Source organism: Sorghum bicolor, chromosome 5 (genome assembly GCF_000003195.3).
Source record: "Sorghum bicolor cultivar BTx623 chromosome 5, Sorghum_bicolor_NCBIv3, whole genome shotgun sequence".
In the NCBI taxonomy this organism is placed as follows: Eukaryota; Viridiplantae; Streptophyta; class Magnoliopsida; order Poales; family Poaceae; genus Sorghum; species Sorghum bicolor.
Window position 1 is genome coordinate 11,462,541 of NC_012874.2, and position 72,089 is coordinate 11,534,629.

A 72,089-nucleotide genomic window follows, 5' to 3' on the forward strand; every position below is an offset into this window, starting at 1 on the left:
ATCTTGATATAATATAGGAGATGGTTCATGTCCCCTTTTGAAAATCTAAGAAAAAAATAGAAAACTAGGTTTGTCAAGGATATTCCTAAGCTGAAAGAGGGAGGGGGGCCCACGCACAGCTGGTGAAGGAGAGAGGGCTCGTGCGCTTGCCATGGAATCCTTGTCTTCCATGCTTAGAACATTCTCTCTATGGTGGTAGGTCATAAGAGCAACTCCAACCCACCTCCTAAACAAGTTCCTATTCTAAATCTAAGGATTTGATCCAAAAAAATCAACTCCAACCCACCTTTTACTTGGGCTCCCATTTTCCATGCCCTCCCAAATTATAGTTTCAGCCCCTCACATCTAGAACCCCCTATCCAGTGGGTCTCACCCACATTCATCTCCCCACCCATAAATCAAGACAAGAATTATAAATGGTGGAGTTGATGTAGGATTTGTCAATGACAGGTGGATCCCATGTGAGATAAGGACTTGGTCTGTTTTTTTCATTGGAGTTGGGTCTTAATTTGAGCCCCTACTTTTTTTATCATAGCATGTAAATAAAAGTTTAAGGGCTTAAATTAGGGACTTGGGCTGGAGTTGCTCTAAGCATCATTGTCCTCCTCTACCTTGAGTTGCCACGGGTAGGGGATTAGGACTAAGTCCGTCGGATGTATAATACTCCCTTCATCCATGAAAGAATTAATTTCTAGAGTTATTCTAAGTCAAACTTTTTAAACTTTCACCAAATTTCTAGAAAAAAATGCTAAGATTTATGGTACCAAATTAGTATCATTAGAATTATCATAGAATATATTTTCATATGATGTGCATCTTATGTCATAGATGTTGTTACTCTTTTCTATAAAATTAGTCAAACTTTAAAAAGTTTGACTGGCACGGATTCTAGGAATTGATTCTTTCGTGGACGGATGGAGTAGCTGCATTTTTATGTAGTATGGACTATATATCACCCCAAAGTGGATTTGTAGGCTAGTGTTAGCTTAGGGGCAGTTCAGGGTTTGTCCAAACACCTATAAGTGAGGTATATGGCTGGTGTTAGAGCTATTCTTGAAACCCTAATCTCATTTTCTGTAGGTTTAGCGAAGTTCTCATCAAAAGAGAGAGAGAGAGAGAGAGAGACTAGGGTCATAGAGAGAGTTAATTAACTCTTGCTCCAGTTTTTCAATTTGTTAGTGGGGTAATGATGGAAGGAAGAAGCTAGATCTATCTTGTATAGATGAACTATTATTTTTCAGACTATTTTCATGGAAATTGTCCTTTGTTTTTTGACAGCGATTTTGGTTGGGATTATTGAGGAAAACAAGTGCTAGAACATGTGAGGAGATGCTTATATCATCAAATCTGGGTTTCACCCAAAGTAGTTCTTCCCTTTCATTAGTTTTTTCTTTGGTTTCTGAAATTCATGCTAAAAACTCAATCTTTCGGGGTGCCTATGGTAGCTGTGGATAGCATATGATGTTATGAGGTCATGGTTAAAATCTCAGCTTAATCATATCCGATTTGGTTAAGTTATGAATTTTCTTAGGCCTCGTTTAGTTCCTCCGCAAAACCTAAAATTTTTCAAGATTTCCTGTCACATCGAATCTTTGGACACATGCATGAAGCATTAAATATAGACGAAAATAAAAACTAGTTACACAGTTTATCTGTATTTTGCGAGACAGATCTTTTGAGCCTAGTTAGTCTATGATTGAACAATATTTGTCACATACAAACGAAAGTGGTACAGTGCTTATTTTAAAAAAAAATGGAACTAAACATGCCTCAGAGAGCCTGATCTCTCGTGGACCCACTCGGAGTTTCTTCCGGTGGGTGTGGACTAGTCTTCTGTCTGTATTGTACCTTTCCGGTGCCTGGTCCACTTCGATTTTTTTAATTTTTTTTTGTGCTAATTTTGCTCTCTTTCTTCATGTCTCTGCTCGTGGTTGCTGCTGCTAGAGGACAACAGAGTGCGGTAGCTTCCTTTGCTGTCCAATCACGTCGACGCTCACCCAGCTGCAGTAGATAGACATAACAGCAACCGCTCACAAGGGGAAATGTGGATTGGATTATCTTGCTTGTGCAAGATCACAAGTCCAGCTGCATCAGTAGCAATTCTGCTGAAGATATACGTGTTTTCCCGAAGCAAAGCAATCCTTTCTGCTGCAAAAGATGCAGCAGCGTGCACGGTGCACATGTGTAGTCAAACCAGGCGGATATATATATATATATATATCTCCAGTACTGTTGGTGCATGCATATCGTCTCCAGTTGTCACATGCATATGGGCTCGTTACTTGTCAACGTCGTCATAGTTAATTACGATTATTATTCCGCGCCAACGTCGAAGATGATATTAGCTAGGAACAGAGCCACACGCGTCCTTGCGTGCATGGAACAATGGATGATGCATCCTTCCACGAAGCCGACGAATTTTAACCGAAGAAGATTTGTAGCCAACTGAAACCGCAAGCCACGCACGTACGTAGCCGTCGGCAGCCACCGATGTTGAATTGCCCGCTTCCCGGCGTATATATCGCTTCGTGGATGAGGACTCCGCTGGATTTAGGGATGTATATAGGCCGTTGAACAGCGGAAGTCATCACAGCTTATGCAGCTGTGTGATGTACTTATCATAGGTACGTACAACTTATGCTTATGCTTATGCGACAGTGAAAATTATGATCACTGCCAGTTAAAAAACTTCTAGTGATGTGAACCCATCACTGTCGATTTGATTGTGCCAGTTCAAAATCTGTTAGTGAAAGGAGAGTTGAATTGGCATTATCCTGTTCGCTTGAGCTTATCTGTCAAATCTAACAGCAATTTAATAATGTTTTTTTTTCTTATAATAATTTAGCAAACAACCTATCAGCCAAGTAAATAGGCTAGCTGATTGGGGTAGTGAGTACTAAAGACAGTTAGGCCTAGGGACCTTGTTGTTTGTCATTAATTAACAAAACCATACGAAACCTATTCTATGGTCATTGATTCTTATCACGTCAATCGGGGCTCTCAAAACAATCAGCTAGATACATGAGTATATACATGATCTCTGCTTGCTAACAGCAGTCCACGCAAATGTACATCAATGGGAGTCATAAGTCATCATTTATCCTACTGTGCATATTTCTCGGCGTCTGTGGAAATTCTGTGACGTCTAGCAGCCGAATTTGACCTACTCCTTTCCATATATCGCATGGAAAATATTTATTGTTCTTCCAGATTCCAGAACACGACGACATCAGACATGTCTGAGTGCAGTCAAGGAGTGGACAACGCCTATAAATGCGTCCCCCTTGCCTCCTCCCTTGAAGCGTGCACAGCAGCTACTACCTGTTGGAAAGAGAGGCCGATCGATCCATCCTGTCAGCAGCCATGACGAACGGCTACCTGTTCCGTGAGTACATCGGCGCGCAGTCCACCGGCGTGCAGTTCTCCGACGTGCCCATCAACGCCTTGCTCAGCTTCCACTTCATCCTCTCCTTCGCCATCGACTACACGCCGGTGGGGCAGCAGCCGAAGCCGGTGCCGACCAACGGCGTGTTCAGCCCGTTCTGGGACACTGGCAACCTGACCCCGGCCGCCGTGGCCGCCATCAAGGCCGCGCACCCCAACGTCGCCGTCATGGCGGGGCTCGGCGGCGACAGCGTGCAGGACATCGTCAAGGCCGTCTTCACCCCGACCTCCGTCGACTCGTGGGTGGGCAACGCCGTGGCGTCGCTCACGGGCATCATCAACACGTACGGGCTCGACGGCGTGGACGTGGACTACGAGCACTTCGCCGACGGCGCCGACGTCGACACGTTCGTCGAGTGCATCGGCCGACTCCTGACGCAGCTCAAGCAGAAGATGCCCAACATCGCCACCTCCATCGCGCCGTTCGAGGACCCCGTGGTTCAGAAGTACTACCAGCCGCTCTGGAGCAAGTACTCCGGCGTCATCGACTACGTCAACTTCCAGTTCTACGGCTACGGCGCCAACACCGACGTGCAGACGTACGTCATGTTCTACAACAACCAGTCGGCGAACTACCCCGGCGGCAAGGTCCTCGCCAGCTTCAAGACCGGCAACGTCACCGGACTGCTCTCGCCGGAGCAGGGCATCAGTGCGGCCAAGGAGCTGCAGCGGCAGAACAAGCTGCCCGGGCTGTTCATCTGGTCAGCGGACAGCTCCAAGCAGAGCAGCTACGGCTTCAAGTACGAGACGGAGGCGCAGCAGATCATTGCCAACCACTGATCTGCCGGATCAGGACTTGGCTTAACAAGGGGTCACACTTTTTATATTACAATAAATAAATAATAAACCTCTCAGGTCAACAACAATTACTTGCTGGTTAAATTAAAGAGGTTGGTGTTGATTCAATGATCAGAATAATGGTGACTGAAAAAAATGCAAGTTTAAGGAACTTAATAAGCTTGTTGTTTGCGTGCAGTATTATTAAGAGTGAAAACCAGTATATCCACCTCCTGTGTTTGGGTTCTGCGAAGCACTGGAGCATTACTGGAAATTCGTAGATCTCATCGAGATTTTTTATATAAATATTTATCCGACACTATAAAAAATGATTTTTCAAATACAACAAGCTTTGGTACGTGATTAATATGATCCTCAAACTTTAGATTACTCTTTGAGCATCTTAATGATTTCAAATGATAAAACTCAAAACTAAAAATTTGTAGATCTCATCGGAACTAATAATTTTTATATATAAAGTATCTTTATATGACACCATACAAAAATGATATAATTTTTCTAAGATGACAAACCCTGGTACATGGTTAATATGTTGCTCAAACTTTTATATTGTTTTTGGAGCATCTTAACAATCTCAAGTGATAAAAAGTCAAATTTAAAATTTTGTAGTGTTTATGAGAGCTACAATTCACACAAAATATTTTTATCCAACACCATACAAGAAAGATATGATTTTTAGAAATGACAAGCTATGGTATGCTGCTGAAATTTTATATTATTTTTTTAGCATTTTAACGATCTTAAATGAAAACACAAAACTAAAAAGTTGTCTCATCAAGATGTAAAAATTTTATATAGAAGTCATCTTAATCCAAAATATATAGATTTGATTTTTGTAAGGTGGAGTACTGGAGTTTTGTTGTTGACATGTTGGCCTCGTTTACCAGATTCATGCTACATAAGATAGGGGTGAGTAGACGCCGGTTTAGGTCTATATAAGACCCCTTATAACTTTATATAGCTACTAAGGCCTTATTTAGTTCGCAAAAAGAAAAGTTTTTAGGTATTGTAGCACATTTATAACTATAGTAATAAGGGTGTGTTTGGTTTATTTCTTACACAAGCCTAACTAGCAAAATTAAGCCAGGCTAGTCTTAGCCTGCTCCAACTAAGCCAATTCACACTTGTTTGGTTGTCTGCATTGTATTAGCCTGGCTATGACACATGTTTGTTTGGTTGGTTGGCTTACTTTGTATAGAGTCACCTTTTCTTTAGGATAGTGAGTTCACGCCCTCTGAGACACATTGTGTCGAACAGCTGTTGTGCGCACTCCTCGCCACCATCCTCCTCCTGTAGGTCCACAGCAGCACCGACATGAGGAAGGAGGAAGCAATGGACCACGACATCTTCTTGTGCCGCGCCTGCTCCTGCGACTGCCGCTACCTGTTGCTGCTGGTCTCATTCTTGGAGCCATGGAAGCCGATGGAAGGGGCGACCGCTCTGCTGCTGCTCCTCCTTGAGGTGCCGAAGAGGAGGGTGGAGGAGCAGAACTTGTTGGCTAAGGCCTTGTCTAGATCCAAAAACTTTTTGGATTTTGACACTGTAGCACTTTCATTTTTATTTAACAAACATTGTCCAATCATGGAGTAACTAGGCTTAAAAGATTCATCTCGTGATTTACATGTAAACTGTGCAATTAGTTATCTTTTTATCTATATTTAATGTTACGTGCATATGCCGCAAGATTCGATGTGATGGGGAATCTTGTAAAGTTTTGGTTTTTTGGGTGCATCTAAACAAGGCCTAAGTGGAAGGAAGAGGGAGCGAGGCACAGACGAATCACACAGGACGGTGGCATAGGGGAAGCAAGCCTCGATTCTGCGTCCGCATCACGGCGGGCCTCCACACCCAGGTCTCATCGTCCTCTGACTCTGGGGGTAGGTACGCGAGCACCACCTCTGCGAGGAGCGACGGTGCTAGTAGGCCGGCAGTCGGCGGCGGCCTTGTGCGCATGCAGCTGGTCGCGCCGGCATCACGAGGCGCGTGGAGGGATTGCGGAGAAGCACGACACCTTCAACCATGGCGGCGCGCATGAAGGGTAGAGGAGGAGGGGCGGACGGTGCAGCCCATGTAAAGGACGAGTAGTACAGAGCGAAACTAGGTGGTGACGAGAAGGAGCACCAGAGCTGGCTTAGCCTGGCTCTAGAAGAAACATCAACCCTGTGTTTCTTTCTGGACCTGACTCCAGGCGTGCGGATGCCCAGATGGAGCCTGGCTTCAGGGGCTGTCCAGGGAACCAAACAACATAAATTTGGCCCAACCAAACACACCCTAGTCCCTAAGTGTCTAATCATGGTATTAGGCTCAAAGATTCGTCTCATAAAATACATACAAACTGTGTAATTAGTTATTTCTTATCTATATTTAATGTTCTATGTATATGTTCAAACATTCAATGTGACGAGGTAAAAAAATTTTAGATAAAAACTAAATGGGTCTAAAAATATATTTTGAAACTTTAGGATGACAACTCTAGAATAACTTTTGAGTCACCTGTGGAGCACCTCTCGTCGCGGTTAGCCAAATGGACGTACTGTAGGTGGGCTAGGAGATGTATGTGGGCTGCTTTTGGCTGCTGTGACTGTTGGTCAGTTTTGGCCTCGGTTAATTTCAAAATTTTTGTAAAATTTTTCAAGATTTCCTATCACATCGAATCTTATGGGATACACATGGAACATTAAATATAGATAAAAATAACTAATTACACAGTTTGCCTGTAATTTGCGAGACGAATTTTTTGAGCCTACTTAGTCCATAATTGGACAATATTTGTTAAATACAAATAAAAATGCTACAGTGTCCGTTTTGCAAAAAAAAAAGCAACTAAACAAGGCGTTTGCTTACTTTCAAGTTTCAAATTTCTTCCTAGCGAGTGGTGGCCCATATCACATTTCTATTGAAAATTAATTAGGTACATCAAGTTTCTTTTAGGTTTTTAGAAAAATGATTTTATTCTAGTCTCTTCTTTTATGTTTTTAGAAAAATGATTTTATTCTAGTCTCTTCACCATAAGTTATACATATAACCATCCATTATTAAAAACACACATGGACGAAAAACGACTTATGCTCAAAGACAACTACACATTCCTGATGGTGCAACTTTTGATCGTGGGTTCTTCTTTGAAAGTTTTTGTATCGCGGGTTTGTTGTGTTATTCACGTCTATAACTTCATTATGTGTGTAGTGTAAGGGGGGGTGTTTGGCACTGCTCCACGAACTCTGCTCCACAAACTCTACCATAGAGCAGCTCCACAAAAAACTGGAGTTCTTGGAGTACCTCTTTAGGTGCTCTCACAACTCCACTATTTTATCTCAAACTGAGTGCGTGGAGCTAAAACCGTTTGACTAAAAAACATGGAGCGGACTGAAAAACGTGGAGCAGAGCAGTCCCAAACACCCCTAGATATGATAGAAAGCGTCTCCTAGTTTTTTCCGATGTAAGTTATTCCTTATTAAATCTCTTTGAACCTTAAATAATTAATCTTATAGTGTGATGAAGATGTTAGAATTCTAGGTTTAGTTTATATCAAACCATCTCAAATTATATGAAATTTATGGAAACTATTATCAACAATTTTTTATAACTTAGAATAAACATAATATCCAATTATGGTTTATGCAAAATTAAATTATACTTATTTCATACGCTGTATATTATTATCTTTTCATATAAATTTATCAAACTTAAATAAATGCTTCAATAATTTATATTGTAGGACAAAGCTAAAAACTGTGTTTTTTTAGCCAAAAAACTGCGGATTTTGGATGGTAGGACGCCAGAGCACGAGAGAGAAACAACGCACGTGAAACGACAGCCCTGGCATACGATCTAATCTAGCTACTCACTGACATCCGGGCTCCACACCCGAGTCAACCTCAATACCACCTCACCTTCCGTACACCGGGCCCATACGCCGTAGAACGCAATCCGCCCGCACCAAAATATCGGACGCCCCACCAACGGACAAACCCACCGCACCATACACCGGGTCCACGCAGCCTTCAGACCGTCTGTCCACCTCCCGCTCCGATCGGGGAGGAGGCGGAGCGTGGCCGCGGCGCCGACCGAGACCGATCCCCGCGGTGAAGCAGAGACTCTGCGCGTATAAATACCCGACCTCGCCGGCGCCCGCGAGCTTCGAGAAAACCTCCCCTTCGCCGCGCCTTTACCCTACCCTAACAGCCTAGCTAGCTTGCGGCGCTCCACTACCACTCGCTGCTACTGCACCTACTTCCGCTCTGCTACTGTTGCTGCTGCTCCGGGTGGTGGTGGCACCGAAACCCTAGCCCCTGCCGTGATGTCGCTGCAGGAGGCTGCGGACCCGCCGCCTTCGGCGACGGACGAGCGTCCGGGGGGTCTCCCGCGGAGCGGCTCCGCTAGCCGCCTCAACGCGCAGGCGCCGGAGTTCGTGCCGCGCGCTGCTGCCGCGGTGCCCCCGCCCCCTCCGCCGCAGACGGTGGTGCGTCTGTTCGCGCCGCCGCCTCCTCCCGCGGCGTTCTTCGTCGCGGCACCCCCGCCTCCGCCGCCCCCGTTCGAGTACTATGCGGCTGTTGCCGCCGGTGGGGGTGCCAGGTTCGGTCCTCCCCCCGCCGAGCAGGAGCCCGAGGCTGAGCAGCCGCCGAGGGACGGGAGCTTCGACGACCCCGTGCCCAAGATCAGGAAGCAGGTGGGTGGATGTGGATGCTCCTCTCCGTCGTAACTGGTGATCCCTGATACGATAGGTGCAATTGGATCACTAGATCAGGAATAGAATTTGCTCAATTTGCGACATTTTTATAGTCTCACAAGCTGTATGCGTCATCCGATGTGCTTCCCAGTAGTCTCACGAGGAATGAAATTTGCTTAATGTGGAGTACATCTTTTAGTCTCACAGATATGCTTGGACACATGCCATGAAAAATCTGTTTGCTACTTTGGCCACTTTAGATGTGTTTGCATTGAACAGAAAGGCAAGCATTGTTCAGATTGAACTGCCTGCTTTTGATGTGCCAATGGTAGTGTAGGAGGCTAGGAGCTGCGTAGTGCACATGCTATTTAGTTGTGGTGAAATGGAGCAAGGGGCAGAGCTACATGAACTTACTGGGATCAGCTGACCGGTATAAATCTGGCAAATCCTAGTATCCTATACAAAATCACTGTTTACTAAGTATATTTAAGTGATGATTAGTGGTACTGACTCCGGTGATTCCATTGCCTAGCTCGGCCCCTGAATGGAGCTGCTAGCAATTTGAACTTGTCAAAATTTTGGTACTTTGCTATTTGTGTACTTGTAGTATCTGTCAGGATGGATAATGTTTCATGGTAATTTCCTTGTCTCTTTAAGTAATGATGGTAGGGGATTTTTGGTTCATTTTTAGTTTAAGCTAATGAATTGATTTCCTACCTTTCCTGTGTTTGGATGTTGATAAATCATGTTTAAGAAATCAGGTAACAAGGATGCATCGTGGTTTCAGGATCTATTTCTTTTTACGCGATCTACTTCAATAACTCATTTAAGCCCTAACCCATTGCATGCTGTTGGGAGGTAGATGTGTGATGGACTCCAATTGGTGACTTCATACTATAAACAATCTAGGATCATTTAATATGTAAAGTTCCACTGGTCAAGGAAGCAGGTGCCAAACTATCACTTGACGGTCGTATTGAATGAAATGACAAATTTTGTGATGATTGGGCTGTCATCTCTTAGTTGTATCAAGATTTATATTGTTTAGTTGAGACAGTGTTTTTAAGGCATCGCGTAGGCCGTGAGGCACTCGCAGGGAACAATATGTCCCCGATGTGCCTAACTAAAAGTGTGAGAGATCCAACGGGACTGTAGTCAGAACAGAGGAAAACGAAAGGCCATGCAGCCGCCTCCTCTCTCATACGCACCAAAACCAGCGCCACCTGGGTCATCTTCGGCAGCAGCGATGGATCTAGAAGGGGGCCACCATAGAGAACTATCTGAGGAAGCAGCTCATTGAGGAGTAACGAGCAGCAGCAAAAGGGGGGGGGAGAGGAGCAGAGGGCACCGCACGAGTGAGAGTAGTGTGCGGGAGGGATATGCGGCGGCGCCGTACCTGTGTGAGAGAGAAGCAGAGAGCCGGGCGCAGGCAGTGTGTGTATGCATGGGAGCGTGCGCCCGTGTCTTCGTGACCTATTTACATGAGAAGGGGTATTTAAGGGAGGGCCCTCGTGGGCTGCCTAGTGGGATGGGCCATCCACTTCTCTTTTAATTTGCCCTTTTCTGGTTTTTATTTTTTCCTTTTCCTTTCCTCCTCTGCTGCTATTTTCCTATTTCTTAGGATTGTAAGGTGTCGCCTCACCTCGCCTTATCATTGTGAGGGAGTAGGTCACCACGGCTCGCCTTACCACCTTAAGAACCATGGTTGAGAGGGACTGCACCACTACCGTTGTATTAATGCTGCAAGAAATTTAACTTCTCAAATTTATACCTGAGGATTGATTTGATTTTGATGGGTTAAGCAGTTAGACTTGACGGACCCTTCTGTTGGGTAATGGCAGTGAAGAAAAAGTGGGCTTTGACTCCCTAATCTTCGGTAATGGATTGGTTGTTCAATGATCCAGTATCAGGGGCTTTATTGGTGGGAAGGAAGAACATAGATTGTAGCTGAAAGAAGTTAACAGGCAAGGAGCTGGAAGTTATCAAAAAAAAGGGAAAAAAACCTTGGCCGGTGGGGGGAAAGACCACCCCCATGGTTTTGGTCTAAGAAGAAATTCTCAGTTCCCCGACCGAGAAAATCCCCGAACCCCTGCCCCACCCTTACACAGCGCATCGTTACCCTGGGGATGGTTTGAACACACGACGTATGCTTTGAGTGGTGGCAGGCGAGGGGATTTTTTTAACCCAGCCTGAAATTTGCTCCCACGGGGAGTCGAACTCAGGACCTGGGAGGTGCTGCAAGGATTTGCTAGCCATCTGGACTAGAGCCCTTTGGCAGGAGATGGAAGCTATCACTGGTGGTGATGGTGGTGGCAATGGCATGCATAGGGAAGCTAGGGGTGGAATGGTGGTGTCACTTGGAATAGATAAGTAGAGGAGGTTGAATCTCTTTTCTTGTTTGATCCAAAATGGGTACATGGAGTTTCCAAAAAAAAGGTGGGGGTAGTACATGGCTTCTCAATATAGAAACCTAACTTGACTCCCAAAGAATTAATAAATTGAATCCTTATAGATTGGGTCCACCCTTTCCTAATAGTCTCTACTTTCCTAGCTTTAATAGCGAACAGTCTCAACTTTCCTTAAAAAAAGTAAAAAAACCAACTATATCAAAAGGTATCTTGCCGATGGGGTCAAGTTGATGAAATAAGGGAAAGGGTGCGTGCACCACTTCCCGCAGCAGTGCCTTTTTTGGTTTGTTGGGCTAAGCCAACCCATGGTCTGGTGGCCCATGACATCCAGAGGGTAGGCATTTTTATTCATTTGAATGCATGTTGAAGGCGAAAGAACTTGACGTCCATGTTTAGAGTATGATCTGTAGTTCTAGTATCTGCTCCCATCGAAATGTGCGTATATAGTGTTAATGTGCTATAATTGAATTGAAATTTTCAAATTGTGAACTTATATAGGACTATAGGAGGGTGGATTGTTTGTGATGTTGAACTACTCTAGGCTTATTTAATACATTATTATGGGAAATTTTTGGTGGCAATGATTTGCTCTATTTGGTTGAGCAACCCCTATTCAATATTTTAATTTGTATTCAAGTTTGCTAACTTCGAATTCCATTTCTTTTAGTTATTAGTTTGTTTGTTTCATTAAATTATAATTTTTCAGGCCCTAGAGCTCTGATTATTTAATTACTTTGTTTGAACCAAATCATAATGTCATATTTGGTTCCATGATTTTGTGTTATATTGTACTTCATGGTTTTGTGTATATTATACTTCACAGTTTTGTGTTATTTCATCCTTTTTGTTAGCATTTCTAGTAAGAAATTGTTCATGGGATGTACCAATTGTACTGCAAAATCATTATAGCAGTCGTCGGCCGTTTAAAGTTGGAGAAAAGTTGTTGACATGCTTACTTTAGTGCAAAATTGTTTTTACGAAATGCAGTAAAATTGTACTGGGAGTTTTTTTGGCCTTAATCACGTATTCATGTTGATAAGATGGTTCCTTAGTGAACATTGGGTAACTAAAATTAAAATGAAGATGAAGATCTATTCTTCTGTTCGTTATCAAATATCAACTGCCATTGGTGCTCTGTAGTTCTAATCTGATGGTGCTTCATTTTATGTTTTGGTTCAGCCAGTGTTGAATTTTAATTTGCTATATTAAATTAAATTTCGTAGTCTTGTGAATGGTAGTGGCCTAGAAAATCCAGACAATGACAAATTGTTGCATCTTATTTTGTGTTGTAAAATTACATCTTATTTTTCCTGTTTTTTCTGATTTCTTAAAATCTGACCATGTAGGTGGAGTATTATTTCAGTGATATAAACCTGGCCACCACTGAACATTTGATGAGGTTTATTTCAAAGGATCCTGAAGGATATGGTGAGTCGCGTGCTTGCTTCTGAAGCTAGTTTATTTTGATGTGCACATATGAAGTTATTACATTGATACCAGTTGTTGAATTTATGGTTTTTCTTTTTGAAAAAAATATCATTGTTTAAAACTTATAGCTTCTTTCCATCATTAGAAACCAAGTCATTTTTAAAGAATTTCTATTTTAAGGTGATGGTCAGAATCATATTAGGCTTTGAAAGGTGATATTGACATTGTCATGGAGGTTTATTTGCATATATGAAGGGTATTGTTCAATTACTTACATTGATTATATCCTGTTTAATTTGTGACATTATCCTACTGGACTAATTTTCTGATAGATGCACTTTTGGTTGGATGCATCTTATCAGGATAAGATCCATTCAGTGTACTCAAGATTTGCTTCATGGAGCAAATGGTTTTTGGTTGTTTTTTCTTACCGTGAACTTGGAATCAATTAATTTTTACTAGTACTTCCCTTTTTTGAAGTGCAATCTATTATGCATTCTCTTTTATCGAAATTAATAAAAGAAAAATGGTTACAATTTTTATTAGAATGGTGCCCTCAGTCTCCTTATCAGTATGCTATTTTTTATTCAACCGCTTCTTTTGTGGAAGCTGTTTGTGCTTAATGTGAAGAAATCTAACTTTTATTATTGAAGTGGATAAATGCTTTTTTAGTGGGAAAACTAATGTGCTTTCTCACTCAATGTAGTGCCAATGTCAGTTGTTGCTGGCTTTAAGAAAATTAAGGCTTTAGTGCAAAGTAACTCCATGCTTGCTTCTGCTCTTCGGACTTCTTCAAAGCTTGTAAGTTCCGTGATAATCCAATTGGGTAGTTACACTTGACCCTGACATACACTATTGTGTTCTGAAGTTTCTTACTTACATTCAATACTTCATAGATCATAGGCATAAGATTAGAGGCATCATACCCTCACTGTTGGTTATGTCCTCTGGAAATCCATGTTGCTTATCTCTGCAACAGTATTTTTTAATTATTTTGGGCATATATACAGGTGGTCAGTGATGATGGAGCAAGAGTAAAACGTGAGCAACCATTTACAGAATCAGATTTAGAAGAACTCCAGGTGACTAGCAACCCTTTGTACATTGAATGGCACTGCCCCCATTAATATTGAATTATTCTCTAGCTATAAAAAAACCTTCGCTAGACTGTCAGATAAGGAATACCTGTTCTGTTTTGCAGGCCCGAATTGTTGTTGCAGAAAATCTCCCAGATGATCATTGTTACCAGAATCTAATGAGGCTCTTTTCAGCTGTTGGCAGGTAAACGTTAATGTAGGTCTATATCAAGTGGACCACTTTCTATTTACTCATGAAAATGGAAAGAACCATATACTGTATTTCTAATTTATTTTGTTTTGTCATTTGCCAGTGTGAAGACAATTAGAACTTGCTATCCTCAGACCCCAAACGGCACTGGTCCAGCTACTAACAGATCTGCAAAGCTAGATATGCTTTTTGCCAACAAAGTAATTACCTTCTCTGTTCGTACTTTAATATCATGTTATCGGGAAATGAACTCTAGTAGTTACTGTAAATAAATGTCTCATAGGGTCCATTGAATTGGAAATAGATATGCTTTTTGCCAACAAAGCTGTCATGTGCGGCATTCCCTATACCAGAAGAAGGCGCGCCCGCGACGTACGCAGGGCGGCCGAGCGAGCCGCGACCAAAGGCCAGGAGGCCGTGGCGCGCACCCAGACGCAGGCGAGGGAGGCCCAACCGACTAGTGGCTAAGATTAGGAAACAAATTAGATTTATTCCTTTTATTTAGGAGTGATTTCCTCCATGCGGTTAGCAGCTTGGACTATTTATTCTTGTAATCAGCATTGGTTGAATTAAGCAAGAACAATTATCTCCTTCTCCCTCGTTCTCAAGCCCAGGCAACCGTGAGGGACATAACCTCCGCTACTCTAAGACACGGTAGGAGACTACGAACTCCGTAGTCGAGGGCCGCCTATCCTAGATCGCTACGCCCTTGACAACTTGGTATCTCAGTCACGCCGATCCTCTTCCAGCCGCTCCGCCCAAAACTCTAACCCACCGCTGCCAACCACCGCGCCCGCACCCTAGCCGTCAGCCATGAGCGAACCCACCCTTGCCGATCTCCTGGAATCCTTGAAAACAGTCACCACGGAGATGACAGCCGTCAAGGTCGACCTGGCGGCCTTGAAGGAGAGGCCGGTCTCGTCGGCGGACAGCGACGATTGCCGTTCGGAAGCAACGCGCGACCTGGACCTCCCCCCACAACCCAAGAAGTGGGACTTTCCCCGCTTACCGACCCACTGCTCTTCCTCAACAAGTTCGAATCCTACTTTCGTCACCATCGTACCATGGCCGAGGAGCGCGTGGGGATGGCGTCCTACCACCTGAACGACGTCGCGCAACTCTGGTACACCCAACTGCTGGAGGCCTCGGGCGCGCCAACGTGGGGGTGATTCAAGGAGCTCCTGAACCTGTGGTTTGGGCCACCCCTCCGCTCAGCCCCGCTGTTCGAGCTCGCCGAATGCCGGCGCACCAGGACCGTGGAAGAGTACGCAAATCGTTTCTAGGCTCTCTTGCCTCGCGCGGGGCGCCTTGACGAGGCCCAGCGGGTCCAACTCTTAACCGCCGGACTCCTGCCACCCCTCAGCCACGCCGTCCGCATCCACAACCCGGAGACGCTCGCGGCCGCCGAGTTTGGCGCGCCAAGTGGAACTGATGGAGAGCGACCGGCCGGTGCAGCAACCACCGCGACTGCCCCCTCGCGGCCCCCTTCCACCCCCTGCGCCTCGGGCCGTCCTGCCGGCGCCTGCGCCCCTCCTGGCGCTCCCTGCCCCTCCAGTGGCCACCCAACAGGGCCGTGGCGAGGGCAACCCGCGGCGTCTCACCCCGGACGAGATGGCCAAACGACGCTGCCAAGGTTTATGCTTCAATTGCAACAAAAAGTTCACCTGGGGCCACAACAGGTTTTGTCGACGCCTCTTCTTCCTCGACGGTGTGGAAATTGATGACGTCGAGGGCGACAGCGCCGCTGCGCGGCTGATTCAGGTGCGCAGGAGGTGCCCGTGTTCAACATACGGGCTGTAGCAGGGACGCCCACCACCGAGGCGTCACCATGTTTCTCCCTCTCCGCTCTCGCGGGGGTACGCTTCACCGACACCCTCCAGATCGGCGTCACCATCGGCAGCGCCGTCTTCTCTGCGCTCCTGGACTCAGGCTCCTCACACAGCTTCATCTCGAAGACTGCCGCGCGCCGCACCGGGCTGCCCATCTCCGCCCAGCCACGCATGACGGCGACGGTGGCTACCGGTGAGCAAGTCGCCTGCCCGGGCGTTCTGCGCCGTGCCCCGTTCTCCGTCTAGGGCGACGTCTTCAGCACCGACCTGTTCGTCATGGTGCTGGCAGGGTACGATGTTGTTCTGGGCGTGCAGTGGCTTGGCACGCTGGGTCCGGTGACGTGGGACTTCAAGCGCTGTACCATGTCCTTCACTCAGTAGGGCCGCACGATCTGCTGGCCGTGCGTCCAGGGCGTCGCGACGGCGGCCATCTGCTCCACCACGGCCTCCGCATCCCTCCTCGACGAGCTGCTGCACTCCTTTGACTCCGTCTTCGCCGAGCCTCAGGGGTGGCCTCCATCGCGCTCTAGCCCAGCGCCTAGCCCGTCGCCGTGCGTCCGTACCGCTACCCCGCGACACACAAGGACGAGTTGGAACGCCAGTGCGCCACGATGCTCACCCAGGGGTTGATCCGCCGGAGTTCCTCGGCGTTCTCTTCGCCCGTCCTCGTCAAGAAGGCCGACAACTCCTAGCGCTTCTACGTCGACTACCGTGCCTTGAACGCCTTCACCGTTAAGGACGCGTTTCCCATTCTAGTGGTCGACGAACTGCTCGATGAACTCCACGGCGCCAAATTCTTCACCAAGCTGGACTTACGCTCAGGCTACCACCAAGTCTGCATGCGCCCGACCGATATTGAGAAGACGGCGTTCCGCACCCACGACGGCCTATATGAGTTCTTGGTGATGCCGTTTGGGCTTTGCAACGCCCCGACAACATTTCAAGCGCTCATGAACGACATCTTGCGCCACTTCCTTCGCCGGTTTGTGCTTGTATTTTTCGATGACATTAATCTAGAGCTCGTCGTGGGCTGACCACCTTCGCCATCTTCGAGCCGTCCTCAGCGTGCTGCAGCAGCACCACTTGTTCGTCAAGCGCTCGAAGTGTGCCTTCGGGGAGTCCTCCATCGCCTACCTCGGCCATGTTATTTCCGACACCGGTGTCTCCATGGATCCCGCCAAGGTCCAGGCGGTCCGGGACTGGCCGTAGCCGCGTTCTGCCCGGGCGGTCCGGGGATTCTTGGGCTTGGCGGGCTACTACCGCAAGTTTGTGCACGACCACGGCACCATCGTCGCCCTGCTGACGGCCCTACTGAAGGAGGGTTTCACCTGGACTGCGGACGCCACGGCAGCGTTCCACGCCCTCAAGACCGTCGTCACCTCGGCTCTAGTCTTGGCGCTGCTCGACTTCACCAAGCCCTTCGTGGTGGAGTGTGACGCCTCGATGCATGGCTTCGGCGCGGTGTTGCTGCAGGACAAGCACCCCATCGCCTACTTCAGCCGCTTCGTCGTACCTCGACATCGGTCCCTCGCCGCTTACGAGCGGGAATTGATCGGCCTCGTCCACGCCACCAGGCACTGGCGGCCATACCTCTGGGGCTGGCGCTTCACCGTCAGGACGGACCACTATAGCCTGAAGTTCCTCCTCGACCAGCGACTCGCAACGATTCCGCGGCACCATTGGGTTGGGAAGCTCCTTGGCTTTGACTTTGTCGTCGAGTACAAACCGAGAGCCCAGAACGTCGTCGCCGATGCACTCTCCTGGCGCGACACCGTCGACAGCTTGGTACTTGCGCCTGCGTTTCAACTACATCGCGCGGCTGCGCCAAGCACACGCCACCGACCCCGCCCTCGTCGCCATCTGGGAAGATCTCACGGCGGGCACCCGCTCCGCGCCCTGGGCCTTGGTCGACGGCTGGTCACCTTCGACAACAGGCTCTACGTCTCGCCTGCCTCGCCTCTTCTACAGGAGATTCTGGCCGCGGTACACGGCGACAGTCATGAGGGCGTCCAATGCACCCTTCACCGCCTTCGTTGTGACTTCCACTTCCCCAACATGCGCTGCGTCGTCCAGGATTACGTCCGCTCCTGCGCAGTCTGCCAACGCTTCAAACGGAGCATCTGCACCCGGCCGGCCTCCTCCTACCACTGCTCGTTCCGACTGGGGTGTGGACGGACATCGACCTCGAGTTTATCGAGGCTCTACCACGCGTGAAGGGGAAGTCCGTCATAGTGACAGTGGTGGATCGCTTTAGCAAGTATTGTCATTTTATTCCTTTGGCTCACCCGTACTTTGCTGAGACTGTGGCACAGGTGTTCTTCACTGACATCGTGCGCCTCCATGGGATGCCCCAATCCATGGTCTCCGATCGCGATCCTGTGTTCACGTCCACGTTTTGGAAGGAATTGATGTGTCTCATGCGCACCAAGCTACATATGACCATTGCGTTTCACCCGCAATCGGATGGCCAAACCGAGGCAGCCAACCGCATCATCGCCATGTACTTGCGCTGCTTCACCGGCGATTGTCCGCGGGATTGGCTCCGGTGGCTGCCATGGGCGGAGTTTACATACAACACCGCCTATTAGTCTTCCCTGCGCGAGACGCCCTTCCGAGTGGTCTATGGACGTGATCCCCCAACCATCCGGTCCTATGGGGCTGGTGACACTAGGGTGGCTGCCGTCGCCACAACAATGGCTGAGCGCGAGGCGTTCCTCGACGACGTCCGCTTTCGCCTGGAACAAGCTCAGGCGGTACAGAAGCACCACTACGATAAAGCTCATCGCCATGTCTCCTATGCTGTGGGGGATTGGGTTCTGCTTCGCCTACGTCAACGACCCATGATGTCCATGTCCGTTGCCGCGAAGGGAAAGCTGCAGCCCTGTTTCTTCGGGCCTTACCGCATCATCGAGCTCGTCAATGAGGTGGCTGTCCGCCTCGAGTTGCCTCCCCGCGCCAAACTACATGATGTCTTCCACGTCGGTCTTCTCAAGAAGTGGGTCGGCAACCCTCCGGCAGCTCCGCCGCCGCTATCGGCGATACAACATGGGGCCATCATCCCTGAGCCGGAAAGGCAATCCCTGAGCCGGAAACAGTGCACCCGGCTGGCCCATGGCATTCAGCAGGTTCTTATTCGCTGGAAAGGCAAACCAGCAGCATAACTAGTCAAAAAAAAACCAGCAGCATCGGCGACATGGGAAGACCTTGAAGCGTTCTCTGCCAAGTACCCGTCCTTCCAGCTCGAGGACGAGCTGGTTGTCGAGGCGGGGAGGGATGTCATGTGCGGCATTCCCTATACCAGAAGAAGGCACGCCCGCGACGTACGCAGGGCGGCCGAGCGAGCCGCGACCAGAGGCCAGGAGGCTGTGGCGCGCACCCAGACGCAGGCGAGGGAGGCCCAACCGACTAGTGGCTAAGATTAGGAAACAAATTAGATTTATTCCTTTTATTTAGGAGTGATTTCCTCCATGAGGTTAGCAGCTTGGACTATTTATTCTTGTAATCAGCATTGGTTGAATTAAGCAAGAACAATTATCTCCTTCTCCCTCGTTCTCTAGCCCAGGCAGCCGTGAGGGGCATAACCTCCACTACTGGAAGACACGGCAGGAGACTACGAACTCCGTAATCGAGGGCCGCCTATCCTAGATCGCTACGCCCTTGACAAAAGCAATCGTTATTCCTGATTTTGATACTTAAATATCAAACTGCAATATGAAAACTGTTTTGTACTGCTTTTGGTAGGGTCTGTTGAATCTTCCCTGAACCCTGCACCCTAGGGAAGCAAAAAAGAATAGAACATTGTTCAAGTAGTAACACGTCTAACTGTCTATTCAGGCATATTGGTTAATGCAATTTTAGAAAGCCTACTTGCTCCTCAACATCTTGTCCTTGCTGTTGGAATATAAGTGAATTGCCCACCTCTCCCCATCAGCTTAAACTTTTGAGTTGAATTGGTTGGTGCATGCAACTCAATATGATATCAAAGCTAGAGGTCTCGAGTTTGAATCCTGGATAGCACAATTAAATAAATAATTGCTGCTCGCTCCTATTCCACGTCTGAGGCCTGAGGGAGCCTGCACGTGAGGGGGAGTGTTGGAATATAAGTGAATTGCCCACCTCTCCCCATCAGCTTAAGCTTTTGGGTTGAACTGGTTGGTGCATGCAACTCAATACTTGCATTGGAGACATCATATAATGGATTTGCGGGTCTAATGCTCATAACTGTATCTGCATCCCAGGAGGGCGGTGACAACCCTAGGGCAACTGCCACTGGCCTTCAGGCTGTCATGAGTCATTGTATTTATAGGAAGTTTTACCTTTTGTTAGTTAGAAAAAATCATATAGTTTATAAGATCCCATGTTTATATGAATAGAGATATGAATCATGATTAATCAAGCAAGATGTTAAGGGTCAAGCCCACTTCTGATGTTAGCCGTCACTACAAGGCTCTTGAGCCGCCTCTCTGCCCTGCTGCACCACCTTCATGGCCGCTGGTCACATCTTCCTCACTCCCCAGTAATGCTAGCACGGTAGCACCTAATACCATCTTTTCTTTATCGCTTCATAAACCAAGCCCCCATCCTGACATTTGACACGTTGCACTGAGAACATAAAGGAAATATTAGTTTGTGGGTTGTTGGTTCATCAGTCTTTATATTCTGACAGTTTTATTTTTTTCTTGAACGGGCTTCAAGAGATGCCTGTCATATGTTAAGAGGAATGAAGAACCAGTTTACCAAACAAACCCAAAAATGAAAACAAAATCTGGAAGTTTCTAACATAATTTCATACATCGACACCATATTTAAGTAAAAGGCTATTGCTGAATAAATAGGAACACTGCTTCAAATCGCTAAACATATCAAATAATAAGATATGAAACTTGGTTCAAATGAATCATTATATTTTATGCAATAGATAGATTATATGCCTTCCTTTTCATCATATTCTTGTCACATAACGGTTATGTCTTGAGAATATAATAATAATTTTTCTTTGATGGCAGCTTCATGCTTTTGTTGAGTATGATAGTATTGAAGATGCTGCTAGAGCGGTATGCGTTTTTATATAATTTTTCGATATCAGATTTGTTTTGTAAATGCATTACCTTATATTATTTCATGGATTACAGATTGTGGAACTTAATGATGAGAGGAACTGGAGAAGCGGGCTCAGAGTTCGATTGTTAAGCACTTGCATGGTAACCTTCCATTGAACTTCATTAATTGCACATGGGAATATGGAATGGCGGGATGGCTTAGTGTTGTATTGGTGTTCATTGTTCAACTGCTTACTTCAAGATAGCAGGAACTTGCCATATTACCTCAAAATGTCATATTACAAACGAATCATATTACTTAAGTTATTGGAAATCGTTTATGATCCCAAAGTTCTGTTTGAAGTTGTCACATTTTGAAGTTTAAATTTTTCAAACCACGTCGGATGGAAACACAACCAGAAACAAAGATGTACTTTTGACCAAAGGGCGGAAAAGGAGATAAATGCTGTGACATGAGGGCCTGGCTGGCACTTATCGTCCACATCACCAAAACCACCCATAAAACAGCGGAATGGTCAAAATATGAACGGTATCAATAGTTGGATGGTCATAGATTCCTGGTTTTCCAGTTTAATTGGCAAAACCAAACTTGGATGATAGTTGGATAGCCAAAAATAGACTTCTCCCAATAAACAGTGTGTGGAACTCTATGCACTAGTAGTAGAGATAGATGTTGTACATGACTTGTCTTATACCTATCTTGTACTGCAAGCCAGTTCCAGCTATATATATGCAAGGTCAACTAACCCTAGAGGTATGAAGTGTTTTTCTACCTCTCTACATACATGCACTTTAGGAAGATGCATAAAACCATGAAGAACATATTCGTTGTTTCAATTTCTTATTATCCCCTTACCAAGTTACTGGGGTCAACTGAAAAGTTCAGGTAAGAACTTTAATTATATTTTAGTGTGAAGAAATTGAGGAGTTGTCTGTCATTTTCTTTTGTGTCTGATCATGTCTGTTCATTTTATTTTTAAATTTTGCTACTGATTATAGTACAGAAAATTATTAAACCAATTATCACTTATGAAACCATTGTTTTGGTAAAAGAGTACTAACTTGTTGTAAGTCGTGGAGCCACAGATTGGCTTGGGCCAGGGCTGAAACCCTGCTAAATTATGCGAAAGCTTTTGATAATCTTGTTTCCTTACATTTTTATGTAGGTGTGCAGTAATTTTTTTTGGGTGTGTGTGTGTGGGGGGGGGGGGGGGGGGGGAGGGGGGGGGTCTAGGACCTGGGCTGCAGCCTGGGGCATATAGGTCTGCTACTGACTACCGTTCAACTGTCCATAGACATCCACCCACCTATCTTGCGTTAAGTGCTTAAGTATGTCAGGACATGCACCTCAAAATTGAGCTTATTAGTCTTAACATGGGCATGTTTTAGCCTTACCAGCATGACTGGTTTGATTCCACCTTGTTTAATCACAATCTATCGCATTTTGAACTTTTAACTGCGACAAAGAAGAAAGGAATCCCATTTTTATTTGAATTCTAATCTGTTGGCAAACATTTGTGAAACTTTTTCTCTAGAACACGCATGAGAGCTGCACATTACAAACAAGGCCTATATTGAGAAGACCAAAGGGGGCAAAGAACCCCATACAACCCCACACACTCGCACCTTGGTTTCTAAGATTACAAAATCACCTGGAAAAACACAACATCGACCTCTGACCTGTAATTCACTCATCTGGGCAGCAGACCAGTCAGCTAAGAAATACCTCTGCACCTACAAATCCCCCCAGTCTCAGTTTATCGGAGGCAAGAGATAATGTGCTATTTAGATTTGGAGAAACTCTGTTGAACACACAGTGATTCCTGCTCCTAAAATGACATAGAGTTCAGGCCTTCTCTTGCCAAACCAGCAATAGCCTTGCTGGCTCTATCACACCATCCTTCAAAAAATGTCTCACCCAGGCACCCAGCTGAGGTGAGAGGCTTTGCATACTGACTGTCTGCAGCAGGCCAAACCAAATATCTCATGCAAAACCACAGTGCACCATAAGGTAATTTATCATTTCTGCATCCTTGTCGCAATGGAGGCAATGAGAGGGATGATGAAGACCATATGCCTTCCCAGACTATCCACAGTCCAGCACATCTTAAGTGCAACAAGCCAGGTGAAGAAGTAGCATTAGCCTGGTGCCGCATCTTCCAGATCCTCTCGCAAGATTCCAACCTCACTGCTCCCTGGAAAAATCCTTCATAAGCTGACTTTGCCGTGTACTGTCCACTTGTGTTGAGTTTCCAAATATGAGAATCATCAACACCAGGTTGTAGGTCCACACTAGACAGGATGTCTCATAATTCAAGGAATTCAACAATGGCACTCACTGAAAGCACACCTTGCACATCCGAGATCCAAGTCTGGTCTGTGAGATCTTCCAGGACGGTTCTCCTCTTAGGAATGAGAGCGTTGAAATGTGGAGCAAGATCAGCAATACATTGTCCATGAAGTCACCTATCCTTCCAAAACAGAGTACATGCTCTATCACCGACTTCAGAGATGACCACCATAGAGAAGAAAGCCCTCACACAGTGATGCACATGGATAGGGAATTCCAGTATTCCACCCATGGACTACTTGGCTTGTTTTTTTTTTTTCAGCGAGAGACACCTCATTCGGAGGGCCCAACTGAGGTTCTGAAGAGCTGAGATGCCAACTTGCCAAGACCGCCAAGTTTGCGGGCATGGGGTGGGGGCGGGCGCAACATGTGTTGTGCAACGCCAGGCAGACCCTCCTCCTTTTCCAAAGAAAGCTTCGTGCCTTCGCCTGATCTTATCTATTTCTTTGATTGCCCAAGGTGGGAGGTCTACCACCATATCAAGATAAATCAGTGCTGAGGTGAGAACAACTTGCACTAAAATCTGTGTGCGGCCACCTTTGTTAGAAATTCAGCTTTCCAACCTCGGAGCTGATGAGCAATCAGATCGATTGGTCGCACCTGTTCCTTTGTCAGCTTGCAAAGAGAGAGGGGCAGACCCAAATACATGGGAATTGCAGCAATTCACATGTAAGGTGACCTTGTACTATACTGATAACTGATATCAGAGGAAGTGCACTGGATAGGCTAAGAGGCTGCTCTGTACATTGGTCGAATCCTGACTCCTGATGCCTCACCAAACATTTGTGAACTATTATAATCAAAACATTTGAAGTTTAGCGTCTTTAAAACTGTGCTGTTCTGAGCTTTTTTGTTTATTGCATGACAGTCATGTCTACAGTAAATGTTTTCCCTAACTTGTTTGTGTATTGCAAAACAATTTTCCTAATTTATTTGCTGACTGCCTTTTGCAATTCAGACAAAGGGAGGTAAAGGGAAAAAGGGTGGACATGAATCTGATGGGTATGGTGAGGACGAGAATGTCTCCACTTCTGATCAACCAAATGATAAACATTTAGAAGGAACACCTCAAATGTCAGATGTTCCTGGAGAACACATGGTATGACTTCCTTTTACTTTCTGGTCTCATTTATTTTAATAGTGGAAAAGAAAAAAATGAAACAGCTATGCTGTGCTTTTGTCAGAATATTTTTCAAAAGAATGTTTATTCTTGGTTTCAAGGTTTGAAAAGCCACCAGATGCAGAAAAAAATTGACCTTGGCACTTTACTTTGCCTTTTCCAGCTTACCGGTTTTATGCATGTGGAACATATCACATCTGTTTATGCTGGCTGGTTGCCACCACTTCTTATCCCTGCTACTCTCTACCATTGTTTTGTTAGTTCGTTCAGAATCAGCGATATATTATTGTACAAGGATTTATTGTTTGTGGTTTTCATTAGAAGGTTCAATGATTGATTTATTGAATGTCCGGTTGTTATACCTGAAAGCACGTTTCTTTGTGACAAACCTGATATCATTTTGATTTCTTACAGACTGAGGATAGCACTGGAGATATGGGACGAGGACGTGGCAGGGGACGTGGTCGTGGTGGCAGGGGCCGCGGGCGTGGTTACCATCAACAGAACAACAATCAACACCACCAGAACCACCATCAGCATTACCAGAACAGTAGCCACCACAGTAACAGGAGTAGTACCCATCCAGTGGGAACCCCACCATCTGGCCACTCAGTCAAGATTGAGCAACCATCTGGCCACCCAGTCAAGATTGAGCAGCAGCAGGAGGAAGCAGCTCAGTCACAGCCCCTCACAGCGGCTAACAAACAGCCTCCAGGTCCCCGCATGCCGGATGGTACGCGTGGATTCAGCATGGGCAGAGGGAAGCCGCAAGCATTGACGCCTAGAGTATCCGAGTCTGAACCATGAACAATGAATTCGAACCCCCACAGATAGGGAGATGAGACTAATGGGTTGCTGTTTGCCATGTTGATACATATGGTGAGAGACTTGCCTTTTAGAAGTCTGTCCTCGGAGGTTGCTTTCTAATTTATGGGAACCCATATACATTTCTGCATGTGCTGTGTGTACTTCCAAAGCCAGCAGACACTGGTTTTCGAATAGTACAATTGCGGCCATTTTGTAGTTTCATTTTTGGCCCCCTTTTGCAGTTTTGGGTGCAAGACTGAAAAGCAAAAACTCATGTTAAAAAAGCTGAAAAGAATTGAATCATTGTAAAATAAGATTGTGTTCCTTAACCGTTTGCCGGAGGCTGACCGTTTCGATGTTTTTTCTTTACGAAAGAAGAATTATATTAGATAATAGTTTGGTATATGAATATGTTACAGGCACTTTGGATTATACAAATATTCATGAAAAAAATCATCTAAATTATGCACAAGCTATAAATTGCTTCGGATCTTAAAATCAAAGTTGTATGACATTTTGTAGATGGATGATTTTATAGGCAAACACTTGACAAAATGCCTAAAAATAGATAGCCAATGAACAATGGCCAATATTCATGTAGGCGGAATTGAGAATTTTTTTTCTGGATGTTTTTATTGTTCTTTCTATCATCAAAGAATGAGGAAGATTAATCTGAAACTTATTCTCTCTAGTCTTTCATCGTGGCTAGATTTAACCACGATAAATAAAATAAAGAAAAGATCGGAGAAAATTATTACACACCATCTCTTTTTGATGTTGCTGTCCGAAAATAAAAGTCTTTCTCAACATACCATCCATTTACGTCCTCTCTCACTAAATGCCACATAATCCTAATTAATTTTGAACTTATTAATATAGCTATCTATATCAAGTTCCACTAAATACAATTATTATTGACTTGTAAAAAAAATACAATTATTAGTTTCAATTATAAGAAAAAAATACGTGGTATATATCCGCAATCCACACAACAATGCGCCCGGACATCTTGAGCAACTCCAACAGTTTGCTAAAACTCATTTGCTATAGTTTTGCCAAGTCTCAAAATCAAATGCCAAGTAAAAAAAAATCTTCTCCAATAGTTTACTATTTGGGCTTGGCAAAAGAACTTGGCATCCTAAGATTTTTGCCAAAATCACAAAACTAAGACTCCAACAAGTTGGCAAAACTAGTTGACAAATTGGAATACTTGTGTTGCCAAGCGACGGAGGACTTGACATATTTGCCAAGTGAAGGGAGAATTTGGCCAAGCTCACAAAATTGACAAGTAGTTTTGCCAATTTGTTGGAGGCAGTTGCTCTAAGAGCACTCTCAGTGCAGAAACTATCGTGGTTTCTATAGACAGCCACCTAAACATTTTGTTGATGTGGCAAGAGAGTTATTGAAGAGAGAGAGCAAAAATCATAAAACTGGGTCAAAGTTAGAAACCATGTCTACACAAAATCCAAGATATGAAGTGATATAATTGGTTGAGAATAGGGAGAGAATAAATGTGATTGGATAAAAAAAATTCTATAGAAACTATCGATTGAGACCATAGTTTTTCTATATAGTGTCTATAAAAATTAATATGTATAGAAACTACATATAGTTTCGGGAGTTGCCCTAAAAGTTTCGTAACACGTCAATCTGATGCCGTTTATTTTTGAACAAAATCTTAAATACGACAAGTATACTTCTACATCTGCACTTCAAGATTTGACCTATTTGTAAAAAGGTTTATGAAAATGGTAAAATTGGAAAAGCTCCACCCTGCCCTGCCGGAACAGGAACAGGATGCAGTCGCCACTTCTCAGCCTTTTGTTCTGCCGCGCACCCAGCTTGAGCGCGCGCTGTCTCTCTCGTGCGGCAACTCGGCGTCCGCCGACGCCCTGCCCAGCCCTTCGTCGGTCGCTTCCCAGCCCTTCGTCGCGTCCTTGGCCGGCGACGAGCACGCACCACCAGGTATGCGCATCCTCTCTTCAGTTCCTGCTGTGCGAAAACCGAACCCTAACTTAAGCTATTTATATCCGGATCTGTTCAAACTACAAGTGTTTACATGCCTACTAACTTCGAATCTTTTTTTGCTAAACTTATTGGGTTTGCCAGTGTACCACCATGCCCTTTACTGGGTCCGTCCCTGGTTTCATAGTTAGGCTGGTTGGGGTTCGGCCAAGCTGCTGTCCTCCTTCCCGTGCATTTGCGGCTGTCAGAGCTCAAAAGATTCAGCTTCCCAAGAAGTAAGTGTGCTGAAAAATTCTGATACATATACTTGCTCTCTTCCTGATTTGCGCACATGCATGTAATTGAGCGCTGTACTGTATGGCTATTCTCAAATCAATGTATCCGGTAAAATGGAAGTGTATGTAGTGACTGGTGTTTTAGATAAGATGTGGATTTGTATGCCGGTCATTTGGACCATAATCCGTAGAACAGAATTTATCAAATTCTATTGTCACATAGCACATACTCCGTACACCATTGTAATTGTGATGGCATTGTGTGGCTTGTGTCACATAGTAGAATTGTGCTGGCAGTGCATTTGAAAAGTTGAATAAGCTTGCCATTGTGGTGACAGTTACTGGTGATAAACTCAACGGTGTTTATTTAGGCTCATAATATATGAGAATGTGTGGTCCTAGATAGTTATTGTTACCTTTGTTTTGTTTAATTGTTAACTTTTTGTTTGATCTAACCTTACTAGTATCTACTTAGTCAAAAGTAGTTGTTCCTCTTTTGGAGAAAAAGACAGTTGCAATTAGAAGAGGCGAATAAAAAAAGTGCTAAACGCCTACAGTATGCCTTTCTTTTGTTGAGATTATGTTATTTGAGTAATATTATTTCTCAATTTCATTTACTTCTAACATAGAAAAAGGCGATTGGATGAAGTGTGCTTAGAAAGGTTTCAACAATACAGTAGAACATACATCCAGTCATGGATTCTTCAAGGTTAGTTCATTCTTTTGATGATTCTGTGCATTTTGATCCTTGTGCTTCTGGAAGTGGTCAATATACAAACAAGTAGCCCAGCATTCCCTGTGTTCTTCCAATGTTTTTTGTTCTGCTTGCTCCTTAGTACCTGAGCAAATTATTTTAAGTTTGTTTAAAATCCTTATTTTTTATAAAAGTCACCTTCAAACATGTCTCTATTGGTAGTGTATAGATTGCTTAGATTTGTTCTGTTAATTGGTTGTTCGAAAAAAAACCGCATGACATCCCTACTATGGTAGGAAATTTCTGGTATCATTTAGATTTTTGTTTATTGAACCTTTATGTGTCTGTAGGTAAAGTCATTGTGGATGGAAGAGTTGTGAATAAAGCTGGAACACAAGTATCTGACAAGTCTGTCATCGAAATCAAGGCTGAAATCCCAAAATATGTATGTAGGTGATGCTCTAATTAATTAGCTTGAAGTTTTTGGTGATTTACAATATACAAAGTTACTCCTTTCTGAAGCTGACAATCGTCATCTCTCTTTTTTTAAAATAAAATAAAATGCAGAGCAGGACATAAGCTTGAGGCAGCTATCAAAGGATTTGATATTGATTGTGAGGGAAAGATAGCCCTTGATTCAGGATTATCTACAGGTGGCTTTACTGACTGCTTACTTCAGCATGGAGCATCACATGTTTATGGTGTAGATGTTGGCTATGGACAGGTTTCTTTACTTCTTTGATGTTATCGAAGTCCTACCACTTTATCTGTCAGCTGCAGCTAGTTGCTACGCATCTGCAGTAATATGACTCAAACCTCAATGTGTCCTCCATTTCAGGTGGCTGAAAAAATTCGCACACATGAACGTGTTTCAGTGATCGAACGCACAAATTTAAGATATCTATCTCAACTGCCAGAACCGGTTGATTTGGTGACACTGGACCTATCATTTATCTCCATTCTCTTGGTATAATTTAATATCCACTTTATTATTATCCATATTTAGTCGTCAGAAGATTATCTATACGTTTAACTTTTTCTAACAAAAAACATATCATATTCACTTTTTCTAACAAACTTTCAGAGGTTATTAGCATAGATCAGCTTCACTGAAACTGGAATAGACTAGAAATCATGCATCGGGAAAATGAATTGATTTGTCCCATGTGAATATGTGTTTATTTCATTTGTATTTAGGTCATGCCTTATATTACATTAGCATGGACTTATGTTATCTGTGAAATCTAGGTCATGCCTGCTGTTATCAAAGTAATGAAGCCGGATTCTATATTGATAACACTTATCAAGCCTCAATTTGAAGCACGTAGATCACAGGTAAGATTGAAGGGAGAGAGTGGTTCTTCCCAGCTGGAGTTCGGGCTACTTGTTATATGTACATTAATAGAGATAGCCTAATCAAATAAATCTTGTTTGATCTTGCTCAGGTAGGAGGTGGAGGGATTGTTCGAGATCCTCTGGTTCATAAAGAGGTAGCAGTTCTGCTTTGCTTTCAACCTTGTTCCTATAGTAATGCCATTAAGCTCTTTGTAAAATAAATGTTATTTCTCAATATTTTGTATTCTGACTACAAATATTTACTGGAAAATGAATGATAATTTGTTGTGTACATAAAATAAAAATAATTGATCAGGATCTTCGATTATCCTGATCAAGGGTGCGATATTTGTGATGTGAGCTGTATTGTCTGCTTTTACTTGAAATATTTGTTTTCTCATTGAATTGTGACCTGGGAATCACCCTATTTTGATCCATTCACTCCAGGTACTGGATAGAATAATTTCAGGCGTGGAAGAATTTGGATTCTGCAATAAGGGTTGGATCGAATCTCCTATAAAGGGTGCAGAAGGGAATAAGGAGTTCCTTGCTTGCTTTCACAGGATCCCAATATCAGAATCACAGCCAGATGTAGAGGCAAAGGAACCTGTAACATAGGATGTTATCAGAAATTACTCAAATAAGCATGGTTATCAATCAGAACAGCAAGTGATGTCGATACAGTTCTGATATTTTTAGTTGTGAGATAAAATTTGTCCAGCTTAGTCCAGTTCTGATACTAGAGATACAAAATTTTGAAACACATCCTGAAGTTTCAGAGGTACGCTTGTTGTTCCCCAGGAGAGCAAGAACAAACACACAAAATAGTCAGCCTTTTGTTCATCGTAGAGTACTGTAACCAGATTGTGACATAAATTTACTGCTCCGTTGCCTACTAAACACTGAATCATGCAGTTTTTACTTAGGCCTTGTTTAGTTGGGTGGGCGTTTTTTTTTGTACTGTAGCACTTTCGTTTGTATTTGATAATTATTGTCCAAACATGGACAAACTAGGCAGATTCGTCTCGTGATTTATAGGTAAACTGTGTAAATAGTTTTTATTTTTGTCTATATTTAATGCTTCATGCATGTGCCGTAAGATTTGATGTGACAGAGAATCTTAAAAAGTTTTTTGGGTTTTGGAGGAAACTAATCAAGGCCTTAATGTGTAAAGATGCATGAAATGTGCTCTTTTCCAGCAAATTTTGCTTGAGTTGCATACGTGCATTATGTGCCCTTGCTTATTCTGGTACTCTGAATATCTGGTCACCTGAGCCAACAAAAAGAACATACCCATATACACAACTGATCACTAAGGCCAGCCAAATCGTTGTACACTTCCGCTTGAATTTAGGCCTTTTTAGTTCCGAAAATTTTTTAGATTTCGATACTGTAACATTTTTATTTTTATTTGACAAACATTGTCTAATCATGGACTAACTAGGCTCAAAAGATTTATCTCGTTATTTACAGATAAACTGTGCAATTAGTTTTTTATTTTTGTCTATATTTAATACTTTATGCATATGTGGCAAGATTCGATATGACAGAATCTTGAAAAGTTTTTGGTTTTTGGGTGAACTAAACAAAGCCTTAGTTGAAAAGTTGCTTTGTTTCATCTATGACGAAGATCTGATATAATGAAAGAGAAACTATATATAAATACAACATATATTGTTTTTCAATTCTCAAGGCATTTTTCTTCATTTCCACTCTAGTTTTGAGAAGAATCGTTATAAGGCCCTGATTGGTTACTCCGGTTAAAATTTAGTCTCTATCATATCGGATGTTTGGACACATGCATAAAATATTAAATATAGACTATTTACGAAACTAAAAAAATATAGTTAGAGAGTAATTTACAAGATGTTTTTTCTAGACCTAATTAGTCTATGATTAGACATTAATTGCTACAACAACACATGTGCTAATGATAGATTAATTAGACTTAATAAATTTATCTCGTGGAGTACTGACGGAATCTGTAATTTGTTTTTTTATTAATATCTGAATACACCATAAACCACCCCATATAACATCCGATGTGACACCTATTAAACTTTAGTCCCAACAATCAAACACATCTAAGTTCATTTCACCAGTTGGCGTGGACAAATATAACAACGTTCAGCAATCAATTTGGAACGTGTTGTACAATTATGAGAAGATGCATTTTTGCAACTTGGAGGGCTAAGATTCCCCCGCATGAACTATTCTATCATTGTAGCCACATACTCCATATTAATATCCTCTGGTCATTAAAAGATGATTCATTGATACCTGGACAGCCAAATTATATTTGCACTAATTTGTCTGTTCCAACGCAAAAAAATTTACAAGTGTTCTAAAGCAATCTAGAAGAGTACATACATATACTTATTTGCATTTTTCTTCTCCCAACGTGAAATCTAGTGGACGTACAACAGCTTAAGGTCGGTGAATAGAAAATTTGGTGGGGTAGGTCGCACGTGTGCCCCTGAAATCTAGCTCTGATAAGATTCCTATTATTGCAGAGAAGGGAAGCAATACCATATAAGCGTGTGGAAGGTTGGCCAGAGAAGAGTTGCATCACCCACTGTTTAATATTTGACTAATCATTCTGATCTATTACTTTATTTTGGAAAGACAACTTGAAAAAGAGGCATCTGAGTATTCTAATGGTGAAGCAGGAGTTGATTGCGCATTTTATATTGGAGTCTTGGGAATTCAGGACACAAATGGAACATCTTGGCAATAAGCATCTGATCATCTTGCCATGCAGATTGAGGGCCTATTTAGATGCGAAAACATTTTGGATTTCGCTACTGTAGCACTTTTGTTTGTTTGTGGTAAATATTGTCTAATCATGGACTAACTAGGATCAAAAGATTTGTCTCACGATTTACACAGTCTGTGCAATTAGTTTTTATTTTCATCTATATTTAATGCTTAATGCATGTGCCGAAAGATTCGATGTGACAGAGAATCTTGAAAACTTTTTGGTTTTTGGGGTGAACTAAACAAGGCCTGACTTTTATTAAGTACATGAGTTTATTTCCTTGGTGTTGACCTTCTGAGACATATAAGGCAAATAAAATGTGGTAGATTCTATTTCCTCGTTCTTAGGTCAACAGCTAAAATAAGAAGCATCCACCTGAAAAAACAAGTTGCCCACTTAGCAAAGGCCGGTTTTTTATTGGCACTGTCCAACTAGGTCCTCGTACATTTGAATGTATCATAGCTGTCGAAACCTAGCTATGCAACATTATCTTTTGCAAAATACTACTCTCTTTATTTTAAATTATAAGATGTTCTTTACTATATATACTAGTATAATGCCTGTGCTAACGCCACGATTTTTTTAGAATGCTATAGTAATTTTTTTTAGAGTTTTAATTTTGGGTGATTGTTTTTAAGTCTATATATATTTTATGAATCATCAGTACATAAAGATATCTTTACATTTTCTCTAACTTTTTAATCAAATATTGGATATCTTTAGGGATGTTGTTGTAGCACTCGTTTGCACGACTCACCAAAATTTCAGCCAAGAACTTCGTCCTTAGTGATCTTGATAGCCGTGAATGACAGATAATATTTTGTCAATATTTAATCGTTCATTGACGCAAATATAGTTGGAGACTGCATGTGCTTACATTATTTATCGGCGGCAATCTTACACCATCCCACAGCTTTATGAAATTGTATACAAGAAAGCCTCCTAAGTTCCTGTACAAGATCAGTTGTTTATTTGGCGTACAAATCTAAAAACTTGAATTCGCTGATCACCGTCTCCCTGCCGTTCGCCAATCAGACCGTTCGTCCGCCGACGGCGCCAACGTCATAGGCAAAAAAAATTCGCACTTGAGGAAGGGATACGTAGATCAACTGGAATTCGCTGATCACCGTCTCCCTGCTGTCCGCCGATTAGACCGTCCATCCGCCGACGGCGCCGGCGTCACAGGCAAAAAAAAATTCGCGCTTGAAGAACACGCACCTGAGGGCGCTCCCCGGCGCGGCGGAGAGGCTGGCGCTGTGCAAGGCCGACCTGCTCGACTACGATGCGCTGCGGTACGTATACATGTAACCTATAGTAGTACTTGAATACGGATATACTAAGATCGATCTATGATCACGGTACATATCACGTACCGTAACCAGGCTGGCCTTTGGAGGAAAAACGTTTTCTCCTATATGTACTCCAGTAGGGACCATATACAACATCTACTGGCTACTGCAGCTATTTATTATTTATTATTAAAAAAAGGATCAACCAAAATCTCAACAAAAATATTTATTACTCCATTAGTAGAATATTTTTGCGACAGAAACTGTCTCCTGCATGCATGCATGCAAAATTCACTCCCTAGAGTTAGATGTGTGTTTTTACTTAGTTATGGTGGAGATTAGTGGGCCGAATTAGTGGGCTGCGATGAGTTTGTTGGGGCGTGAGTTTGTTTGGTCTAACGGTCCAAGAAGTTTTCAATTATAGTGGAGATTTACATATAGTATAGATCTAAATGCATAGCAAAAGTTATGTATTAAAAAAAACCAAAACATCAATTCCGAATGAAAGGAAGTACTCTACTTATTTTTCTCTAATAGCTACCGTAATCTAGTACAGTTTGTTGGACTGCGTTTGCATTATGTCTAAAAAAAATCACGATTTTCCTTTTTAAAAATAATACAACGGTGGCCATTTTGGCCGGCTAAACTTTGTTATTGCAGAAATGGGGGAAACATAAGTAAAAAGCAAGGATTGCTTAATCATGATTATTCCCTCACCCAAAAGTCCATGATGCATTGAGTAAGCTTTGATCAAACGGCGAGGTGCACTGAACTATATATACTCCTGAGTACTGCATCTGGGACGACATTATATTTTCGTCTTTGGAAATGGACGGTTCTTTGCATCGGACGCATAGATATGATATGAGTCATCTGGGAATCGAGAATCCGATGGCGATTCAATGTATTTGCGATGTGATATGATTAATCGCTGATCCATCCTGGACGCACACAGGCAATCGCTGCTCTGACTTTTGTGGCCATGTGGGGGTTTCCCAATCCCATCGAACAAGACAGCACCGAACTATAATTAAAGCACTGCCGAGTGGTAAGGCCTTGTTTAGTTCACCCAAAAAAGAAAAAGTTTGTCACATCGAATCTTGCGGCACATGCATGAAGCATTAAATATAGACGAAAGTAAAAACTAATTACACAGTTTAGCTGAAATCGCGAGACGAATCTTTTAATCCTAGTTAGTCCATAATTGGATAATATTTGTCACAAACAAACGAAATTGCTACAGTATCGAAATCCGAAATCTTTTCGGAACTAAACAAGGCCTAAGTGGATCCTGATCATGGCGTCATGTATTGACGCATGAAGAGTATGGGCCACCATTTTCTAAGTAATAAATAAGGGCATTTTTTGTATGAATTTTGGTGGACTGGCTCCAGTAAACACTGTATGTATCAGGTGAAGCCAGATCTACGAGAATCTATGCCCAAGAGGCCCTAAGCCTCCTGAAGATACGCATACTTTTAGTCTCGGTTAAGGCCTTGTTTACTTCCACTCCAAAACCTAAATTTTTTCAAGATTTCCCGTCACATCGAATCTTTAGACTCATACATAGAGTATTAAATTTTCTCAAAAAAGCATAGAGTATTAAATATAGACGAAAATAAAAACTAATTGCACAGTTTGGTCGGAATTTACGAGACGAATCTTTTGAACCTAGTTAATCTATGATTGAACAATAATTACCATAAACAAACAAAAGTGTTATAGTGTCGCGAAATTTTTTCCTCCACGAACTAAACACGGCCTAAATTTATTTCAGCAACTAAGGTTTTGTTTGGTAGTGTTATGCTTCATCAGTGAAGTAGCTTGAGCTTTTTTTTGGCTTGAGGAAGTAGCTCCACTTGTGTAGCTGAAGTTGTTCTAGAAAAATTTAGTTATTAAAACTTCTCGTAGTAGATAAAAATTATGCACGATGTTTACCAATTTCTTCCTTTTCCTGTGTTACCCCTATGTCTTCTTCCTTTTCTTTCTTTCTCCTTACCTCTGATCCTTTCTTCCTTACCCCTGACCCCACCATGGCATCTCGGTGCCCATGCCCACTCAACCCCTAGTGCACCCACGCCCACACACCCTGGTGTGCCCGTGCTCCCGCAACATCGAGCCCTAGTGCCTTTCGCCTTCACAACTGCGTTCGCACAAAGTAGCCCATGTGTCATTGCTCGCCGACTAGCCCCCACATCTTGTTCATCTCCGGTGCCACCGTCTCACCATCTCATGCCTTGCCTGCTCCAGTGCATCCATACACCTCCATCGTGGTGCCTCCGTCCGCTAGCCCCGTGACATGCCCGCATGAAGGAGGGGTAGCTCTAGAAGCTTCCACGTGCCTGGATAGAGGAGCGAGGAGAAGCCACTATTTACAGCTCTCAATCTTTCATCTAGTTTCATTCAACAGATTTCCTAGGGATTCATCAAAGAAGCGGTTTGACAAGGACATGTTTGGTTGCTACTCGTGAAGCTGCTCGCAGAGCGATACCAAACATCACTTAAAGCTTGGACGCATAGTTTCATACTGAATAATTAATTGAAAAAACAAACTTGCCCGATTAAAAAACTGTGCCTACTCTATTTTCCTAACAAGAGCTCAGCCGGAGCCCGATCAAGAAAGGTCATAAAAACTAGGCCCTATGGTTTGGGTCTCAACGCATGCTTACTTAAGCCTCAATTAAATTTACCCTAGCAACTAAGCTTGCATTGCATGCATAGTTTAATAATGGAAATTTTGGACCTGTTTATATTTAGATAAGCTATAGGGCTAAATTAGCCTAAATTAGTGATGGTTGGCTAGTCATTTGGCTTACAACTAGTTGATTTGACTAACAAAATTTTTTTAACACCAGTTTGACTAACAAATTAGTCCACCTATTAGTCCCATGTAACATGGGGTAGGCTAATTTTTAGCTTACTAATAATTAGATCTTAGTATCAAACAAGCTCCTAATCGACAAAAGAAAATATTCAATTGGTGGCGAAAAGATCGCCCCCAAACTATTTTACTGAAAAGATGTCGACCGTTTGACCAAGCTGTCAGAGGAATTTGGCCCATGCCCCGATTAATTGATAAGGAACTTAATAGGAATGGATCAAAATATTAAAAGATTCAAGAGATACGATATCCGTATTCATTTTAATGTCAATATGAATATCCATATTTGTATTAGATTCCAATATGATTTTTTTTATTTTTCTCTATTTGATTCCACAACGGTATTAAAAAATATGAAATATCTGATATTATATAAAACTTATATCTATGACTAATTAGTAATTTAAATGGTATAAACTTTAATATAACAAATAACATGTATATCTATATCTATATCTATATCTATATCTATATCTATATCTATATCTATATCTATATCTATATCTATATCTATATCTATATCTATATCTATATCTATATCTATATCTATATCTATATCTATATCTATATCTCTTAATAATCCTAAACCCCACTAGACTGCTAGCCATTGTTTCTTGACATGCAAGCAGTCAATCTCTACAATCCACTATCACATACATTTAATTATCGCTATCAATATGTCATGCCATCCACTACAATTAATTTATAATAGTTTATTTCTTCATATAAGTAATATAGTCTAATTTTATTCTAATTTTTTTTAGGGGAAATAGGGATTTCCATTACTCAGACAAAGTAAAATCATCAGCAACTATAGATTGAATACTAATAACATTATAGTTTCATTCTAAACAATATGCGCGGGCTATGTTTGTAGTTTAAACTATTTAAAATTTATCCCTATGGCTAATAGCATCATATTAATTTTATAATTATTAATGATATGTACTGGTTAATCCTAATTAATTTTAACATGAGCAGTCATATTAATTTTACTTTAGTTATTCATATATTGGTGAAATGATTTTTATATATTTTGAACTATTTATTCATAAATTTTATTTATAGTTTTATTGATTTTTGATATATTTAATTATCGAAATATTTTTTGTATATGTTACTTTATTAGTTTTCTTATCTACATGTATTATATAATCATATTCTCTGCATACATATGATTCTATTATGCTAAAACTATCGACAAACAAATAGATATATGTTGTCATCAAAACTTAGTAGATCCCATTTTGACAAAAAATAAGTAGATATCTAAACTTAAATTCAATTTTGAAACATTTATTTTGTTGTATCTGTATTCATATTGAGTTTATATAATAAATAGTTGTATCCATGTTCAGTTGTTTCACTCCGATCTGATAGGAAATCTATCCCTAGTAGAACTAGGCATGAAAATGGTATAGATATTATTTGGCCGTATTCGAGACCAAATCCATCTAGAGGGGTTCAAATATGTCTATATCCGAGTCCGGATCAACATCCTGTACCGTATCCGTATCTGAATATTCAAATCGCATATTTATAGTGTCGACATCCAACTATATATATCCTATCCGACATGGCTGACGTTATTCATATTTGAATCTGAATCCAACTAAAAATACAAAAACAAATGTAATACTAGTGATATATGTTTGTATACGCTGGCCCGACCCTTGGGGAGCGGGAGGGACAGCGGTCTAGGACTTGGATGGCCCCCAGGTATGTATATGTAGTAATAGGTATTGTACAATAGATTAGATGATGTGCCGACTCCGCATTTTCCGTGATCACGCACCGCGAGTCCACAAGACTGCAACCTTCCGCGTTCCTTCATGCCTATCACGTGGGTACGTGACATGAGGGGCGGAGGGGCCTGGCGGCGTGCCGGCGTCTTCCAGCAGAGCGGAGAAGTGAGAAGGCCAAGCCCCAGGTGGCATTCCTCGACCGGTTAATCACCTGATGCCCTGATCTCCATTCTCCAATTCCCTCATCTCCGTTCAGCACTTCGGCTTCACAGCAATCAGCAGTTCCAGCAAGCTCTAGGATGCTGCAAGGTATGAATGTAGATTATTAAATTTAATTACTAATTATTTCTCACGTGATCTTTACTTTATGAAGCTGTAGTTACTAATTATTTCTAAATTTTAACAGTACCATGTCATCAAGAAAACAACCTTCTGGCCACGACAAAAGAATGAAGAAAAACCGTATAGATGCTTTGGTAGAATCACACAGAGGGGTCTTTCATAAATTTCTTAAAAGTAATACAAGCACTTCAAGAGATCCAGATGCATTGGCGATAGTTGCTGTGGAGGAACCAGCTAATGCTAATCTAGAAGATGAGGACCATATGGAAGACAATGTTGACATCGACATGGATGAACATAATGTGAGTGATCATGAGCACACATTTAGTTCAAATGAAACAGAACATACTATTGTTGATGACGATCCAGTATCTATTGATATTTATGATCCAAGAAATTGGGATAAACTTATAACAAAGCAAGAGATACTTTACTTGAGAAGGGGGCTATAAGAGAAGAGAATCTTGAATTCCCTTAGGATGCCAATGATAGATATTTTTTTCTATGCCTATTACTCTAGAAAAATGAGCAATAGAGAGGTTCATGATAGAAAATGGTTAGTATATTCCAAACACTTGGACAGAGCATTTTATTTATGTTGTAAGCTTTTTAATCTAACAAATGCAATAGTTTATTGGGGAATGATTGGTATATAGATTGGAGGCATGTCAATGAGGTTGAGGGAGCATGGAATTAGTGTTGAGCACATTACCAATATGACCTCATGGAATCAATTGAGAATTAGGTTGAAGAAACAACAAACAATTTACAAAGAGTTGCAACAAACAAATCTCAAAAGAGAAAGAGCGCTGAAGGCTAGTTATATTAAGAATAGTTACCATTGTAATTTCTTGGTAAACATAATTTGGCTTTAGAGGATCTAATGAGCAGCTTTACAATGACCAAAATGGGATTTTTTTAGCTTGTTGTGAGATGGTTGCGGAATTTGATCTAGTAATGCAAGACCATCTTGGATGTATTCAAAACAAAGACATTCATCATCATTATCTCAGCTACAAAATTCAGAATGAGTTGATTTCTCTTATGGTCTCTGGTATTATGAATTCTATCATCAAGATTGTTAGAAGAGCTAAATATTTCTTTCTTGATTGTACCCTAGATGTTAGTCACCAAGAACAAATGAGATTATTGGTTCGATGTGTTAACATGGTTGATGGTAAAATTAAAATAGAGGAATACTTTCTTGGTTTCTTGAAGGTAGATGACACATTTGGTCTTGGGCTCTGCAATGTTTTGGTTGATGTCATTAAGTCATTTGGTCTTGATATTGATGACATCAGGGGACAAGGTTATGATAATGGTTCTAATATGAAAGGAAAACGTAAGGGGGTTCAAAATCGACTGCGTGAAATTAATCCAAGAGCCAAATATATGCCATGTGCTTGTCATAGTCTTAATCTTGCTCGTTGTGATAGGGCTAAGTCTTGCACTATAAAGCTGTCACTTTTTATATATATATATATATATATATATATATATATATATATATATATATATATATATATATATTATTTGCTGGTTCTACTAAAAGATGGAAATTTTTGCTTGATTATGTTGATGGTCTAACTGTGAAATCATTATGCAACACACGTTGGAGAGTCAAATTAAAAGTGTTACATCAATTAGATATCAAGCTCCTCAGCTAAGAGCATCTTTACTTGCATTAAGTGAAGATCCTGACATTGGAACTAAGGATAGGAGTGATGCAAAGAATTTATTTGATGTGCTTGGCAGTTTTGAATTTATTTTTGGCATGGCACTCTATTTGTTGTTAATAGTGAGCGAAAATTGCAATCATCATCTATGTGCATTGATTCTACCATACGACAGGTAAAAGGCATAATGGATTACTTTGAGACCTATAGGAATGATGGGTTTGCTTCTAGTATGGTCATTGCTAAAGAAAATCTGAAATGGGTGTTGAGCCATCATTTCATGTAAAGCGCTGTGCTCTTAGAAAGAAACATTTTGATGAGAATAATAGTGACAAAGTCATCTTGCAAGCTTAGAATGATTTTAAAGTTAGTTACTTTCTAGTTATGATTAATATGGCAAAAATATCATTAAAAAGTAGATTTGAACAAGGCATTTAATGAGATATTTGGGTTTTTAATAAGTTCAACAAGCTTGAAGTCCTTGGATGGTCTTGAACTAAATTTGTGTTGCACAACATTGGCAGTAGCTTTCTCAAGTAATGGCTCATCTGGCATTGATTTAAATGATCTAATTTCTAAGCTAAGAGTTCTACAATCCGCTTTGCCAAATAGAGAAATGACAACTATGGAGATTTTTGAGTTTGTTATGGAAGATGATTGTTATCTTAGTACTTCCATTGCTTATCGCATCTTGTTTACTATGCCAGTGATGACATTAGCTGAAAGACGTTTCTCAAAATTAAAATTATTGAAGAACTATTTGAGATCTATAATGTCACAAGAGAGGCTGAATAGATTGGCAACATTATGCATTGAGAAACGATTGTTGGATGAGATTGATATTGAAACTATCATCGATGACTTTGCATAAATGAATGTTAGAAAATTTAAAGGTAATTTAATATGTATACAAATTATTTCATACAAATATTGCTTTTGTATTTGGTTAACTGTTCATCAGCAACATTTTATATATGTATGTGTATATAGTACCAATAGGTAGTACCAGTAGTATTATAGTGTTGATATGAAAAGGTCTAAAATTTTAGGTTCGTTTAGGTAAAAAATACTCAGGACTGGCCCTGTTTATACGATCGGTTAAGGCCTTATTTAGTTAGGGAGGAAAAAAATTTTGGATGTCACATCGGATGTTTCGTAGGATATCAGAAGAAGTGTTTGATACTAATTAAAAAACTAATTAGATAACTCGTTGAAAACTGCGTGACGAATTTATTAAGCCTACTTAATCTATCATTAGCACATGTAGGTTACTGTAGCATTTAAGGCTAATCATGTACTAACTAGGCTTAAAAGATTCGTCTCGTAATTTCTAACTAAACTGTGTAATTAGTTTATTTTTAATCTATGTTTAATACTTCATGCATGCGTAGATTGAAACGGAACTGTAGTACGGAGGTCTTGTCACCTACAGTTTGCACGCTAGCTCCCTATCCATGGGTGCCTCGGCTCGTTGGCAGACAGGCAGCCACAGGCCGTGGCCGTGGCCGTGTCCCCGTGGCGGTGGGTGGTGGGCGCCGTCGTCCCACCAGGCCCGCTAATCGCCGGCAAATCACGCGAGCCACGGGATCGTGCCGCTGCCTGCCTACCAATTCGTACAATACGAGAACGCGGTGACGTCTGACGTCTTCCTGCGGGTGATGGTGATGCGCGGCGTGCCTGACGGGCCACCACCTGGCGCGCTTTCCCGGCAAAGCCCAAGACCATGCATCTGTGCTACTACTGCCTCATCACGAATCACGAATAAAATAATGCCGATGCATTGAACCTGTGTCAACGAGGAGTAGAGAAAACGTTCGATAAGATATGACTAAAAATATTATTTACTAATTTATTATAGGAAAAATATTGTTGGCCTATACAGTTTGCAAGATAAGCGAGAGTACGGTTCCAGCTGTCAGCAAACAAGCAGCGAAAAAGAGCCCAAGAGACATGCGGGCCAAGAAGCCCAGCCCACGACTCATTAGCCCAAATTAGAACAAGCAGTCCAAGCTCAGTTACATCAATGATAGGTATAATGGCCATCGGAACGGACGCATCTAAAGCCGCGAACAGACCTGCCCTTGCTGCACGTATTCAAAAGCCATATCTAACCGATCCAGCCATGTCGCACGCCCTCTCTCAGATACTGTCTCTCGCACTCATCCTTATCCTCTCGTCGCTCACTCCCGCAGTCGTTCCTCACCTCGCTCACTCCCGCAACTAGGACAGACACCGCATAGTCACTGTCATCTCCCCCACCCGCCGGCGCTCCCTCCCTCCCTCCCTGCTCCTGCGACCTCCATGCCACCAAGAGAGAGCGGTGCCTCCCTGCCCACCCGCCGGTTTTCCAATGAGCGGTGCCTCCCTCCTTCCTTGCCTCCCTCCCCTCGCTCTGGTGATCTCCATGACAGCGGAGAGAAGCATGACAGCGGTGGCTTTTGACGAGGTAGGTGGATCCTTTCTAGATCTGAGCCATCTTCTTTGTCCTCCTCTCCTTCTGCTCTAGATCTAAGCCCTCCTCCTCTTCCTCCTTCTCCTCTATTGGATCTGAGCACTGCTCCTCCTCCTCTGGATCTGAGCCCTCTTCTTCGTCGTCGTCCACCTCATCCTCTGAATCTGAGTCTCCTCCTCCTCTGGATCTAAGACACACAACAGTGGGTTGGGATCCTATTTTCTTCTTCCTTCGCCGAGTTCGAAAGTGATGGGCCAGGGCTAGAGCATCCCGCACCTCAAACCCATCCCCTTGCTGTTTTGTATGTTTTTTTGCTGTTTCTCCGTGTTGTAATAGACTTTTGGGATGTTGCAAAAGATAATTTTTAAATGTTGCAATAGGTGTGAATCATGTATTGCAGAAAGAGAGTACTATTGTTGAGATTGTTGTAATAGGGGATTTTCAATTATTTTCAATTATCTTTTACAAATATTGCAACACTGAAAGGTGATTATTGAGCTGTTTCCATCTTTCCATGTTTCATGTTCGTCTTTACCATGTTGCAGTACTACTACATGAGATGTTGTAGTACTGCTGTATGAGATGTTGTGTTAGTTTTTTTATATTGTACCATGCATTGCGCTTTTTGTTTCTGTTGTTGCAGTAGCTTTGATTTGATATTGCAGCAAATAATATTTCTCTAGACATGCTGCAAGCATTTTGATCTGGATGTTGCATGGTATTTTTTGCAAGTGTTTCATCAGCATGTTTCGAGTGTTTCAGCTGTTTCATACTAATGTTGCAAGTGTTTTATCTAGATGTTTCAAAAGTATATGGTGTTGCAGATGTATATTTTATTTGTTTCATCTGTCTTTAGGCGTATGTTGCAAACATTGTATTAAGATGTTTCAAAAGTAGATCGGATGTTGCATTCTTGTCTTTGCTTTTTCTGCTTCCTCACCTTCATCTCGTATCTCTTTCTCCTCCTTTCGGCACTGATTGGGCATCTGTTGCCTCTCTCCCTCTTTTCTGGATGCTGGCTTAGCCACCTTTCTGTGCTGCAGTTGCTGCCAGTGTGCATGCACGTGAGTAGCGGAGGGGGTGCGAGCGAGGACTCTTCGGGTGCAGTCGAGGCAGCATGGGGTGGAGTACAAGTGGTGTGAGCCTGTGTGAACGGAAGCGGGAGAGGGTGCGACCCAGGACTCCCCGGGTGCAGTCGAGGCAGCACGGGGTGGGTCCAAGCGGTGTGAGCCCATGTGGACGGAAGCGGGATGCAGTTGTGCATGGGGAGTTGGAGCATAGGTCTAGGCGTTCGGACGTTCGGGCGCTAGCAGTACTAGAAAAAAAGTTACCCCTATAGTATACTGCATACTTCCTCCGTCCCATAAAAAATACAATTTTAATAGTGAACTTGGACATTATACATGTCCAGGTTTATTGTTAGAATTGAGTTTATTTGTAGGAGGGAGGGAGTAATTACAGCAGTTAGGTTTCTCAAAAAAAAATTGTTACAGCTGTGAGAGGAGAGGAAGCAAAAATAAAAAATTTGATTTGGTACACGCCGAAGTTGGTGTGGTGAGCTATGGCTCAAGTTTACCGGCGGCGACCTTATCCACCGAACCTCATATACTGTAGACATATAGGTTTTTTTTTTCAGTTTCGACAGTTTGTTGACGAAAAAAAATTCTAGTTTTAGAATTTGAAGGCCAGAATTGAGCCAAGAAACAATTCGATGGCTAAAAAAAAGACTTTACTTTTGTCCAAACTTAAAATTCTATAACTATTTGACTGGGTATATAAAAAATTACACCAAGCCTTCAAAATCAAAAATTTCATTATTTCCATCGTAAAATATGACTTTGCAGTGGATTTATGTAACATCCCTGATGTTACGAACACTAAAACTGGATCATGTCATCATAAGCATTGCAAAGCATATTTGTTAAGCACATCATGATGCATCAATTTAAAATAAGTTTAATTTGGTTGATTGTGCTTAGAGAATTAAAGTATGTTTATCTTGTGAAGTGATGCTTGTGATGGTTGTTTAATCCCTAGTTAAGGAGGGTTGTAGGGAGGCAACTAAGAAAAACCCCTAATTTCAATCCTAGTTTTTACCCCCTTTTGTGTAACTTAAAAACTAAGCAAAATTTGGAGATGAGTTCAAAAGCAAAGTTGTAGAGCTTGTCAATATGTACAACTTTGGTGTTTTGAGATTTTGAAGTTTCAGTACAAAATTCAAAGTAATTTTGAAAATACAGATTTCCGGAAATTGTTCCCTTTTCCAATTTGAATCTCCAATTCAAAATCTATTTGGAATCTTGAAAGGTGACCAACATGAAAGTTAAAGAGCTCAACAAGAGGAACAACTTTCATTTTGGGAATTTTTCAAGTTATTGAGAAAGATCAAAAGTAATTTTAGAATTTCTAATCTGCCCCAATTCAAAATTGGAATTTCCTCAATTTGCGATTTGAAATTCAAGTTTTTCCACTTAGAATCAGTTTTGGGCACCAAAATACATTTTGTAGCTTGTAAAATTCTGCACAACTTTTATTTTGGTAGAATTTTGACTGCAGTTCACTTTTTGGTCGAAATTTCGCATAACAGACAAAAAGGGGGATATGGATGGCTACAGTAGCCGATGTGGATCTCGGCGCCCTGTCCAGCGCGGCCGCCGCCCGCGCAGCGCTGCCTGCGTGCATGAGGGCACGCAGCTGCTTGCCTGCCTGTGTCGCCAGGCGACGTGGAGGCACGGCGTCTCCTCCTTTCGCGATAAAAGCCTTTCCACCGGACGACGCGCTCGTTTCTTCTCTCGCACCCGACGCCGACGACCCTGCTGCGCTCCTCCAATTCGCCTTCCTCGCTCCCTTTCCAAACCACTCAAGCACACCAGCAGCTCCGCCCCGAACCCAGCCACCGATTTCGCCCCCGAGCGCAAGCTCTAACCCACCGTAAGCCCTCCACCGAGCCGTTCTTCTCCAAGTCCGACCGAAGCGCCGCCGTGGGTGGTTCACCGTGCCCAGGCCTGCTTCGAGCCTCTCCACTGCCGCTTCTTGATCCGTTGAAGTCACGGTGAATCGCTGATGCTTTTACGCCTTTCAATTCGCTTTCTTATCGCTCGTAGCGGCCGGCGTTTGCTCGGCCGAGGCGGCCGTCCGCCGCGCCCGTGGCATTGAGAGCTAGGCTAGGAGAGAGCAAGTAATTAGGGGGCCCAGAGGTGCGCCATGGAGTGGAAATCGCGACCAGCGAGTCGCGAGGGGCAGAGATGGCGCGTATGGCTCGGTCGCGCCGTTGTTTTGGCCGGCCGAAGCTTGAAGACGAAGCTGACAGCGGGGGCCCGCTGTCAGCGACGCCGTGAGTGGAGGCGAGGGCGCGCAGCGCGCGTTTGGGCCGAGGGCACGTGGGCCGGCCTGCGGGCCGAGTTCCGGGCCGCTCACGATACAGTGGCCTTTCTCTTTTCTTTTTGTGCAAAAATTTTGTTTTATGTTTGATTTTGTGTAATAAATCATGTGCTGATCCAAAAATGATGAAAATATTTGTGTAGGTTCTATAAAATGAGTACAACACAGGAAAAATACTAGATTCTATTTTTTGGTAGTTTGCATGTATTTATAAATTGCCTCTTTTTATTAATAAATAAACCTTCCATGATTTTTAATAATTTATGGGTATATCCAAAAATCATGAAATTTGACATGTGAACTTGTGTTACTGTTATCTAGCTTCATGATTAATTTCAGATCTGTTTAATAAAGTATGATTTGTTTCATAGTAATGGTTATTTAAAAAATAATATATAAAATAAATAGAAAACCTAATCATTTTAGGTTTTGCTTGATCTTTGGGATTGATTGACAACTAGTGGTTACTTAGCATGATATGCTCCTTGGTTATGGATTATTTCATATAAATGATCTTTGTTGTCTGATAGCTACCCAATATTTCTTAATGAAGATGATAAAATTTGCTTAGTAGTAATCTATTCTTTGATAGCTAGATTAGTTTGTTTCTATACCATGAAGGTAAGTTGTACTCAAGGTAGTTATATTTGTTGTTATCATTCAAGAACATGTAACCTGTTTTTATCATGTCATGAGCATCTCTTTGATCATGCATATGCACTTCTACGTGTAGACAACGCTCCAGAGGAATCTGATCCTCAGTGGGTTGCTTCTGAGTTGGTGGATCCATCTGGTTTTTCTGAGTTATCGGACTTCCCTTCCCACCAAGGCAAGCCCCGGACATTAAACCCTATCCTTGTATTTTCATAAAGTTATTTATATCACTTGAGTTAATATGATGCATTAGGTGAATAGGAGTTAAGTGAATCCTATTTGCTGCATTATCTACCTTGATGATTTCAATATTAACCTTGATACTTGTTTTATGAAAATACTTAGTATGCGTAGCGATGCTTAGCCCTGCTTATAGATAGGTTTTTAAATAAGAAAGTTTGAAGGGTTGTTGTGGAATACTTTTATGGTTAATAATGTTTAAACTTGAGACCGGTCGGTGGACTTGCTTTAAGAATGGAGTCTTAAAGTAGTGTCTCCAACTGTGTCGATTAAGGACCGTTCCGTTGGTGGCCTGCTGTGATTGAGACCTTTGAGTACAGCCCACATGCGATGGTAAGCCTTACCTATAGCTATTCCGATACTTGAGAACGGCTAACCGCGTACTGGGAGTGCAGAGATGGCGAGAGTAGCGTGTACCCACCTTACGGATCTGAGATGACCGGGAAACATCTAGATTGGCTGTAGGATGGTGGTGTATTGTGCTCTCGGGTGACGCTGGACCCGTTCTTGTATGGGAGGATCTATAGAAAAGGTTGACATATGCAAGATTAAGTTCTACATATGTCGTGTGGTACTGAATCCCCAGCTGGGTTTAATCGATTCGAATCGCCGTGTTTCCTCGGATATGGAGCCTCAATCCTCACCCCATCATCGTAGTAATAAATGGATCTTTGGTATAAGAAAGAGGTGGTATGCTTATGAAAGTTTGATAATAGTTTTAGTTAGTCATAAATAATGATCTTGAGTTAAAACTGGAAAGTAGGTTTTACTCTTAGTAAGCTTTTATGCAAAAGAAATGTTTTGATCTTGCTAAAGCCTTACTTTGAATCCCTATAGCCTGCATACCTGAGTCTTCACCTCTTTTCTAGTCGGTTAAGTCTTGTTGAGTACTTTTGTACTCAGGGTTTTATAACCCCTGTTGTAGGTGCTGACTTAGATTGCTAATGGAGGTCATGTCGGTGGGCGCGACATGATTTATCCACCTCTTCTACCTTAGAAGCTTCACCTAGGATGCTTCCGCTACTCTACACACCTTTTGGAAATTTAGTTAAGTTTGTACTTCATCATATGTTGTAAATTAAGTTATAAATCTTCCGCACTCTAATGTATGTTATTTTTGTAACAAATGTTGTAATGTTGTGGTAACTCCATGTTGATCCTGTATGAGTTAAAATGTGGATGCTTCAGGGTCCTCCGAGGGCACCCGACAGACTTCTTAAGTCATTTGGAACTCGTGCACGCCGATCAGAAGTCTTTGAGACAATGATGGGTGCATGTGGACCAATTAATTCAGGAGGTTCTGCCACAATTTATTTGTTATTTTTTAATAAATTTACTGAAACTTCAAAGGAATTGTCACTTCTTATTTTATTTACAATCAGGCCAATTCTATTTTATGATATGAAATGAACTACCTAACGAGTACTATATGTAATTTGTGTTTGAAGGAACCTCATTTTAAAGCGTTGGATTGAATTGGCAATGAAGTAGTACGCGTCTGTTCAATTGGTGGAAGCAAGCGAAGCGAGCGACCTCACTTGATAGAGGAGATCTCTAGATGCGCCAAAAAGGTGGCCAGGGGAGACGAACCCTTGAGCAGCAAAAAGAAAAAATTGCGCCTTTCTGACTTTTCCAAAAAGTGGCTTGGAAGAATTAAGACCAAAAGGCAGTTATCGACGAATTTTAGTCACAGTTTTCTTTAAACAATTTTAGTGGCTTATGTAGGACCCGAACAAACTTTGGCCTACGTGTTCTGATGCTGTACACATTTGTTGATTTGTTCAAGTAAATCTTGCGAACGTCAGTTGCTAAGATTTTTTTTTAATTAGTACGTGACGCCCCTCGAAGCTAGCTATCACAAGGGTGAAGCTAGGAATTAAAATGACCGGTTATATTAGCTCCACTAATTATCAGTCAAATGGAGCCTAAATACCCATCACACTCTATTCGTTGGCTGAAAAGTCACGATAAAAAGTATTATTCGCTGATTTGTTATGAAAAAAATACTATTAAATGACAAATAGATTTTGCTGATAAACTCAAACGAACAGGACAAAAAGCACTTGAAGGTGATTACTGTTTAGGGGAGTATGATATATGTGAAGGCAGCCGTTACAAGAACACCTGAAGGTGATTACTGTTTACATGACAAGTCGAGATCGGACACTTTAAATGCCAACGATCGATATAAGTAAAATAGTCTTTCATCTTCTTGACGAGTAAAATATTTTTCAAATTAAAGATCACATAGGCCCTGTTTGGCACGGCTTCTTTTGCGGCTTCAGGAGCCGTTTTGTGCCAAACGGGGTAAAATAGAATAGTTCCACCAATGAAGCCCCTAAAAACATGCTCTCACAGAGCTTTGGAGTATGAAGGAGCCAAAAATAGTGGCTTCTTTCGGTTTCACCTCATCCTACGTGGCATTATGTGAGAGCACATTTAAGGAAATAGCTATTTTACCAAACGGTTTACCAAAATGGCTTCACCTCCACCGATAGAGCTGTTCATGGAGCTAAAGCCCTAAAAAACAGCTTCACTGGTGAAGTGGAGCCGTGCCAAACGAGGTCTTATATAGTACTCAGTAATAATAAGTTAAGGCCAAAATGTGTCAAGAAGAAAACGCTAGTCTGCAGTTAGGTTAGCTCAATGACACGGTCGAGTTCTGTTACATCCGATAAGCACAAATATTAACATCTTTGCAAAAGGAAGATATTATGCCCTTGAATGGTTAAAAATTAAAGAACATATATATTCGACACGTAGATCGGCAGCTACGACGAACCATCTTTACCGGATAATTTCGTGCACACACCAGCCTTGAGATAAGAAGAATCTAAATTAGAGCATGTTCGCTTGAGGTTATATGTGAATATGCAAGTCATTTATATGTTTTTATCTCGTAACAAATCACGAACAATACTTTTAGTCATGACTTTTCAACTCTGTCACTCTCGTCAATGCTAAGAACAAACATGCGTATATCATCATACCACTATTTACTCACACGTACTTGTACATTTCATTTTCCTAAAAAACATTTTTTTGACATAACTATATTTAACATACAAGTCAATTTATTTCAAATTTAACTAAATTTATAAAACATAATATTAATATTTATGTTTTTGAATAGATTTATTATGAATATACTTTTTTTATAAATATTGATCAAATTTGAAACCGGTTAACTTGAGTGAAATGTGCATTCTTTTCTTTATAAAAATTTGAAACCGGTCAAATTTGAGATAGATCGAGTCTTGCCGTAGACGACGAGACCAACAAATAGTGTAGATAATATATTTATTTACCCTAATAGTATGAACCACATTAGTCAAAAAGACTCTAGACTAGGGCCTTGTTTAGATCAAAAACTTTTAGAATTTAACTACTGTAGCACTTTCGTTTGTATTTAGCAATTAGTATTCAATCATAGCTTAACTAAATTTAAAAGATTCGTCTTACGATTTACAAGCAAACTGTATAATTAATTATTTATATTTATATTTAATGTTTTATGCATGTCTCTAAAGATTTAATGTGAAATTTTTTTTTAATGGCATCTAAACAAGGCCTAGACTTAGGGATGAAAACGGTACGGATATTTTCCGACCGTATTCGAGACCGAATTCGTTTAAAGAGGTTTAGATCTATCCGTATTCGAGTCCGAATGTTTAACATCCGAGATACCGTATCCGTATCCGAATACTTAAATCGTATATTTATGATGTCGACATCCAATCATATCTTATCCGACATGATTAAAATTAACCGTATTCGAATCCGAATCCGACCAGAAATATGAAAATAAATATGATATCAGTGATATACGTTCGTATCCGATCCGTTTTTATCCCTACCTAGACTAGACGTGTGGTAATTTGAAGGAGAAGGAGACACTAAGGCCTTGTTTACTTCCAAAAAATTTTGCAAAATGTGAATAGTAGCACTTTCGTTTGTATTTGATAAATATTGTCCAATTATGGACTAACTAGGCTTAAAAGATTTGTCTCGTCAATTCCGACCAAACTGTGCAATTAGTTTTTATTTTCATCTATATTTAATACTCCATGCATACGTCTAAAGATTCGATGTGACGGGGAATCTGAAAAATTTTGCAAAATTTTTGGGTAACTAAACAAGGCCTAATTGCAATTAGACAGAGAGGTTGCCCAAAACTCAAACCCGTCAGGTCGCTGCCAATTGCCGAATGGAGAAAGGCAGCGGGGCCCACCGGCACCCAGCACGGGGCAGCAGCCGGCAACTCCACCCCACCACCACTTGGCTTTTGGCTGCATGGGTTGCCTTGCCTGCCCAAGTTGGTCCTTGTTGGATTGGATGCAATGTATCCGGCTCCCCCTTCCTCCGACCTCCGAGATTTGAATCCCGGCGCTCCCAATGGAAGGAAATCAAATGAGATCCCCCACTCATAAAATTGACCACCCGTCGTCCTCCCTGTCCGTCATCATGCTCACTCAATCTCTCCCCCCCGTTCCCATCTCCATCTCCATCCATCCCCCCGGGAGCAGGAGCAGGAGGAGCGGCAGCAGTAGTCGAGTCGAGTCGAGTCGAGTCGGCGTCGTCACGGGAGATACCAGCTTCGCTATCACCGGATCCCCTCCTCTGCTTCCCTCTGTTTTCTTCTGCGTGTCCCGTCCGGCGGCCGGAGTTGCCGGTGGCTCAATCCGAGCCTTCGCGGAGTTCTTCTCAGCTGCTGCTGTTGGTGTTGTTCTTGAGATCTCTTTCTTGATCTTGTGTGGGATTAAAGAGGGATTCTTGCCTTCCTACGGGAGAAAGAGAAAAGGGGAAGAACGTGCTTGTTCCGGTGGTTCAACAGTGCGGAGACCCGGAGAACAATGCGAGGTTCAGGATTAAAGGTACCTTCTCCTGCTCTGTGATGATTTCGATACGTTTGGGTGAATTCTTCATCTCTCTTTTCATTGGGTTCTTCGGATTCTTCAAAGTAAAGTTTCTGGGAGGAAAGGTTTGAACTTTGTTCGCCGTTCTAGAAATTCTAGGCGATTACGACGGCGTCCTTGCTAAATATCATGTTCATGTAACGACAGCTCAAAAAGACCATTTGATAAAAACACATGATGTACTCAATACTCATCATCATCTAACACTTGTGTTCTATCTCTTGACGGACAGGTGTTCTGGCTTCAGGTGCAGTTCTTCCAAAGCAGGTGACAGGCGATTCGATCACCGGAGCTCAGATCTGACGAAAACAAAACACAGTCCTCCTCCCACCGCCTTTCAGTTCTTGCTTACTTCTGCAACCACTCACTGCGACCGTACACCAAAGAACACTGCACATGGCAAGCCGATCTAGCGCGCTGGAAGGAGGGGGGGCAGCAATACAGCGGAGGAATAATGCCGTGAAGCGGCACCTGCAGCAGCGGCAGCAGGAGGCGGATTTCCACGACAAGAAGGTCATCGCGTCCACCTACTTCAGCATCGGCGCGTTCCTGGTGCTCGCCTGCCTCACCTTCTCGCTGCTCATCCTGCCGCTGGTGCTGCCGCCGCTGCCGCCGCCGCCGTCGCTGCTGCTGTGGCTGCCGGTCTGCCTGCTCGTCCTGCTGGTTGTGCTGGCCTTCATGCCGACAGATGTGCGCAGCGTGGCGGCCTCTTACTTGTAAATAGCCAGATAAATAGGCCACCACCTTTGGCCAGTTTTCTGTGTTTTCGGGGGTGATTCGTCCTAAGATGAGTCATGATCGAGTGTAATGTGAAGCATCTTTTCCAGGGGTAGTAGATTTCAATGAAGTTTGGTAGCTATACGAAGTTAATTGGTTGGAATTTGGAAATTATGGGCATTGTGCGAACATATATAGTTGTGCAGAATTTTCTGTAATTGCAGCAATCAGTTGAACAGATTGACTGATCCACTTGTAGTGGAGAGTGAGCTGAGATCAGGAGTAAGTTATTTGACTCTTTGAGGCAAGTCACTGAATCTCAGTCCACACGGTCATACGTGAAGTGAGTATGCAGCTTAATTTGGGTTCAGAGATTACTGATCTCACTTTCTTATGCACGGATAAAAATTTATAACATTGCTAGTTTGAGGAAGTCTTCGACGAGAATGCATCTCCATTGTTGATAAATTCAGTTTAACACATTTGTTTGTACTTAACTAATAATCCCTGCTTGTAATTTGCAGTCGCTGTTAATAGCAAGGTGATTCAATGAACTCTGATAGTAAAAGTGATATTTGTCTTATCTTACCTCTTTTTATAACTGTTGTGCAATTTCTGTGATTTTGTTGTGACTTGCGAGTGTTTGATCTGATCAGTTACAAAAGCAATCAGGCTATACTATTGCTTGCCATAGTTGATCTTTTGCTTTTTTGTGTCGCATTTAAGTCACCTCTTGTATAGCAATTATTCTAGAAATTATGCATTGGGAACGATAGTTTCTATAATATATTAATTGCTTCAATTTTCTCTTGAAAACTGCCCCAAAAAACTACTCATTAGACTGTCTCCAACAGTCCTTACCCATATACCATACCCATTCATTTATTTGGGTCATGTACAGCAAAAACGCTGGCCACCCAAAACTCCCGGTCTCCAACAGCAAAGGCAGCGAGCGAACGCAAAAGCATCCGCCATGGACGGCCGCAAAAGCAGCCATCGAACCGCCGCGCCGCGCCGACCTCTCCTCACCAAGCCGACCGCAGATCTCCCTCACCTCGCCGGCCCCTACCCGCCGCGCATCCTCCTCGCGCGAGCCGACTCCTACCCGTCGTGGATGTGCCTCGCCATGCCGCCCTCTCCTCGTCAAGCCGACGGCGTCCCGCCACAGATCCGCCTCGCAGGTCGCAGCGTCAGCCTCTCCTCGTCGTGCTGGCTGTGCCCCGCCGCGGATCCGCCTGCAGTGCCGGTCGCGCCCTGCCGTGGTTCTTCCTGGCTGTGCCGGCTGCGCCCCGTCGCGGGCCCGCCTCGCGGTCGTCGTCCACGAGCTGCCCCACCCTGTTGCCTCCTACGCGGTCTCGTATGGGTGCACAAAGGTCGACGACGACGCCAGAGATTTGCGTCGTGGAGTTTGGCGACGCATATTTGGGTTCTCTCACTCCTCCAACGCAAAATAGGTATCTGGTTTGCCTACTCTGTTGGAGGGTGATTTTTTACTGTAAATTATGCATTTTGGATTTGGGTTTCCTAATGCCTATGCTCTTGGAGAACAGCCTTAGGACTGTCCTAAGAATATCTCCAAGAGCTCCTTACAAAACACTTACCAAATCATGGACTATACCAAGTGCCTAAATTGACTATGGAGTTTTTTTTTTTTGCTTTTTTCTTAAAGTTTGCAGTATTTGGTTGCTGAAAAGAACGAACTCGCTGCCCTTGGCTAGTAGTGGATCCAGAAATATTTCGAAGCCCAAAAATTCCCGATGTACGGAAATATTTATAAAAAATATATATTGTTTCTCTTTGATATGAATATTTATCAAAAAAAATATATAGTGTTTCTCTCGAAAAAGCCTTGCACTTTGCCGACGCGCCCGGAGCCCCGGACGGCCGCCCGGGGTCGAAAGCCGCCCCGACCAGCAAAAACAGCAAGGGAGCACTACAACGTTCCCGAGTGTTTTTAATTTGTCGAGCGTTTTTTCTCGGACACTCGCTAAAAAAGTTTTTTATTGAGTTCTAAATAAAAAACATTTGATAAAAAAACACTTGTGTTTTTTTTCACTAGACAAAGCTTCTTTGCCGAGTGTTTTCTTTTACACTAGACAAAGAAGCTTCTTTACTAAATGTTTTTTTTTATAATTCGTAAAGAGCTTCTTTGCCTATTGTTTTTGTGACACTCCGCAAATAATTTATTCAAAGCACATTTTGAAGCAGTAAATTAATTCAAATGCAAAAGTTTTCTACTACAAAGTTATATAACTTCTCAAGATTTATAACTTTTATTTTAGTCATTTTTTTTCATTTGACAAAGCAATAGTAATGTTGTTCACAAAATCTACATCTCTCTCAAAAGTTTAAGAAACTACAAGAGAGATGTATAGGATTTATGAACAATGTTAGAACCACCATATCAGATGAACAAATGACTAAATAACCAAAATCAACTTTGTAGATCTTGAGAAGTTAAAGAATTGTGTAGTTGACAACTTTTTTATTTGAGTTTATCTTATCATGCAAAACTATGTTTGAATTTCAAAAATTTAAAATTTGAATTTTTTAAACGATCTCGGATAGAAAAACATCCTAAATGAAAATTATAGATCGCAAAAAGTTATGATACTTTGTAGTTGATAACTTTTTCATTTGAGTTCATCTTGTCATGCAAAACTATGTTTGAATTTCAAAAATTTAAAATTTGAATTTTTGAAACGATATCGGATAGAAAAACAACCTAAATAAAAGTTGTAGATCTCGAAAAACTGTAAAATTTTATAGTGATAACTTTTTGATTTGAAATCATCATGTCAACAAAAACTATGTTTGAATTTCTTAAATTTAAAATTTAAATTTTGTAAACAACCTCGGATGGAGAAACTATCAAAATAAAAGTTGTAAATCTCAAAAGTCTATAAAATATTATAGTTGACAACTTTTTGATTTGTATTCATTTAGGATCTCAAACAAACAGTTTACACTCAATTGAGTATAATATGTGGGAAACCAAAACGAATCTAGACATATATGATGCCGTGGTGTAGTTGTAGAGTGAGTTAAGCCCATGAGGGGAAGGTCACATATTCGAATCTCATCGGCCGTGTATTTGCCAAATTTGCACGAAAAAAGTTGTAGACTTTGACGGAGATGGCGGGGCATTAGCCAATGGTTTTTTTCCTATTTTTTTGAGGTTTTTTCAGATTTTTATTTTGCCGAGACCTTTTCTTTGCCGACGAACTTTTTGACGAGTGCTCTTTCCCGAGCGTATTCTGAGTTTTGCCGAGTGTCTTGGACACTGGGCAAAGCCGACAAATCCCATAGTGGAGGCATGATGTGAAACCAAAAGCGAACGTACACTATATGGGAGTTTATGAGATTTAGCAAATACTAATTTTTGGAGGGTTTAGTTACAATACTGTTTGAGAGACTTTTTTTCTTTTCGCTAAAAACAAATTAATGAGAGCACACCGGATACAGTGCATTCACTTAGGTGCTCATCGGAGCTCTCATGTGCCTATGAAAAAGCAGCAGGTTGTTTGCAATAGCCAGTTTTTTTTTATGAAAGGTGTGGCAGGGCATGGCACTACTTTTGGTCTCCCTTACTGATATAAGTTAATCCTTCACTCACATTTGTTTAGTTAAGATTGCTATTGAGTGAGATTGGAGATCTACTGTATTTTCTTTGAGCCTTAGCATCTACTCTTTCCGTCCCACAATAGAGTGCATTCTGGCAGTTTGAGAGGTGTCCCCCAAATATAGTGTATTCGGGGAACAAGAAAATAATGTTTACTTAAATAAAAATACGGGAGATAAATGTAATTGAGTGCTTATAATATTTTCTATAAAAAACTTAGATTGCACCCTTCGATCATGTGGAATAGGATCAGATTTTAATAAATTAGAAAGTTAAATGAGGGGTACATGTGTCTATTGTCCTTTCTCTTATTTTGTTTGAAAATAGCCACAATGCATTGTATTCCAGGACGGAAGGAGTAGTGGCACTAGTGATCGTCTTAGCTATTTTTCTTACTCTTGGTGATTGCCACTACCTAGACGACTTGGAGGTAGTAGAACTCTGTGATGCACTCCCCTGAAGATTGTAGAGTACCTTGTGATCGGTCGAATCAGACCCTAGTGCTCATGTCGGAGCCTACCTTGAGGGGTAGTGCAGCTACGAGTGATGATCCTTCGACTCGTCTCAACGGCGATATAGGTGATCATGAAGTCATCGAACCTCAGGGATATATCATTTGTTCGTATCTTGTGTGGTTTGATCACTTCTACACTCAGGCTCTTTACTTCATGCACCCTAGTGCTTTTATTGTTGCTAGTGTAGATGTGCAGCTCTGGTGTAGTATCTAGTTGTTCTTCGCTTGATAACTAGACTCGTGGAGGATCGTTTGTTTGGCTTGCTAGACTAGATGCAAGTAGTGGTTGTTAGGGTCCTCCTTTGTTACTAATGCTTGTGTCTAGCTGTGTTGTGCCTTTAAGGAAATTTTAATAGGTTCATCCCAATTTAGTCATCAACTAGTCCTTACACACATTTGATCGAACCTTGGGGGTTGTTGAGCATAGTAGAGGAGAGATGAGATCCTTGAGCTAGCCTCAACATGGATGTAGGTGATCGTGAGCCACCAAACCATAGGGATATATCTTTGTGTAATCCTCTTGTGGTATTTCAATTGATCTTGATCTTTACAGTATGTTAATTCAATTCATAGAGTTAGAGTAGTGATAGACTGATAGCAGGCATGTCATACCAGTAGGATGTTAACCGAGCTAGTTTGGTTTTGGTCCGGGATAGGGATGGAGCACGAGGCTGAACCGTGCCAATCACGGGCACGAGGCCTGGCCATGCTTTTTTGGTGTTCGCCCTTCATGGCCCAGCAGGCCTGGCCCGTTTAGAGAGGGATTAGCAGTGAATCAGGCAATTGCTGCGAGATAGCCAGCGCGAGGCAACGACTGGGAGTCAGGGCTGAGACAATCCAACCACTGTATTGTGTGCCTTGGCAAATAAAAATAATTAAAGAACTCAGGATTATGAATTGAAGAACTCAGTTGCCGCAAAAGTATAATGTTGAAGAAGATCCGACAGATCCGGCTCCTCCTCCTCCGCTCTCCTCTTCTCTCTCCCTATTTTCTAGATTACAACTAGAACTAACTAGAACTAGAACTAGATGAACTAGAACTAGAACTAGATAAACTAGAGGTAGAACTAGAAGAACTAGAGGGATCCTCTCTACTTGGATGAAGAATTGAAACCCTAACTTTGATTCTGTAGAAGAGGTATGATCTCCAGGGACCAGGGGGGCTTGCTTATATAGTCTTTTCAGATGAATCTGGACCATCGGATCAAACCGACATTAATCGCACGGTTTTCCTTGATCCCTTAGGTCGGTGGAACATGATCTCCGAAAAGGACTCTGTTTGGGCACTGTAGGTGGGCGGGCGCCCTGCCTCCAAGCCCGATTGCCTTCCCGTTCGTTCACGTGGCTTCTGGAGTTTTCTAGATGGTAAAAAATTGCGCGGCACGTTAATATCTCTATGTAATCCCGACATGTGGGCCTTTCTTCCGTATTTCCTGATAACCCCCTACAGAAATAGACAAACACCAAAACTCGTGGAATTCTGTCAGATAAAACCCTAAGTCTGGGTGTTGGTTGCATTTGGATCCTTTTCCATGATTAGTTGATGGTTAAATGTGAGCATTAAGGACCGTCAACAAGCTCCCCCAAGCTTAACCTTTGCTCGTCCCTGAGCAAAGATGAACTCAAGAGTTTCTAAAGTGGTTTCATGCCTTAAAGATATACATGCGTTCAAACAAGATCTCATCTGTGGGTTAGGGTAAACTGTTAAGATTTAAACTTACTCATATTACCTTCCACCAAGGGGCTTGTAACTGTCACTTGTGTCTTGAGCAGTTAAAAGATAGAACGGTCTAGTTAAGCACCATGTCTCTTGTTCTTTGATTAACTATAGCTCTGGAGTTTTTGTAGATTTTCAAATAAAACTCAGAGATTCCCTCTAGTCTCTCTTTTGTGGTATTTCTGGATCCTTACCAAGGCAGTAATGGTGTATGCCTTCTCTCAAAGTATGTGGTATTTTTGGTATGAGGCATAGTGACATTGCCTTCTCTCTCACCCTACTCTAATAAGGTTTTGATATCTGGAGCTCATAGGTGGGAGACAGCTAATACATACTTACAAGACATTTATTGCATAGTCAAACCATGGATCCAGAAGAACAAGTCAATAAGTCAAATCAAGATGTGCATGTGTGGCGAATGAATGGTGTATGGTGATGATGGTGATAACAATGGTGAAAGTCTAATTCTACTTGTGCTCTTTTGAGGGAATACATACCTTTCTTGCTCTTTTGAAACTTTTTGAGGAGAATGAGATGCTCTATATTTTTCTTTTTCTTTTCTCTCAGGTGGGTATCTTGTACCCCTAATTCTACTGACGGACACTTGTCCATTTTTACCTCTCGTCTCACTTTTTCTTTTCTTTCAAGGTTCCGGGCACTTGCCCCTTTTTATTTCCTCGTATCTCTTTTTTTAGAGCACTCATCTCTTGAAATAATTTAGCAAGTGGTAGTAACCAAAATAACTTGAGCATTTATTTCACAGGGGAAAACAGAAATAGGAGAATGTTTTTGGCTATTCTCTCCTGGATTAGGACTAGAATATTTTTGGGTAAATCTGGATATGGAAATGGGTGGATATATGTGGATGCGTACTTCCGGAGTGGAAGCAGCATGTGTGAGTGAACGTGCAAGTGAATCTTGATTTAACCACATGACAAGCTCCTAAGGGTCTACACAGCTTGACCACACTCAATGCTCATAAGCAGTAAAAAGTAAATATGTGGTTCATAGTCTAATAAGCATGTATATATGGCTGTGGTAGGATTTTAAACTCTCATCATATAGGAACTCATCATGTGATATTTTAAAGATTTTTAAAGATAAAATTCTCCAGAATTCTAGCATCTCTAGGAACAGATAAACAGCAGCTCAACCTTCCCATATCATATCCGTTAACAACTTAGACTTTAGATCAAGTACTCTTCCCACAAGTTCAGGTTTCGAGCAAATCTTAATTAATAACAGTCATACCTAAACTTGAGAAAGATTTCAATTTTGAGAACTAGTCATGGCAGAGCAACTATTCATCATTTCCATGTGAGAGCTTATCATGAGGGTTCATAGTAAACTTTATTTATTTATTTATTTAGCAAACTAAGCAAAGATATATATAAGCACAAAATCTTTATTTGGGTTTTTATGATTATGCATCTTTTTATTATTTGAGTAAAGTATAAACGTGAGCAGAACACTTAGCTGGATAAATGGGGGTGCTCTCCCCCAAACTGGATTTTGACGTAATTTCTCGTGATGTAGCTAGCAGGTGGCGGAGGTGTATTTGAATGTCAGCAGCACCCTGACAGCGATTAGGATGTCCTCTGTCTGCTAGACTTCTTTGATCCTTGAATTCTGTGGAGCTCAAATAGACAACAAAGCTTTGTTGAACTAGTTAAGTGTTAGCATAAGTATCTAGCCTTTATCATGTTGAGCCTCCTCAATAAATGTTACTCTCTTTAGTAGGATCACAATCTTATTTTTATATTTTCTTTTTTATAGGACAGGAATATATTTATTTCATTTTTACGCCACCACAGTGAATGTTCTTATGGGTTTTATGCCATGAGCATACTCACATGGGGCTTACTATTTTTAACATTTTTATTTTCTTTTCAAGATGATATGAACCTGATTAACTAAGCAAACTATTTTAAAATAATTGAAAGGAAAAGGATAACTACCAAGTTTACCTCTTGGCAAGGCGTTCGGTGTTTTTAAGTCCTCCGAACGGGACTCTCCATTTTCTCAGTCGTCCTAGGATTCGCTGGATGGCGTAGTCGGTGGTTCCGGCGGCGTCTGCTCTTCATGTATAACTATCTTCTCTCTACACACTTGACTCGGTGCTACGGTCTCCTCAGGACAGTTTTGTTCAAGCTGTATGTCTTCAGACCCTACCACTTCTCCTTCATAATCTGCCCATTCGTCCTTGATGATTTGCCTTCTCTAGTTGCGGTTGCGTTGTCTTCTTCTTGTCCTGACCTGCTTAGAGTCTTCAACTATATAGTTAGGGTCAGTAAAATAGTGGCGTACCTTCTCGGAGGGGAAGTGCATGTGGACTTCTCTGGTTCCAATGTTGATGATTGCTTTAACGGTGCTGAGGAACGGTCTCCCAAGGATGATGGGTGGATCTTACTCGTCTTCTCTCATGTCAATAACCTTCAACCTTTCGGAATGTCTGATCTGCCATTTGGAGCTGAATGTATGTCGGTTTTAGGGGCATGGTTCCAAACAGGAGCTGATAGGTGACTGCGACCATTATATTGACGCTTGACCCGGTGTCGCAAAGCGTCTTCTGGAAGTTGTATCCATTAATGGAGCACTGGATGCTTGGCATACCTGGGTCGTCCTTTTTGGTTAGGAACACTGACTTTAATCGATGATCTTGACCTCCTTGAACTGCAGTGACCATCTTAGCTGACTCGGTCCACATTTTCTTGTTCCTATTCCTCCTGTTGGTCCTCTTTCTTGGTTCATGTCGGGATTGCTCTGAGACTTGTGTAGTCTTGTTCTTGAAGGAAAACGTCTCCTTCTTCCCCTTGATGTAGAAACTAATCTTGGCAGCACTAGCGTAGATGACAGCTCCTGAGGTGTTCAGGAATGGCCTCCTCGGACGCAGAGGTTCTTCAATATTCTCTTTGGAAAACTTAGCGTACGATCTGCAAGCTGCAAACACATGGCTGTTTCTAATAAAGGATGTGTAAAGAATTTTTCATAGAGTACCCTGGGTATAATGTTGACGCTGGAGCCAAAGTCACAGAGTGCTTCTGGGAAGTCCACCATGCCGATGGAGATCGGGATGACGGGGCGTCGTGGATCGCCTCTTTTGATTTTGTTGAGGACGGTTGTAGTAGTAGTTATTGTTGTTGTTGGTGTAGTTTACGTCCTCAAGCATCTCAGGGCAGTGATTGCCTGAGTGTCCAGTATCTCCAGTGTGTTTGTGCTCGTAGATCTAGGTTCTTCACTTGGTGGAGTCTAGGAGTTGTAAAAGTCCTTCATATTTTGCTCGAAGTGTACCTGCTCATAGAGACAAGGCAGAGATCAAGTGCATGGGCCCTGTTGGTGGAAAACACCAACATAACCAAAAGTGTATGTGTTCTTCTCTAACCTTAAGCATAGGGAGCAAGACAAAGTTGATGGATAATAAGATCATGAGTGTAACATTTAAAACATTTGTCACATCAGATCGCTCAACCTAATGGAAAGATAATCTATCTATATTTATGTGTTATATATATATATCTTCCAAAGATTGCGTGTGCAACATTTTAGTTCATATGATTAGGAGTGTGGGATCACAAAGGTGGAAGGACTAAACATATTGAATCGATTGGGTTGGTTAATTTAGAGTTATAAATCATACATGTTTGTCTCTTTATTCATGTGAACACTAGAATCAAGGAGAAACTTAAAAAAAATGATAGTCAAGTACCTTAATATGTTACCTTTCTTGAAGAGTGATGGTACAGTATCACCTTGTGGAAGCTTTCCTTTCTTAGTGGTTGTGCATCGTGTTTGTAGCACCCTCCATGGATCATCTCTTGTGAGCTATGCCTTCCTTGTGTAAATTGTTAACCTTCGTGCGTCTCTCTCTTTGTCTCCAATGTGAGTTTATCTCAGGACTTCCCAGGTCGATATTGAAAGTTTTCCTGCAGGGGTTAGTCCAACAAAATATCCAACATCTACTATAGCATACTATCGGCTCAAAGATCAACCTAGACACCATGTCTAATTTGATTTAGGAGGGCATTTTAACCTAAGCATCATGCTTAATTTAAACTCCCTTGAAAGTAAGATCATCAGCCCTAAACTAAGCACCATGCTTAATTAAGAGATAAATGAAACTACTCCAAATCTAGACATATACTAAAGCAAATAAAGGTAGTATGAGAGCATTTATAGAGATCTACTCAAGTGGAGATGAAGTAGTGTGATTAGTATTTAACAAATTGAGCATGTCTCAAAGGAAGGGACAACCAACATAGCAACATGGCAAAGGATGTTTTTTTTGTAAAGTACTCCCCCAAGCTTGAATTTTGCAAAATTCAAGTTTGGATGAATTTAATTCAATGTTGTACGATGATTGGTTGGACATACCTTGTGTTTGTTATTCATCCGATCTTCTTGCTCCAATCCTAGAAAGGTTAGTGACAAGAATACCCGAAGGAATTTTTTTTACAACTATACTTATATGCTCAATACACAAGGTAATGTTGCAAATAATTAAAAGCTCATGTTACGCTCTGATCAGTGCTTATTTTAGGACACTAAGCTTGTCCTTGGGAAACCATCAATTTATGTCGGCGAAGTGATTTCCCCTCCAACGCTGACCTATATCAAGATCAACTCAACGAGATCTGCAAAATTTATTATAGACATATGCATCGACAACCGCACTTTTAAAGTTTTTATAAATAGAAAGGAAGAGGGGGTTGGAGATCTCGAATGTGGTGATGTTGGAGAGACCAATGGATTGTGAAGATATTACATATGAGCATGGAGTAAATGACGTGGATATGAAATAAATTCCATGCTCATTAATGTTTGGAGTGAAATCCATGTGGTGTGATTAAAATGGTAAGGTGAATGTGGTAAAATGTTTGGAGTGAAATCCATGTGGTGTGATGAAAATGGTAAGGTGAATGTGGTAAAATGAAAAAGAAAAAGGATACACTGACGACTTGGTTCGAAACTAGCACAGCTACCGTTCCCCGGCAACGGCGCCAGAAAGCTTGTTGGGTATTTTAAACGCAAATAGAAAAATCCACAAGCGCACGGATACCGATGTAGCTTTCACCCGGGAGTATTCCAGAGTACCGATTTTCCACAGGGAACGTGAGTGTACTAGTTAAGATTCAAGATCGCCCAAGGATAACTATATAATTATTTTTGGTGGGAAGAGAGGAAGTTTCCTGAGAGTTCTCTAGCTGATCTAAGAATCAAGAATTACTTCAAAGATTATCTATTTCGGGACATCAGAACACTAACCACAGAAAGAGATGAGAAGGGGGCTAGGAAGGTCTGACTACGGTCCTACAAACACCGATCCGAACGAGGTGGAATACGTCGACCGTTAGAGCTATCACTACCCTAGGGCTACCACAACAATCCGCAGGATTGGGTGCAATTCTAGGTAATTACAAGACTAAACACCACGTCTAATCTATTAATTACTACTCTAATGTTGCAAAGATTAGAGCACTTGATGCAAGCGGGAATCCAATAAATAACTTGAATGTAAATAAAAGTAATTAAAGAACTCAGGATTATGAATTGAAGAACCTGGAGAACGATGAAGAACGAACCAGTTGCTGCAAAAGTATAATGTTGAGGAAGATCCGACAGATCCGGCTCCTCCTCCTCCGCTCTCCTCTTCTCTCTCCCTATTTTCTAGATTACAACTAGAACTAACTAGAACTAGAACTAGAGGAACTAGAACTAGAACTAGATGAACTAGAACTAGAACTAGATGAACTAGAGGTAGAACTAGAAGAACTAGAGGGATCCTCTCTACTTGGATGAAGAATTGAAACCCTAACTTTGATTCTGTAGAAGAGGTATGATCTCCAGGGACCAGGGGGGCTTGCTTATATAGTCTTTTCAGATGAATCTGGGCCGTCGGATCAAACCGACATTAATCGCACGGTTTTCCTTGATCCCTTAGGTCGGTGGAACATGATCTCCGAAAAGGACCCTGTTTGGGCACTGTAGGTGGGCGGGCGCCCTGCCTCCGAGCCCGATTGCCTTCCCGTTCGTTCATGTGGCTTCTGGAGTCTTCTAGATGGTAGAAAATTGCGCGGCACGTTAATATCTCTATGTAATCCCGACATGTGGGCCTTTCTTCCGTATTTCCTGATAACCCCCTGCAGAAATAGACAAACACCAAAACTCGTGGAATTCTGTCAGATAAAACCCTAAGTCTGGGTATTGGTTGCATTTTGATCCTTTTCCATGATTAGTTGACGGTTAAATGTGAGCATTAAGGACCGTCAACAATCTACATATCCCGTGATGTCATGTTTGATGAACATGTTTTTCATTTTGCTAGTCTTCACCCCAATGCTGGTGCATGCCTCCGTGCAGAGATTTCCATCCTTCCTAATGCCTTGCTTAACCCATCTCATATTGGGGATACAACTTTACTTGACCAACGTGATCATTGTCCAGCTGGTACTCACCCTGCACCAAGTTCTGGCTCTATTGATGTAGGCGTTGGAAGAAATTCGAGCTCAAACCATGGAGAAAGGGGGAGCACAGGGCGTCATTTCATGTGCTGCCCACCCAGTGGTAGCACAGCTCCCAGAGGAGATCGTCTGACCGCTGAAATGGTCGCACCAGACGGATCTTCCTCAAAGTCAGAGCAGGCTGGGCGTGTGGAGGCCTCCACCTCACCTGTTCCCTAGGAGACAACTCGGGCGAGATCTTCTGCGTCACTACCGTCCATCGTACCGGCTCCAACGACGCCACAACAGCCACAGACAGATCCCAGCGTGGGAGGGAGTCTGGTAGGCGCGGATTCTGGTGGGATTCTGTCCTTTGGATCTTCTGTGGCTGATGCTCCTGTCCAGCGCCCTGTCACACGACTTTAGCAGGGAATTGCAAGCCTAAACAATATACTGATGGAACGGTGAGGTGGTGTATGCAGGTGTCACCTTCGTCTGAAGAACCTGGTTCACTGAATGATGCACTGGCTGATCCTAGATGGCGAGAAGCAATGAACAGTGAATATCAAGCGGTTATGAAGAACAAGACCTGGCATCTAGTTCCTCGGCCAAAAGGGAACAACATAATTGGTTGCAAGTGGGTATACAAGGTGAAAAGGAAAGCTGACGGGACAATTGATCGTTATAAAGCTTGACTGGTAGCAAAAGGCTTTAAGCAATGCTACGGTGTTGACTATGAGGACATGTTCAGTCCAGTAGTTAAGGCGGCAACTATCCGGTTGATTCTATCCATTGCAGTATCAAAGGGAAGGTTTCTACGTCAACTTGATGTCCAGAATGCCTTTTTGCATGGGATTTTGGAAGAGGAAGTCTACATGAACCAACCTCCAAGGTATGCTGACAAATCACGTCCATCCTATGTGTGCAGATTGGACAAAGCGTTATATGGGCTAAAACAGGCGCCACCAGCATGGTACGCACATCTATGCCAAAGGCTGGTGTCTCTGGGCTTTGTACCGTCTAAAGCTGATACATCTCTCTTCTATTATAATCGAGGTGGACATGGTTTGTTTGTCCTGGTATATGTGGATGACATTATAGTGGCTAGTTCATCTCAGGAGGCTACAGAAGCACTGCTTCAGGATCTTCAGAAGGGTTTTGCACTAAAGGATCTTGGAGATTTACATTTCTTCTTGGGAATTGAGGTGAAGGTCTCAGATGGGTTAATCCTCTCCCAAGGGTGGTATGTGACATATGTTCTCAAGCGGTTAGGGATGGATAGTGCGAAACCAGTGGACACACCCCTACCGACCTCTGAGAAACTTAGTCTCACTGCTGGGGACCCTCTCAGACCAGAAGATGCAACTCGTTACAGGAGCTTGGCTGGGGCGTTGCAATATCTAACCCTCACCAGACCCGATATCTCTTTCTCTGTCAACAGAGTTTGTCAGTTTCTGCATGCTCCAACCACAGTCCACTAGAGTGCGGTGAAGTGGATCTTGAGATATGTGCGTGGAACTATGCATCATGGGCTCAAAATCCGCAAGTGCAACTCCATGCTGATTAGTGCCTTCTCTGATGCCGATTGGGTAGGAGATGTAGATGACCGATGTTCCAGTGGAGGCTTTGCAGTGTTTATTGGGAGCAACCTGGTATCCTGGACGGCTAGGAAGTAAGCTACAATCTCTAGGTCCAGCACTGTGGCCGAGTACAAAGCTCTGGCTAATGCCACTGCAGAGATGGTTTGGGTTCAAAAGTTGCTCATGGAACTAGGTGTTCCTCATCCTTGGATGGCTCGGCTGTGGTGTGATAATCTAGGAGCCAAATATCTCTATGCAAATCCAGTGTTCCATGCCAGAATGAAACATATTGAGATTGATTTCCACTTTGTCCAGGAGAGGGTAGCTGCAAAGTTGCTTGACATACGATTCATCAACTCTGTAGATTAGGTGGCAAATGGTTTCACTAAGGCATTGTCTGCTGCGAAGCTAAAGTTGTTCAGATCCAATCTTAACCTTGTTAGTGGCTAAGATTGAGGGGGAGTGTTAGATGATGAGTTAGTTAGCATAGAGCTAGATTAGCCTATAGAAGACGGTGTGCGTCCAGGAGGGCCAGAGTGCGCCTCCACCTTGTTTGTTGGAGTTTGTTGTGAGTTTGTTGTAACAAATCGAGATGTAAATGTAAACGCCATGCCGTGGGGCTGTTCCCAGCATATATAACACGTAACCGAGACCCTGGAGGGGTATCTCGTTCCACCACTTTTCACAGAAACGTCTGTTAAGCACAAAAAGAACCATTATGTCCATTCACAACCATGTGTAAGAAGTTTTTTATTTCTGTATTTTCCATTCTTTACAAATATGAAAAAACAAACAAGAAAAAACAAATGACCAAGTAAAAATTACAAACACATTAAAAACACCAAAAAAATCTTTATGAGGATACGTACATCACAAGTTGCAGAAGAGCATACCAACTTACCCTGAAAACTCAAGCATCAACACAAAGAAAAATGATCACAAGTTTGAATCCATGGAATTGGTAGAAATTCCATGCATCATCAACATGATCGTGAACGCACTGAACAAAATTCAAAATGCAACAAAAAACTTCCTAATGATGTTCATGTGCAGCAACAAGAATTTCTCCCAGCAAATGGTCAAAACTGCATTCACTGTGATGTTTCAGATCATTAGCTACCTTTCTCATGTCCAAGACAAAATTTCCACCCTTAGTCTCTAAGATTCAAAAAAATGGAGAATAAGAATATCAGTAGTGCAACAGGGCAAAAAGGGCACAAAAGGCAGATACAGAGTGGTGTTTACTTATTTAGAACTGATCTAACTAGTACTCCGTATATCCTTGTCTACAAGTAGTTGTGGTTGCATTCTCTAGTTCTAATGGACAAGCTCTTGGTTTTCCGTTCGAGGAATGGACAAATTCTTCGATGCAAATAATTAAGGCTTGAAATTGTACATTGCTGAATATACAGGTCATCATAGGTTCACGTGCTTTGTCCAAAGGTACCTGAATACATGATATCGATGTCCATCTAGGACAGTAGCACGAGTGCAACCAGCCAACACACCAAGCAGTAAAAGCTAGCAACCACACGGCCGATGATATCCATCTCAGGTAGAGTGTAGCCAGCCAACACACCAATTAGACTATCTCCAACAAGATAGGCATAACATGACCCATAGCTAAAATGCCTTGTGCATACTGTTTTGGTGGCAAGAAACAGACTCCAATAGAGAACGCAAACCCAGAATGCATTTTGGGTTGAAGGGGTCGCCAAATGCAAATAAGCATCCTCCCTCTATCTCTTTGCGTCTCCATGCAGTGGGGCCGACCACCACCACGCAGCGGGAAAATTGGGTTCACTAGCAAACGGTGGAGCATAGGGAGGTCGGGGCGCGCCGGCATAGCTAGCTGAGTATGGAGTAGGGTGGGGTGGCAGCGGTGGCTAGGCGCGACAGCGAGTAGGCTTGGGCAAGCGTAGAGTAGAGCAGGGCGGCGGCTACGATGGACGGAGGCGAGCGCGAGCTGTGGCAGCGCGGTGGCAAGCAAGGGGGCTGCGGCGCACGGTGAGTATGAGGTGGCACGGAGGGTGAGGAGATGGCGAGGAAGAAGGAGGGGGGTAGGAGCGCAGAGCGCCGACGGCAGTAGGGCACCGGGTGGCGAGGTCCATGGCAGCCATGTAAGATGTGGGTGGCGGCGCCAGGGGCTTTGGCGCTTGGCTCCAGAGCGGCTCCAGCGATGCTTTGTTCCGTCGCTGAACAAGAAATAGTGAGAGCAAAGGGAGGAGATGCAAGGGTAAGGAAGAAGAAGAGGAAAAGGGAAGGAGGATGGGAAGGCTAGACTAGAAGGGAAGGACTGTGCAACGGCGGTGACGGGTGACCTCAATGGGTTCGACTCCTACTTCGCGTGCTTGGTTCCAACAATGGCAAGGTGAGCTCGAAGATGGAGCAAGACAGCGTCGGAGATGGGTGTGACCCTTTTTGCCTTCGCTGTTGGAAGAGGCAAGTTTTGGGTACTTGATCTTTTCACTATGGGAAACCCAAATTATAGAATGAGTCTCTCATTTGGGTCATATTTGTTGGAGATAATATTACCAGTAAAAGCTAACAACCACACGGTTCACGTCACCCACACACTAAGTAACCCACATAGCTGATAGCCCATTGGCCTATACTATTCATTCCTTGATTAGAGATCCAAAACATTGGAAACTGAACTTTGTTATAAAAAATAGAGTACAACTTCTTTTCAAAACCTTGGAGACCTAATTTTACAACTAACTTGAACCCCCTTGCACTACATATCTATATAAAGAGACATAATGTAGCCCACTTTGTCCACTCATCACAAAGGGAAAGTAGTGTATTTTTTCATTTAACACTAACACTATGGGCCACGGCATGGAAAAGCACAGCCCAGCCCAGCTAGCATCATGCCCACGCCTGGCACGGCATGGTCATAGTGTCGTGCCTAGGCTGCTATTTTGTCCCATAGTGCTAGCCTCTTAACCGTGTTGTGTCGTGCCAGCAAGGCATGTTTAATAGGTTGGCATGATCTAGCCCAATTGTTTCTAGCCATTGGATGACTCCAGATATTCTAAGCTATTAGATCAGAATATATAAGAACCTCCAGACCCTAATCCCTAATTTCATTCCACAGGCCATGGCCTCCATGTGACTCTGAGTCTCCTACCGTGGCTCCACTCTAAATTTGATTGTGGCCATCTTCCCCCGGCTCTATTCCTCCCCATATCTAATGGATCCTCCTCCTCCTAGCCTCTGACCTACACCTAGATCCTCCTCCACTACTCGCCACGGCGGCTCCTCCTTCCATCCTAGTGTCCCGCGGCATCGCGAGGACATTGGTGTGGGGAGTGGCACGATGACCTCGTTATGGCGGTGTAGCACCACAACGGCCTTTGTGTTGATGAGTGTTGTTGCAAGCGTGATGTGTTCACGGATGGTGGACACGCTGTGGTGTAGCCGGTTATCCGGCAGCTGTAGTAGAATTCAAATAAAGACTTTGGTGGGAACAATTGCTAAGGGTTGTGGAACAGGGTGACCACGCTCATGACTGTGTCTGTCTGTTAGCAGCTATATCGAGTTGCTATGTTGCTTTTAGTGTTGTAAGCATGTGTTTAAGCTACTGGTATAAGTAGTGTGGAGTTTAAGGTGTGGGTTAGTGCCTTGAGACATTTGTAATTGTGTTTGCACCCTATGTTATTGAAGGTGAGAAGGGGCTCCATCACCCTGGCAGTTGTCGAGCGTATCTCATCGTGTTCATCTGTGTTCTTGCACAATTTGATCCTAGGATTAGCCATCATGTGTTCTTGCTTGTGACTGTTGATCTGTTTCAACATGTGGTATCAGAGCCGATCAATCTTTGCAATTGTGTGAGTAACCACCAGCAACATCCAAGAGCGATAAGGGCGCTAGCGGCAGTGGTGGCGGTGACACCGGACAGATCCCATATCCGCAGCTCATCTCCACCAATTACACAAGCTAGAGCATCCACGTCCAAGCCATCATGGAGCACTAGGGTGTCTGGGAGGGGTGGAGCCATCAGGGGAGTCGTCTAGTTAGGATGTGACAGTAGTTGTGGTGGTGAAGTCGAAGGATAGGAACACCAAGGCTCTCTTGTTGCAGTGTCTGCCGGATGACTTGCTAATGCAAGTTGCAACGAAGAAGACTGGGAAGGAGGTCTGGGAGTCATTGAAGGTGCGATTCATCCACAAGGAGTGGGTGAAGAAGGCACGCCTATAGACACTGAAGAGTGAGTTTGATGCATTGAGGATGAAGGAGGGTGAGTCGATCGATAGCTATGCAGGCAAACTGATGATTATGTCAGTCTGCTAAGCTAATCTCGGCGGGTCTCTTGATGATGTGGCATTGGTGAAGAAGATTTTGACACCATGCTAGAGTAGTCCATCAATGTAGTGGTTAGGATCGAGTAATTCTTCAATCTGAAGAAAATTGCCTTCGATGAAGCAGTGGGGCGATTAAAGGCGTTCAAGGAGCACACCATGTGGTTAGCAAGTGCAACAAGGTCAGACACCATGTAGGTGTTATTGACTCAAGCCGAGTAGGAAGCTAGGCAGAGAAAGGCTGGAGGTGAGGGGTCTAGCAAGGGCTATTGCAAGATTGCGGTGGTTGGGGAAGAGGTCGCGGTCGAGGAGGTGGTCAAGGAGGGCATGGTGGCCATGCTGATCGAGGCAAGGAGAACACTAATGGTGGCAAGAGAGATAAAAGCCACATCGAGTGTTTCAAGTGCCATCAGTGAGGTCACTATGCCAACAAATGCTCGAGCAAGAAGGATAAGGAGGCACACCATGCTAGAGCTAAGATGGAGCCAAGAGCCTACTGTGTTGTATGCAGAGTTGGAGGGGTCAGATCCTCAATAGTGTACAGTCTAGAAAGTTCAAAAGAAGATATGTCTAAATAGAGGCAAGTTGTAGTTAGAGCTACATTTCACTTTTGATGGTGGGCCCATAGGAGAAGTTTGGTACCTAGATAATGGTGCCAGCAACCATATATTAGGTGACAGAGAGAAGTTCAAGGAGATTGATTCTTTAGTCACTAGTAAGGTAAAATTTGGGGATGGTTCAAGTGTTGATATTCAAGGTTTGGGCTCAATAGTGTTTTAGGGAAAGAATGGTGAACAATGGGTACTTAATGATGCGTACTACATTCCAAAACTTAGAGCTAATCTGACTAGTTTTGGCCAGTTCACTAAAATTGGATATAGAATAGTTTTAGATGATGATGTGATTACTGTGTCTAAAAAGGCTCCACATAGAGTCATCATGTGTGTTTAGAGAACACCAAACAAACTATACAAGATTGAGCTAAAACCAACTATACCAATTGTTTGTTGACTTGCTTGAATGATGATGCATGGTTCTCACATGGCAGATTGGGTCACATTAATTTTTAGTCAATCAAGAAGTTAGCAGAAAAAGTAATGTCAAGGTGGTACCTTTGTTAGAACATCCTGAATAGGTATTTTCGTCCTGTTTGGTAGCAAAATAGACTAGACAACTTGCTAGAGGGCAGATGAAGCATTGGAATTAGTTCACATTGACTTGTGTGGTCCCATAACTCCATCCATTGTGGGTGGGAACAAATACTTCATGTTACATGTAGATGATTGTACTAGTTGGAGCAATGTGTACATACTGAAGTCAAAGGACCAAGCTATTGAAGCATTTGTTAAGTACAAAGTAGAAGCTAAGAATTGTACTAGAAACAAAATTAAAACT

The 72,089-nt window shown here is 42.5% G+C and overlaps 4 protein-coding genes across 4 annotated transcripts; all 4 read left to right on the plus strand.

Annotated features, from left to right (window-relative positions):
* Nucleotides 3,285-4,425, plus strand: LOC8057142 (chitinase 2). The gene has a single exon (XM_002449212.2). It carries the CDS (start codon nt 3,364-3,366, stop codon nt 4,222-4,224), a length of 861 nt encoding a protein of 286 aa, XP_002449257.1. The 5' UTR covers nt 3,285-3,363; the 3' UTR covers nt 4,225-4,425.
* On the plus strand, nt 8,231-25,553 carry LOC8076903 (la-related protein 6B). Its single transcript, XM_002449213.2, has 10 exons — nt 8,231-8,911; nt 12,666-12,747; nt 13,454-13,548; nt 13,758-13,829; nt 13,949-14,028; nt 14,138-14,234; nt 20,870-20,917; nt 20,996-21,064; nt 24,232-24,372; nt 24,808-25,553. The coding sequence occupies exons 1-10, from the start codon at nt 8,543-8,545 to the stop codon at nt 25,198-25,200; spliced, it is 1,446 nt and encodes a 481-aa protein (XP_002449258.1). The 5' UTR covers nt 8,231-8,542; the 3' UTR covers nt 25,201-25,553.
* LOC8076904 (hemolysin A) lies at nt 26,965-30,390 on the plus strand. Its single transcript, XM_021460837.1, has 9 exons — nt 26,965-27,165; nt 27,310-27,440; nt 28,070-28,149; nt 28,485-28,587; nt 28,702-28,858; nt 28,973-29,101; nt 29,383-29,469; nt 29,580-29,624; nt 29,917-30,390. The coding sequence occupies exons 1-9, from the start codon at nt 26,998-27,000 to the stop codon at nt 30,085-30,087; spliced, it is 1,071 nt and encodes a 356-aa protein (XP_021316512.1). The 5' UTR covers nt 26,965-26,997; the 3' UTR covers nt 30,088-30,390.
* LOC8076906 (protein AUXIN-REGULATED GENE INVOLVED IN ORGAN SIZE) lies at nt 51,194-52,880 on the plus strand. The gene is made up of 2 exons (XM_021461887.1): nt 51,194-51,761; nt 52,036-52,880. The coding sequence occupies exon 2, from the start codon at nt 52,200-52,202 to the stop codon at nt 52,521-52,523; it is 324 nt and encodes a 107-aa protein (XP_021317562.1). The 5' UTR covers nt 51,194-51,761; nt 52,036-52,199; the 3' UTR covers nt 52,524-52,880.

Excerpts from the sequence above, each read along its gene's own strand:
- LOC8057142 (XM_002449212.2), top strand. The coding sequence starts at position 3,364 with ATGACGAACGGCTACCTGTTCCGTGAGTACATCGGCGCGCAGTCCACC.
- LOC8076903 (XM_002449213.2), top strand. The coding sequence starts at position 8,543 with ATGTCGCTGCAGGAGGCTGCGGACCCGCCGCCTTCGGCGACGGACGAG. Across the intron at positions 13,549-13,757 it reads TTCGGACTTCTTCAAAGCTT|GTGGTCAGTGATGATGGAGC; the intron begins GTAAGTTCCGTG and ends GCATATATACAG. Across the intron at positions 24,373-24,807 it reads ATGTTCCTGGAGAACACATG|ACTGAGGATAGCACTGGAGA; the intron begins GTATGACTTCCT and ends GATTTCTTACAG.
- LOC8076904 (XM_021460837.1), top strand. The coding sequence starts at position 26,998 with ATGCAGTCGCCACTTCTCAGCCTTTTGTTCTGCCGCGCACCCAGCTTG. Across the intron at positions 28,588-28,701 it reads ATCCCAAAATATGTATGTAG|AGCAGGACATAAGCTTGAGG; the intron begins GTGATGCTCTAA and ends AATAAAATGCAG. Across the intron at positions 29,102-29,382 it reads CATTTATCTCCATTCTCTTG|GTCATGCCTGCTGTTATCAA; the intron begins GTATAATTTAAT and ends TGTGAAATCTAG.
- LOC8076906 (XM_021461887.1), top strand. The coding sequence starts at position 52,200 with ATGGCAAGCCGATCTAGCGCGCTGGAAGGAGGGGGGGCAGCAATACAG.